Source organism: Adiantum capillus-veneris, chromosome 23 (assembly GCF_014529385.1).
Source record: "Adiantum capillus-veneris isolate H3 chromosome 23, ASM1452938v2, whole genome shotgun sequence".
NCBI lineage: Eukaryota > Viridiplantae > Streptophyta > Polypodiopsida > Polypodiales > Pteridaceae > Adiantum > Adiantum capillus-veneris.
Genome location: NC_140953.1, coordinates 107,892,613 through 107,964,701, shown reverse-complemented (window position 1 = coordinate 107,964,701; position 72,089 = coordinate 107,892,613). Strand labels below are relative to the sequence as shown.

General features: G+C 41.7%; 3 protein-coding genes across 4 annotated transcripts in view; 1 reads left to right on the top strand and 2 right to left on the bottom strand.

Moving 5' to 3' along the window:
* Positions 1-1,804, top strand: part of LOC147428332 (phosphoribosylformylglycinamidine cyclo-ligase, chloroplastic/mitochondrial-like) — a 7,062-nt gene extending 5,258 nt beyond the window's left edge. The window contains exons 6-8 of one of the 2 annotated variants that reach the window (XM_086497153.1): positions 665-773; positions 854-1,012; positions 1,213-1,804. In XM_086497153.1, coding sequence (XP_086353279.1) covers positions 665-773; positions 854-1,012; positions 1,213-1,380 — 436 coding nt within the window. In that variant the 3' untranslated portion in view covers positions 1,381-1,804. Of the gene's footprint in view, positions 1-664; positions 774-853; positions 1,013-1,196 lie in introns of both variants that reach the window. The other variant, XM_086497154.1, reaches the window with a different exon arrangement.
* A 46,568-nt stretch (positions 1,805-48,372) lies between these two features.
* LOC147428331 (short integuments 2, mitochondrial-like) lies at positions 48,373-49,727 on the bottom strand. The gene is made up of 4 exons (XM_086496437.1): positions 49,674-49,727; positions 49,497-49,593; positions 49,165-49,421; positions 48,373-48,869 (listed from the first exon to the last, which is right to left on the bottom strand). Exons 2-4 carry the CDS (start codon positions 49,519-49,521, stop codon positions 48,600-48,602), a joined length of 552 nt encoding a protein of 183 aa, XP_086352563.1. The 5' UTR covers positions 49,522-49,593; positions 49,674-49,727; the 3' UTR covers positions 48,373-48,599.
* A 9,044-nt stretch (positions 49,728-58,771) lies between these two features.
* Positions 58,772-60,488, bottom strand: LOC147428330 (short integuments 2, mitochondrial-like). Its single transcript, XM_086496436.1, has 5 exons — positions 60,232-60,488; positions 59,848-59,952; positions 59,655-59,732; positions 59,417-59,546; positions 58,772-58,902 (listed from the first exon to the last, which is right to left on the bottom strand). The coding sequence occupies exons 1-5, from the start codon at positions 60,385-60,387 to the stop codon at positions 58,802-58,804; spliced, it is 570 nt and encodes a 189-aa protein (XP_086352562.1). The 5' UTR covers positions 60,388-60,488; the 3' UTR covers positions 58,772-58,801.
* Positions 60,489-72,089: the final 11,601 nt, after the last annotated feature.

Below are 72,089 nucleotides of genomic sequence, written 5' to 3'. Positions count from 1 at the left end.
GGAGCCGTTGTTTGTCTTGTCTTGTGGACGACTACGAGTTTGCAACTTGCAATCCCTTAAATGGTGAATTTGGTGTTTTCCCTGAGTTTGTACTATATTAGCAGACCTGGAAGTTCCACCTTGTGAAAATGAGCTGCCGTTGGGTAATGTTGTATTGCGTTTTTTTTCCTTGGTGTGCTTTATAGCCTATTGACCACCTTTGATCGAATCTTCCTATCTAATGCTTTTGTTGCCCTTCATCGCAGCTGAGTTTGCCCTAGTTTTCCAGATGCATAACAGAAACTCAGTACTTAAAACTCCGCGGTGTATGATAATGTGTGAGGTTGGGGGAGTGGTGTGTTTGGGGGCTTATACTGATACCTAGGTCTCTACATCGTAGCATCCATCCAATACTATCCTTGCTAGAGCTGACGGTGGTATTGTCTTGTGGAGGACTACCATGGTTTGATAACTTGCACACACACACACACACACATATATATATGTGTGTGTGTGTGTGTGTGTGTGTGTGTACATGTATACATACATACATACATGCATATATCGAGATGAATTTAAATCAGATGAAGATTCAAATGGCCTATTTGGATTCTGGATTCGCCATTCACCGTATGTGAAAGGCTTCCAGATTGTTCTGATTTTGTTTTCTGCTTGCATTAATCAGGGTTCTGAGTGACAGTGGGGTTTCTTTGAGTAGTTTGCTTCCTGATTCTGATAGTACTATTTCCATCGGTGAGGCCTTGATGGCACCAACAGTGATCTACGTAAAACAGGTTTGGTTACTTGTCTAAAACAGTCACGACTCAGGCTTGCAATTGAGATTGAACAAGGATGTTTTTCTTTCTGCTTTCAGGTTCTACAACTTGTGGATGCAGGCAAAGTGAAAGGTCTTGCTCATATCACAGGGGGTGGGTTCACAGACAATATACCCAGGATTTTTCCGAAAGGGCTTGGTGCTTCAGTGAATGTTGGTTCATGGGAAGTACCTGCTATATTCAGATGGTTGAAGGAGGTAAGTGCTAAGCCCAGGGGTGTGTGGGTATGTATCTGTTTTTGTGTGTGTGTGTCTCTCTCTCTCTGAGAGAGAGAGAGAGAGAGAGAGAGAGAGAGAGAGAGAGAGAGAGAGAGAGATTGATATATATCCATGTGTGGGAACTTTGGAGCTGCTTAATCGCTTCACTAATTGACCGGTACAGCCATTTTGTGTTGCAGATGGGCGTGGTCAATGATGCGGAGATGAGGAGGACCTTCAATATGGGCATTGGAATGGTGATTGTGGCTAGCCCTGAAGCAGCAGAGGACATACTGGCAAATAAGGGAGACAAAACAATATACAAAATAGGCCGAGTAGTGAAAGGGGATGGGGTTGCATATTGCTAATGCACACTAGACCTTACAATACGGCATTTGTAGCTACTCAATGTGATTGCCTTTCTCAACATCATATGGTAGATATTGGGATGTGAAGATGTCCCATCCTGCATAGCCATTACAATGATGAGATGGCAAGAGAGAAACATAGGTGAAGCTATCTCGCTTAGTGACACTCTGGTGTAGCGCCCTGATATATACCAACAGATCCAATCATCTGCATGAACTTCTGATTGCAGCCCATCAGGAGGAGGTTGGCTTTCGGGGAAGATAAATTTGAGGCATGCATCTGGAGGAGACTGGCTACCGAAGCACCATTTTTGTTTGTTTTGTTTACAGTGAAATGGCTCACAGATATGAAATATTTGAAGAAGCTATGCTTCCATTTTGTATGAATTTATCTAGTAAAGCTCTCAGTTTTATCCCTGGGTGATACTCACGTGGGCTTTGTGTCATATTTACCAATTTTCATTGTGTTGAATAGTTATTTAACATCATAGAGGGAATGACTAAAGCAGTTGTCACACTCGAGTGCTTGGTTGTTTGTGCGAATGAGTCGGCAGAAGATTATCTTTCGGCTCAGATGTCTGCTCGTAAATACTTTTCGAAATCCTAGGAAAGTACGCATTCATTGCACTTCTGCCTGTTGGTTCGGTACTTAGTGGAGCTTCTCCATGATTCTTCCTTTGCTCATCATGGCTGCTGCTACTCAATACCTCTTTTCAGAGGAAGAGAGGGGGGGCCTTTGCTCTGATACCACTCTCACAAAATGGATGTGTTTCATAATTTCAATACTCAATAGATGTAAACATTATTCAGAAGCCACACAAAAAATCTGTACTTATTGATCGTACCTTGCTCAATTCGAAGAAGATAAACACTTGAGTAACTTCACAGACCTAAAATAAAGTAAAGACACAATGAACCGGAATGGCATGCCTCTTCCTCAAAGCTTCACTTTAACATGCATTGGGAGGAGCATTGCACGTAAAATCAGGGGGCCTCCGGAAATTCTTGCCAGCTTGCCCCTCTCAAGACTTGCTGGCACATAAGAAATGGGCAATGTACAGACCTCAGAGATGGGATTTGAGCATGGACCCCCTCCTATATACTCCAGTACATTGTTTCCAGGTGCCTTAACTCATGTTGGTTGTAACCTCTTCTTCAAAAGCACTACTTCATTGAAGGGTCATGTGTGACACTAGACTCTCGAGCAGGTCTCTTTATGGCTTCTAAGGGGACTGTGAGTGACATTGGGCTAAGCTTCTAGAAGTTCTGCTAAATCAATAGAACATAAAATGGGCCTGAGCACTCAGATGTAAGACCTACCTTTCTAAAGATGTCAAGAAAACTACTCACAAAGGTCATTCTGTCAAGCATTGGATACCCAACAAGAAGACCATCACATGCTTGTGAACATTGAAGGGGGGTCTATATAGTATAACACTAGATAGGATAAGAGTGGCGATTTTATCCCCAAGGATTGGATTAATGAGTCTAAAGCTCCATTGATCTACAAGGATAGAATTATAAGGATAGTGGAAATCTTCCATCAAGTTGGTAATGTCAAAAGCAAAGAATCACTATATCTTTTATTTTTTGGTAGGAGATACTGAGAATGGGGATCATAATTGAATTGTCCAAGTTGACTGCAGTGATGTATAGATCTCCCTGGAATGAGCTAGACACTTCTAGTCAGCTATTCCAGGTTGGTAGTTGGAGTTAGTTTAGACTAGGCAGTAGACTTCATACCATATCAGACATAATTGTGAAAGACAAAACTGGAAACTGGAAATGAAGACTTAACTGAAGAATTGGAACTGGAATTGTGTATTATGAACAATAGACAAGTACAATTATGATAACTCAATGAGAGTCAAATTACAAGAGTACGTTCCAAGTTACAAGGGTTTGGGCTCAAGAATAATACAATGTAGTTGATATAGGATTTGACAGAGCTTCAAAATGAAGTAACGGCCCCTATTTATAGACCTCTCGTTGGACTCTGACTGACTATGCATAGTTACAATTACTATGGTAACTACCCGTTGTCACTGCCTTTGGAATCTTCCAGCCGAGTCATCCGCCATCCACCTTCTAAGGGTTGTTCCCACCATCCACATTCCTCCTCCCCTTTTTTGAATTTTGATATGTATCAAAATTTCCAATGGTCTTCAACATTTATCCAGTGTCAATTCATTGGACTCGCTTTATGTTTGATGCCTTCTTCTTGGGAGGGTTGCGTGAGGCTGGGCAATGGGACCAGCATTGTCCTTTTAAATAAGTCGGTAAAGTGCTTCTTGCTCCAACTAGGCTTTCTTGGGCGTCTTCATCTAACCTTCATAAGGTGTCCGTGAATTCTAAGTTTTAGTGTAGAGGTCATATAATGTGCAAATACTTTTGGTAAGTCGACTCTAGCTAGCTTATGACAGCACGATGTTCTGTGCATCCACCCCTTAGGCAGTGGATAATTGCACTTAATTCGTGCCTCAAACAAAGTTTCAGCCATCTCTTCGAACTGAGGTGTCATAAAATCTAATATCTAACCAACCCAAATGGTTTTCTCATATTAAATTGATAATTTAATGTGGGATAATAAACGGGAACAAGGGTTAGAATATAAACATGTGCTTCTAAACCTATCTCAACACTGGACCAAAAGGAGAGATAGTTGCATCTCAATAGGCGATGGTCTATCAAAGAGTAATGTAAAATAAGTGCTTCTTACCTCAGCAGGGGACCAAGAGGAGAGATGATTACATCTCTATAGGGGTCCAAAAAGAGGTAGTCTATCAAAGAGCAACGTGCATCTAATGGAGCTTAAAAGATCTTAGGGTTAGCTTCATAAAAGACCTCCAATGGTTAGTGTTAAAAGTCCTTTGACCTTATGCAAGCTAGGGTTGAGCTTGAGGTGGAAACCTGACCTAAGCTTGAGGTGCTTGTCGTGCTTGATGACTAAGGTGCTTGAGGTGCTTGTCATGCTTGATGACTAAGGTACTTGAGGTGCTTGTCATACTTAATGAGAAGGTGATTGAGAAGCTTCCCATGCATGGGGGTTAAGGTGATTGAGTCAAAAGAGACCCTAAAAACTTAATGAGGAAGGTGCTTGAGAAGCTTCCCATGCATGGGGGGGTAAGGTGCTTGAGTAAAAAAGAGACCCTACAAAGGAGGGGGAAAGTCCCAAAGTTAGGGGAATCTTTGACTTAACCTTCCACTCACCCAAAGGGCACCCCTTTTCTCAAGGGACACATGGGACACATGTCAGACTCTCCCTATGCTTAGCCACATGGTGTGCTTGAATGCTATTGGTTGGGCTAAAGAGGGGTCCAATGAGCTTCTAGTTCCATCCAACAAACATCTAGATATTTTCAATCTCTCTCTATCTAAGGGATATTTTCAATCTCTCTCTATCTAAGGGGTAAGAAGGACACTTGTCCAAAAACTACCCAAGTACTTGAATGCGTGCTGCATGTGATTGGCTAGGGGGAGAGGGGTCCAATGAGCTTGAAGCACATGAAAAGGCTAGAACTCGCCCCAAGCAAGCAAGGGGGGTGCTGGGGGGGGTACACACACACACACACACACACACACACACACACACTCATTTGTGGATTCATTCTCACTTGGTGAAAGTAGAGGAACTCCACCTCCTTCTCCAAGCTTGTGAGAAGTGAGATCCTACACCAACACTCTTGGCTATGGAATGCAAATCCACCCAAAAGCAGTGCTTCAATGCTTAAAATTTCCATCTTCTCCATCTTCATTACTATGCTATTATGTATGCTAGCAAGAAGAGGGATGATAAATGAGGAACTATTTCTTTCTTCTATGGAATGTTTCTTCTTCCTCTTCCCTACCCTCATTCCCCGCTAGCTCTCTCCACTTTTGAAGGTGTTTGAGGCCTTGGGACTAAGGCTTGGGATAGTTAATGCTTTCTAAAAAGTTTATATTATGCTTGTGATGCATGAAGCTTTCCATCTTCATTGCATCACCTAGGTCACAAAGAACACAAAGATTGTATTGTAGCAAGTCTCTCTTGATGGGAGAAACTATAATACAAATGCCTATTGGAGGGGGGACCGACTCCGTATGAATCCTATCCTCAACTGTTGTCATGTTCTAAACTCTCTCTTGTAAAAGTATTGTTCATGCCAAGTTAACTAAGTACCATGTTTATGTTTCTACCATCAATTAAGTTCACTTGCTATGCTCACAAAGTAATCTCACAAAAGTGCTTCATCTAATTTCCTAATTCTGCTTTTCTCAAAGTTCATAGGCGATTTTCATTACATTGGTACTAGAGCATTTGGTTTCTCTTTTCTTGCTTAAGAAGAGAGGTCCTTAAGTAGCCTATTAATGGTTGATTTTGTTAATTATATTAGGGTAAGTGGGACTGGGATCTATTATCGGTTTTGTTGAGCCCACTATGTTAGATATGGTGAACACCTCGGGAGCTTTGGTCTTAATAATGGAGTCTTTTTAGACTTGCCTATGGCTTTACCATTATTGAGCCATAAGAAGTCTGAAAGGAGCTATCCCTCGACAACTCTACAATATTAGACCCACTCCACTATTCTCTATAATTAAGCAATTCAAGCCGTGGGTGTAGATACTTAAGTGCTAATTTTTAAAGGTTAAGAGGAGTAGCAACTAAGGTTTTGAATTGCCAAAGCATATACTATGTAAACACATAGGTTTAATTAACATGGCTGACAATAACCAAGAGAGTAGAATGAACATTGATAACTTTGATTTTGCACATGAAGGTGCTAATGATGATGCCCCCATGTTTGTTAACTATCTTGTCACTAGGTTGCAACAAGATATGGGCAACCCCGCTTTGCAAGCCGAAGTTACTCAACAACTTCGTGCTTATGGGATTTCCTTTCCTCTCCAAGAGGAGAGAGATCTTAGGAGGTCTCTTTATGAGACTCCCAAAAGAAGACTCTCTCCCATAAGAGAGGACGAATCCAAAGAATGAGAAAGTAATGAATCCCTAGGTTGCTCCGAAGATGTGGCTCCACAAAGACGAGGGACTAAACGATCGTCAAATCCTCCCAAGAGGAAACGGTCAACCCATAGTCCTTCTCCTCGTCACTCCAAAAGGGAAGAGAGGAAACAAAGGAAGAAAAGGACAACAAAGAGGTCACCCTCTTCTCCTTCTTCTTCACCTTCCTCCTCTTTCGACGAAAGCAATAGTTATTCTCCTAGAGAATACAAGAGGGAAGGACATCACAAATTTTACCTTGCATGGCGAAGGTCCCAAAAGCTCAAGAAGTTCAAAGAGGGAGGAAAGGGTATCTCTTTTCTTACCTATGATGGCACCTTTGGTGCTACCAACAAAGTATTGGCCTTCATCCAACAATTTGATGTGGCCTTTGGAGACGAGGGCTTCACGAAGTCCTCCAAGCTACGACATGTAGCTATGCACTTCCAAAAATTGGCTCGTTAATGGTGGTCTAGCCTTCGTGGCAATGGTGAAGCCCCAAAGACATGGAAAACTCTACGAGTTTCCATCATGAAACAATTCATTGCAAGTGATGCAAAGGACAAAGTGCTCATCCAATGGCGGAGTTTGAAGCTTCTCTCCCATGAGTCTATCCACAAATACGTGGACAAGTTTTGGGATTTATATCTCAAGGCTATTTTCTTTCAAAAGATAGATTTTTCTGAGCAAAAGCAACAATTCTGTGCGGGATTACCCAAATAGATGGCCGAGTAGGTCAACTCTCAACGGCCTGGTTCTATCGCCGAAGTAATCCACCACACCATGGTTGCTTCGTGCATCAATGTCCAACAAGGGGCTAGACGGAATGTCAAGCCCATTGAAAATAAAGACAAACTTGATGCCAAGAGGAAAACCAATGCCCAAAATTCTTTCCAAGGCTATTCCAACAACAACAACAATCGGTCCAAGGAGAAGGGCGTTTACAAAGGTAAATATAAACTCTCTCCTAAGTAGCTAGAAGATTTTGGTAAGGACCACAAATGCTTTAAGTGTGGGGAGCAAGGCCATGGTTATCGTCCTTGCCCCAAGAGAATTGCCCGCCATGAGACTCCTAGAGCCTCTATGTTTGAAGCTCCAAAAGAGGATGCTCATTGCCAAGGATTTCTCCTTTCCTATGTTTGGGGAAAGATGGAAGAGCATGATGCCTTTATTTTGTTTGACCCTGGTTCAACTCAGAACTTCATATCCACGGAGTTGACCACTAAGCTAGGCATACAAGCCCACAAGATGGGAGATGCGTTGAAAGCCAATGGAGCTATCAAGGGACAAGACGTCTCAGTTACTTCCCTAGTGGAAAATTAAGGCTTCATGTCCAAAGCTATGTGGACAAAAAGGATTTCTTCATCTCCCCTCTCAAAGATGAGAATGTTATCGTTGGGGCACCATGGTTTAACTGCATGGCTTCCAACATGAAGTTCTCTGAAAGGAGAATCTACTTCATCTACAGGGAAGAGAGCATGTACATAGATGCTAATGCGTCGGGGAATACCATATCCTTGCAATAAAGGGAATCAAGAGGAAATAGAGTTGTCTAATTTCCTAAATGGATCCCAAGATGTTTTCATTGATGACATCCCTAGTGAGCTACCTCTAAAATGAGGGATGATGACCATGAAATTGAGCTCCTACCAGGAAGCTCATTGCCTAGCAAGCCTCCTTATCGAGTTTCACAAGCTCAACAAGAGCGGATCATGAGGCAAGTGCATGAATTGGTGGAAAAAGGGATGGTGAGGTCTATCTCCTCTCCGTTTTGTTCACCATTGCTTTTAGTGAAAAAGAAAAACGACACATATTGACTATAGAACACTAAATAAGATTACTATCAAAAATAGATTTTCCGTGCCATGGGTAGAATATCTATTTGATAATTTACAAGTTTTGGCTGACAAAAGCTCCAGATGCATTCAAACTGATGATGGACAAAAATCTTCAGGCCATTCAAATTCTCTTGAGGAGTACAAGCAACACCTCGAGGTAATCTTTCAAGTTGTGAGAGAGAATAAGCTTTTCATTAATCAAAAGAAACGTGAATTTTTCCTACAAGAGATTCAATAGTTCTCTTTTTATTGTGCACAAATTTAAATAGTATGCATGCTTAGAATCATGTTTGTGGTGACGACGTCTCCCAAACCTCATAGTTGAGGACGACTATGATTTCAAGAGAGAGGTAATGACATAAAATCTAATATCTAACCAATCCAAATGATTTTCTCATATTAAACGGATCATTTAATGTGGGATAATCAATGGGAACAAGGGTTAGAATATAGACATGTGATTCTAGACCTATCTCAACACGGGACCAAAAGGAGAGATGGTTTCATCTCAATGGGGGTCCAAAAGGAGATGGTCTATCAAATAGCAATGTGAAATAAGTGCTTCTAGACTTACCTCAGCAGGGGACCAAGAGGAGAGATGGTTACATTTCAATAGGGGTCCAAAAGGAGGCAGTCTATCAAAGAGCGACGTGCATCTAATGGAGCTTAAAAGACCTTAGGGTTAGCTTCGTTAAAGACCTCCAATGGTTAGTCCTTTGATCTTAGGCAAGCTAGGGTTGAGCTTGAGGTGGGAACCCGACCTAAGCTTGAGGTGCTTGTCGTGCTTGATGACTAAGGTGCTTGAGGTGCTTGTCGTGCTTGATGACTAAGGTGCTTGAGGTGTTTGTCATGCTTGATGACTAAGGTACTTGAGGTGCTTGTCATACTTAATGAGGAAGGTGCTTGAGAAGCTTCCCATGCATGGGGGGTAAGGTGATCAAGTCAAAAAGAGACCCTACAAACTTAATGAGGAAGGTGCTCGAGAAGATTACCATGCATGGGGGGGTAAGGTGCTTGAGTACAAAAGAGACTCTACAAAGGAGGGGGAAAGTCCCAAAGTTAGGGGAATCTTTGACTTAACCTCCCACTCACCCAAAGGGCACCCCTTTTCTCAAGGGACACATGGGACACATGGCAGAGTCTCCCTATGCTTAGCCACATGGTGTGCTTGAATGCTATTGGTTGGGCTAGAGAGGGGTTCAATGAGCTTCTAGTTCCATCCAACAGATATCTAGATATTTTCAAGCTCTCTCTGTCTAAGGAGTAAGGAGGACACTTGTCCAAAGACTACCCATGTACTTGAATGCATGCTGCATGTGATTGGCTAGGGGGAGAGGGGTCCAATGAGCTTGAAGCATGTGAAAAGGTTAGAACTCGCCCCAAGAAAGCAAGGGGGGTGATGGGGGGGTACACAGGGGGGGTACACACACACACACACACACACACACACACACACACACACACACACACACACACACACACACACACACACACACATTTTGTGGATTCATTCTCACTCGGTGAAAGTAGAGAAACTCCACTTCCTTCTCCGAGCTTGTGAGAAGTGAGATCCTACACCAACACTCTTGGCTATGGAATGAAAATCCAACCAAGAGCCGTGCTTCAATGCTTAAGATTTCCATCTTCTCCATCTTCATTACTATGCTATTATGTATGCTAGCAAGAAGAGTGATGATAAGTGAGGAACTATTTCTTTCTTCTATGGAATGTTTCTTCTTCCTCTTCCCTACCTCATTCCCCGCTAGCTCTCTCCACCTTCGAAGGTATTTGAGGCCTTGGGACTGAGGCTTGGGTAGTTAATGCTTTCTACAAATTTTATGTTATGCTTGTGATGCATGAAGCTTTCCATCTTTATTGCATCATCTAGGTCACAAGGAACACAAAGAATGTATTATAGCAAGTCTCTCTTGATGGGAGAAACTATAATACAAATGCCTATTGGAGGGGGGACCGGCTCAATATGAATCTGGTCCTCAATTGTTGTCATGTTCTCTAAACTTTCTCTCTTGCAAAAGTATTGTTCATGCCAAGTTAACTAAGTACCATGTTTATGTTGCTACCATCAATTAAGTTCACTTGCTATGCTCACAAAGTAATCGCACAAAAGTGCTTCATCTAATTTCCTAATTCTGCTACTCTCAAAGTTCATAGGCCATTTCCATTACATGAGATTTAGAGAATGCTTTACTGGCATGTTCCTTCTCACAAATTTTTGAAGCTTCAATTGTGAGTTGGTGTAGTTGATTTATGATTTTGATCGGCTTTCGTAACTACACCTTCCACTAGTTTATCCTTAATTGGAAATTATGCAGATCATTGTTAATTCATTTACCTAGTTTTTCTTCATAGCTTTTTGCAGCACCTGATTCTAGGCCTGCCATTTAGTGGTTATCTTCGTACCAACCCTTGAGCCCATCCACTATCTTGATGTATCGTTGTTGGTTTGCTGGCTTAGGGTGTGTGGGATAGAGAGCTGGAAAGAATCAAGGAAGCTCTACTTTGTTAGCTGGAATGACATAGAGCAGCACTAGAGAATCTAGGATAAACTCTAAAAACTCATCACCATTTGATTTTCTTGCTGGATCATGTTCTTTGTGATGCGAAGTAGATGGAATAAGCCTTTCAAGTTCTGCTCTTGCTCTCTGAGTGTCATGCCCGTTTTTGGTCCCCTGCTACTTGTAGCATTGTTTTCCAACAAGTCCTTGACTTGTTGGTCCAACACTCCTCGGGCTATCTGTATTTGAATCAACATCACTTTGATTTGGATTCTGAGACAATGTTTATGCTCTTGGCATATGATGTTTTAACCTATTATAATGATGAAGTATCTAATAGATATTTGAATACTTTTATACATTTTTGAACCTAATAATTTTGTTATGTTTAAAGCTTGCATTATGGGGCAAATGAGTAATTGTGCAAGTGTTACCTAGGGATGTTTTGACTTATGATTTGAAGTGATCCATAACTTTAAATAAATGCAATTGTTGATTAGAGTTTGCGGAAAAATTGCAGCTCTTCTTGAGGAAATCTTCATATTCATGTTGGAGATTTTGTCTGTATCTACACTTGCTATACTTGGTCTTGCCGTCAAATTTGTGGATGACAGATGTACAATACATGATCTCAGTTTTGGTGATGAAATTGTTGCATCTAGCATTTTATGTCGTGGGTTGTATAAGATCATTTTGTATGACAAGTGTGAGTAAAATTATGAAAATGCATTTGTGAATTCTAAGGCTATTTTAGATACAAAACTTTGGCATGCACATTTTGGACATCTGAATTTTTCCAGTTTGCTACGTTTGCAAAAATATTATATGGTTGGCAACTAGGAACTCATCAAGCTATGGCACTTAGAGGTCGTGGAGGAGGCAACTAGACTTCCATTTGATGCAGATATTACTCAGCAAGTACTGAAAACATTTCAGGCAGACAAGGGTATGACAATGGTCAATGGGATTCCATTGGAGTTGACAATTGGGGAATTAACTCACATTTTCAAAACCTGCTCGTGCTCTTGAAAAATGTATGTTCCAATCTTGCTATGGACCAGAGTACCGATGGCTTCTGCCTACTGAGGCCATGAATGACACATTTTGCGCAGACATCGCATCCATCATATCCTTCATTTTCTCTAACATCGTCTTCCTATCCATGCTTGATGCAGGTACTATGTAGAGGTAGTATACTCACTTGTAGTGATTGATCCAAATAGAGAATACCGAGGCGTCTCAGATAGCTATACAACAATTGTTGAAGGAGCAGGTGTTGATGGCAATGAATCTTTTTATTGTGGACATGTTGAAGACGATGAGAGCTTTCCAGGCTGCACGAGTGGCACAGGAGGGTGTGAATAAAGTGAAGATGGGTGCACCCTTTGCATAGTTATAGGTACACGTGCCACGAATGCTCCACTCCTTTCCTATCTCAGGATTGTGTGCACCGTTTGCAACGTGTCAAACATGCATTGGCCTACCTTCATCGTTATTATTGACAAGATTCTCTTTATGATTGTGGCATGTAATTTCCTTTGATAACCGTTATAGGGTATTGGTGCCACTCCCACTAAATCCGGGCTGGTCTGACTGGTTTGTGGCATGTCTGAATCTGGAGTGAGTGTTGCATGTGAGTGTTGAATGAATGAGACAATACTAGCTTGGTCAATTGTTGAGTAGGAACCGAAGTTGTCAAATAGTTAACTGGCCGTGGCTCTATTGGTCTGATGTGATATAGGTCCAAAAGTTCATCTTTTGAGTGTGGCTGCATGTTTGGTATTGGGTACACTATATATTTTTTTAATGGCATAATATAACTTGATCTTAGCCCCGTTGTAAACCTATGGAAATAGGAATCACGACAAGTCTCTGAGTCTCACTCTGCCATTGGAGAATACCCAATCCACCTCATAAGGTCGAAACCAAGCTATCATCAGGTTTGATTTGTTTGGTAACTCCCAGACCTTGATCTTGCTATCATGCTAGTGTTTTCTCCTGTATTGAACAACTTCCTGTTCCAACATTGCCCTCTGTCTGATCTCATTCAGCTTCAATAACTCATCTAACCTGCTCTTCAGATTCTGGTTAAAGTCCATGCCATGTTCTACTGCCAGTATGAGGCTGGGAATGGCAAACTCCATTGGTACTACTGTCTTTGTTCCATGGTTCCTTTTGAACTATCTTTGTAAGAATGTTCCTTATAGTTTTATTAGCGATTTCAACTTGGGCATTGCACCTGGGATAATAAGGCGTAGATTTTTTATGTTTGCCGAGAAAATCTCAGCAGTATCTGAATGATTTCATTGATAAAGTGAGTTCCATAATCTGAGACAATCTCGATTGGACTTCCATATCTGCACATAATATTTTCATACAAAAATGTGGCTTTAGATTTGGCAGTGTTGTCTGATAAAGCCTTGGCTTCCACCCACTTGCTGACATAACATCTGGCCATAACAATATACATGTTCTTTTTGGGAGTGACTTTCTTGAATGGCCCCATGAAATCTAAACCCCATTTCATAAATATTTCCAGTGGATGTACTGAGTTAATGGTGTCATACCAGCTGATGCTATTGGCCTTCCCATCCTCTTGCAAATATCACAAGTCTAAAGCTCTGACATCGGCCATGATCTTCTTGTATGTAATGTCAGTTGAGAAGTGTCCTCCTGCATCTCCATCATGAGCTTCAGGGATTACCTGCATTCTTCCTTTCATTGGCACACATCTATGAAGTACACAATCTATTCCTAATCTATAAAGTGCTCTAGAAATGATGGTAAACTTTAAACTTCTTATGATCAGTGCCTTCTTCTTATTCTAAGACGACTAGTATTTTGGAAAACTTCCCAGCTAGAGGAAGTCATAGACATCTTGCTGCTCTGGATTTGGTTCCTCTTCAGTTGTATTCTGAAATAACTGAGCATCTACTGGCTCATCTCTTAACAAACCCTTTGTGCTTCTGGAAAGAAATTCTGCTCCACATTGTGTTTTCCTTGGCTTATGGAAAATCTTAAATTCAAACTCCATTAAGAATATTATCTATCTGATTAAACTTCCTTGTAAAACAACCTTATTAATGAGAAACAACAAAGCTTGTTGATCTACATAAAATTTGGTAGTGTCGATAGCGTTGATGAATACTATCCCCAATACTTCTCTATTAGAAGTAGAGCATCCATGTTCAGCTGAACTGAATCTACAACTGTCAAAGTAGACTAGGTAGTCCATCTTCCCATCAGACTGGGCCAGTATGGCTCTCATTGCCATTCCAGAAGCGTCTACATGTACATGAAAAATCACATCCCAGTTCAGCCAGCAAAGCACTAGCTTCTTGCCGATCGCATCTTTTAAGCACTGGAAACTCTGCTCACATTCTTTAGTTTAAATAAACTTGTTTCCTTTCTTAGTTACTTCATATAGACAAAGTGCCTTGGTTGCAAACATGTGCAAAAAACCTCCTGTAAAAGTTGATATATCCTAGAAAGGAACTCAAATTTGATACTTTTATGGGTGCTTTGGCCTGCTAAACAGACTTAATTTTATCATTAGCCATTTCAATCCCATTTTTGGAAACTATGTATCCCAGAAGCTGTCCCTTCCATACCATAAATATTGATTTCAAGTGGTTCAATCAGATTCTCTTTTCTCTGCACCTCTCAAAAACCATCTCCAATAATAAAGACATTTCTTCAGAGGAGAATATGGTAAAATCATCAACGAAGATGGCCAAGAACTTATGCAAAAACTCACTAAAATTTTTCATCATGCATCACTAAAAAGTTACTAGAGCATTGCACAATCCAAATAGCATTACTAGATACATAAAGGCTCCCCATTCAATGATGAATGTAGTATTGGCCCTATCTTCAGGTGCAATTTTGAGTTGATTGTAGCCACTACATCCATTCATGAAACTATACATTTTGTGACTTGAAATCTCATCTAATATCATATCTATAAAGGGCAGTGAAAAAGGATCCTTGATTGTCTGTGCAGTTAGTTTCCTATAGTCCACACATACCCTTAGTTTTCCATTCTTTTTTGGGATACATTTTGTGACCTGCAATCTCATCTAATATCATATCTATAAAGGGCAGTGGAAAAGGATCCTTGATTATCTGTGCAGTTAGTTTCTGTAGCGTGGATAATGTGTTGTGCTCTCTACAATGGGTACTCCTCAGTGCAATGTGCATGACATCTCACTCAAACAGAATGAAAACAAAGGAAACAATGGATAACAACTGATAAACACAAAGACAAAGACAAAGACAAAGACAAAGACAAAGCAGCAGATCCAAACATATGGACTCAACTATCTCAAAGAACAGACACAGACTCTGGAGTGGCAGTACACTTAGCTCCAGCCCAGAACTCCAGAATACAATGGGGGTGTTGAGGCTCAGCTGTGCAGGGATGGTGCATACGTGCTGTGTATATCAACTCCCTACTCTAGTCGACGATGTGAAGAAGATAAAAAATCATGACCCAATCGCTACTACTCATATATACAACCATAAAGAGCCACCAACGGCTCATAAATGTCAGCATCTAAGTCTATCTCCACTGAGTGGCGGTGGTGATCTGGCCACAATGTCCACTAGACCACCGTATCCTTGCCACGTGTCACTGCCCAGCGAGTCCGTCCAGTGTGAACCAAACCAGACCAAGATCAACTGTAAAGTCCAAACTGTACTAACTGTCCTGTGATAGTGACACTGTAGCTTGCTATAGGTTGCCTGCACAAGACCACTCCCCGTCCCGGAGAGTGAAAAACTGAAAAACTGAAAGATCTGCAAATAGGTCTACTATTGGTGAAAACTCCAAAAGGTGATATCTACTGGTGGTCCATCAAAAAGGTGATATCTACTGGTAAGCGGATGATGGAGGGGGAGGGGGAGGCCGATAGAAAGGTGGTTAAGGAGATGGAGGCCAGGTGTATGGTGGAGGGTAGTGGCCATGACGAGGGTACATTGGATATGGAGTAGCAACTCCATGAGCAACAAACTGAGTAGGGTGAGAAGGTGGAACAGGTGGAAACCCAGGAAAAGACTGAGTAGGGTGAGAAGGTGGGACAATTAGTGGAAATCTAGGGAAGCTATAGTAGAATGGAGGAGGGAAAGAGGTGGACTGGGAGGGGGAGGCCATGGAGGGTCCCTGAAAGTGTGAGGAAGCCGATCCTGCTTGCTTAGACTCCATAGTAGGTTGTGTTTTCTCAGCTACTTGAGAATCCCCTAAATGGGCTTTGGAAACGTCTGTTTGTAGCGCCATAGAAGGAACTTGCGTAGAACTTGGAGCTGTAGCTGTAGCTGTTTGTGAAATGGCTAAAGACTAATGGTTGGCACATGAGGGACACGTTGAATTTATCACACGAGTGCAGCCATATCATTTGCCTCTTTTAATTGCATTGCCCCAAACTACAAATCTCTCTTCTTCTCCGAGCGTGGTAACCGAACCCATCCCTACATCCTTGAGCCCATCCCATTGAGTGCGATCCGCACCATTGCCTCCATTTGTCTTAGCTCCCATTCTCTACGTTGCGAGACAAGACATTGGGGCACTGGCGAAGAGTCCCATCGACTTTGCACCTTATGCCCTCGTCAAGTGCGAGAGAGTGAGTACCACACACTACTTGAGTGCTCAGCTTTTGAGCAAATTAGGTCCTCTTTTCTCCATATATTCAGCCATGGGCTCTCCCTACATACCTTCCTCTCCCAACCACGATGTGGACTCTCTATTGCGATGCTCATTTCAGCCATTTTTGAGCATCGAGAGTCACTTATGACCACCACTCACACCATGTGACATGTTCATTTGGTCCCATAGGTCATATTTGACCTGCAAGGATGATAATAGAACTCTCTCTCTCTCTCTCTCTCTCTCTCTCTCTCTCTCTCTCTCTCTCTCTCTCTCTCTCACACACACACACACACACACACACACACACACACACACACACACACACACACACACACACACACACACACACACACACACACACACACACACACACACACACACACGTGCTTGTTTTCCTTGCCATGTCAATAAGAGAAGCAATTTGCTTTAACTTCATGCTCTACAAGTGGTATTAGAGCTATATGGTAGCATTTTTTTGGAGCAACGAATAGCCACGTTCATTGCTCACAAAGCTTGGAAATAAAGAGCAAGTAGGATGGACGTCAAAGAAAAATCAACCACAGTAAAGAGAAATTGGAAGCTTGAAAGAGAAAAATCTCAAGGCTTCAGGTTGTAAAGGAGTGTACTCAGCAACTTGAGAAAAGCTAGCATCCGCTAGTGCAAAAGGCCACATTCAGGGAGACCAACACTCGTTGCTTCAATCATTAGCTTGCTTTGATGAAGCTGCAATACACATATATACCCTCTCGGTTTTTACCAAAGCCTTCTCAAGTAGTCCAATGGGATATATACATCTAGCTTTTGTGATAAATTATGGACTTTATAGAACCGTTTGTCTTCTACCATTAAGCCTATCTTGAATTTATACGATATACCTAAAAAATTGACATACTTTAGCATTAAATTTGGCTAGAAGTACATGAACATTCTTAATAGCATCCTATATAAACCATTCAATATGTTTTCAATCCCATTTGATTTGCTAGATTTTGTAAAAATGTGGAACCTTTTGGTATACATGTTCTTACCATAGACATCACCATTGGCACGCATGTCACGCTAAAGGGTTTCTTTTTGTAAAGGACATAACCATATTCCTATGGTCCCTTTAGACCCTATAAATTTACTAAGGAAAGGATTTTTGTATGATCTAGAATATGTAATATTCTTGGTATAGATGATTGTGGTATGCACCACAATCATATATCTCAAAAAATAAATGAAGCCTTTAAAGTAAAATTCCCATAACATGGGGTAAATCAGTTACCTTGGTTTCTAGACCCTGATCTGATGAATGAAATTGACTCTCTTCTAGCGTACTTGTTTATTTGTGGTTTGGATAAGTCTTCTCAAACCCCTGTATTTATTTGTAAAAAAATTGATGGTCTAGCATCCTATAAAAGGCTACCATCTGATGAGTTTCAAATTTCTTCCCCATCCGAGGATAAAATAATTATAGATGTCATAAAATTATCCTCAGAGAACGATATATTACTTACCTCTAAAAATACTTTACCATATCTCATGGGCAATTACAAAATTTACAAGGGGGAATTTAGATGGATAACCAATGCACACGATTGTATTTTTTCACCTTAAATTTTCCTCTTAGCATCTATTCTGAAGGCATTAAACAGTGGCCTTGTTGAATACACAAAAAGTTTTCATAAGAAACTAAAGACCTTCTCAAAGTTTACTATCAGTAGCTACTGGATTATTAATAATCAATATGATTTGTTGATAAACCTACCAAATAGAATCTTCTTAGCATATAATTTGGATATAAAAGCCTACTATGAAGCTATATCACATTATGGGGATAAGGGTTTGATCAACACAATCAAACATATAATAAAATTAATGATCAGTGCGAAGTACTAAGGTTTTAAAAAGTCTCAAAAAAAGGTTATCCTCATTAAAAAACATAAAGAAATCACATAGTCATTTGAGTTTTTTATCACTTCAAACCATTTTCTCCTAGATAATTGTGTATCCATGCTCCAGACTTGCATCTTTTATCAGAAACAACTAATACAAATGGGATATGCATGCTCCCCATTGTGGTGTGATCTATATTTAGCATGGTTGGAGCTAGACTATATCCAAAAATTGTCAAGAGTACAGAAAACTAACATGTTATAGGCATTTTTATACTCATGGAGATACATGGATGATCTCCTCCTCCTCAACAATCGGTATGTATTAGGATACCTTAACCACAATAGAACTCTCTCAGTAGATCAAGATCCCTTTTCTATTTACCCACTTGATATGATCAATATCAAGCCCACTTATGATACACATATTGATCACTTCTTATTTGAGCATTGCAACCAAGATCCTCCGACCCTTCATTGGAGAATTTGATACTTATACTTGCTGGAAAAAAGACAGCTTGTCATGCAACTATGTGAATTTCATTCATGCTGACAACAACTGGCCCAAACGAATGACAAAAAAGGTATGTATATCTCAAGTTCTACCTATCATTTACAATGCATCAAGACCTCATTTGCATTTACTGATTTTTCTCGACTTATTGAACTCTTTGAAAAGAACTACTTCTGCCCAAAAAGGATCACTAGACATATCACACGTTTTCTTAAGAATAATCATTTCCCTAACATTCAATTTGATGTCTCACTACTTATAGAGCTTTTGGTGGTGGATGGGTCCACTTGGTGGCCTACTATCCCCCAACAAGTGGACCTTTCCTCTCAGGGATGGGGGAGGGTCTCTCTCTCTCTCTCTCTCTCTCTCTCTCTCTCTCTCTCTCTCTCTCTCTCTCTCTCTCTCTCTCTCTCTCTCTCTCATGACATTTTGGATCGAGCTTTCTCATAGGAATAACAACCACCTATTTTACTGAGACACGTGAATGAAATATTGATTGTAATGTGCTTACTAAAAATCTCTACATCCTTGGCTACCAACACAACCAACAATATCACTTCTATGGGGAGTATGGAGTAGTTATGAAACCAGGAGAAACATTGGGCGGTCATCTTAACCTCTTCTAAATAAGATAACCACCCTTGAAGATCAGTTCATCCATCATATAATAAAAGATGTAACCCTATGTAGCTTCCGTACACCAAGCTTTAAATATTCAATAGTAATGTGAACCTCCTTTTGATAATAGTGATCGTATCCTGTGATCTTGGAATTTTTTTATTTACACACATTTTCCTAGTATTCCTGATATGGGCATCCAACACACTAGATCTAGGTTAATAAGTTTGCAATATTGGGTATATTCCGTCATTTTATAAATCATGATGGGAATAGTTTTGCAAGAATGTGTAATAGATGACCAGCTAAAATGTTTTTAACATGGACATTCGGTTATATATAAAAAGGTTACTTTAATTTTTTCCATGGATAAGCCTACCAAGAACTAGGTAGTCAATATGCATACTAAGTGATATGTGGCCACTTGTGCTCAAGAGTACTGGGATTTTATGATAACCATAGCACCTAGATGGATGAATCTAGATTGTACACTTTATGCCCTTTCTAAATTATGTGGGAAACTTAAGAGAGTTCTTGCCATAAGAAGATGATCAATCATTATATCCCATGGAATGGGGCATAAATCTCATCAATAGCTTGTTGTTGTAGGAGAAAACACTGACCATGGAGACCAACTTCAATTATGTAGCTAAATGTATGTCTTTCCATGACCCAGAAACAATAAAAGAAATCAATGACAAGCTAGTAGTAGAATGTGCTAAATGTATTCATGATCATTCCCTGGGTATATCTAGTACAACCATAACCCATAGGACTAGACACTACTTAGAGAGAAAGGCCAAGAGAGATGTACAATATCTTAAATAAGAAGTGAAAATTGTTATCACTTGAGTGTGCGAGGTTTTTTCTTGGGATGGACGACGATCACTGAAGGAGTACGAGTGGAAGTGCGACGCGAGAGAGAGAGAGTGAGAAGAAGAGCACGACGATATGGTGAACTCGCTCTACTGTAATGTGTAGAGCATAGTGAGTTCTTATTAGGTTTTTACAAAAGAATATGTGTACATACCTGGCGGCCCGCCCACTTACCTGGGCGACCACATTGGGCTTTATACCCCAACAACCTCCCACTTAAAGTCCAATGTGGTACTTTAAGTGTGAGAGAAGCTACTATACAAGCTAATAGACAAGAGATGTAGAGAAGTGATGTACTACCCTACACCTAACTGCTTGCAAAAATGCGCAAAGCTCTCTGAGGGAAGTCCTTTTGTAAGTAGATCAGCAGGATTTTCTGTGGTGTGAACTTTGACAAGCTGAAGTTGCTTATCCTCGAGCATTTCCCTGATGAAATGATACTTCACATCCACATGCTTTGTCTTTGAGTGATAAACTGGATTGCGAGCCAATTGTATAGCACTTTGACTATCACAATATAACACAGGCATCTCTTCTTTGATTCCCAAATTTGTTACTAGTCGATTAAGCCAAATTGATTCTTTGCATGCCTCTGATGATGCAACATATTCAGCCTCTGTAGTAGACTGAGTAACACAATCTTGTAATCTAGAACGCCGTTATACTGCTCCACCAGCCAATGTAAAGACATACCCTGACGTAGACCTTCGGTTGTCTAAGTCACCTGCATAATCTGAGTCTGTAAAACCCTTTACACTTAGCTCCTGACTCCCATAGCATATACGCATACTCTTTGTAGCTTTCAGGTATCTCAATATTCCTTTCACTGCCTCCCAATGTTTCTTGCCTGGGTTTGACATGTATCGACTTACTACTCCCACTGCAAATGCAATGTCTGGGCGAGTAGCAATCATTGCATACATCAAACTACCCACTGCAGACGCATATGGAATCTTATCCATTTCAGCCTGTTCTTCCTCAGACACAGGACAATCTTGTTTGCTAAGTTTCACATATGGTGGCAATGGAACACTCAGTGCCTTTCCCTTCTCCATATTGAAACGTTGCAAAACCTTGTCAATATACTCTGTTTGAGATAACCAAATCAACTTCTTTGATCTGTCTCTCTCAATGCACATACCAAGTATATGACTTTCCTAACCCATGTCTTTCATGTCAAACGATTTTGCCATCTTTGACTTCAAAGCTGAAATTTCTTCCAAGTGCTTGCCAACAATCAACATGTCATCCACATACAAAATAAGGATCAGCCAACTACCATCCTTAGCCTTCTTTGTATATAGACAGTGATCGAACTCACTACGTTTGTAGCCTTGAGAAAGCATAAACTTGTGGAATTTATGGTACCATGCCCTCGGTGATTGTTTTAAGCCATAAAGACTCTTTAACAACTGGCATACCCAATCTTCCTTGCCTTTCTCAACAAACCCTTCTGGCTGCTGCATGTAAATTTCCACATCTAAATCACCATGCAAGAACGTTGTCTTGACATCCATTTGGTGCAACACCAAATCTAATATGGCAACCAATGCAAGAAAGCATCTCAATGTAGTCATCTTGACCACCGGAGACAAGACTTCATCAAAGTCAATGCCTTGTTCTTGCTTAAAGCCCTTGGCAACAAGCCTTGCTTTGTACTTTGGCTGACTATCATGAGCGGTGATCTTATACCTGTAAACCCATTTACAAGGTAGAGCCTTTTTGCCCTGTGGTAATTTAACTAGCTTCCATGTCTTGTTTTTATGCAGAGCTGTCATCTCTGACTGCATGGCCAATTGCCAATTCCTGGAGTCCTTCATTTGCACTGCTTCCTTGTAACATGAAGGCTCATTGCAATCAGTCAACATGACATAGTTCATAGATGGAACAAACCTATCAGGAGGTCGCGTGAAACGTCCAGATCTACGCACAATAGGTGGCTCAGGCTCAGCCACAACCTGTGGTTCCACTCTATCCTGTCCTTGCTCCTCTTGAGCCCTGACATTTTGTCTTGCACGTGCAGGTCCATCTTCTTGGAAGACAACTCTTCTAATCTCCTCAACCCTCTCTGGTTTAGAATGATATTTGGATTCATTAAAGTGAACATCATTGCTGCGGACAACCTTTCTGGATTCGGGATCCCAAAGTCTGTACCCCATCTCACCAGAATTACCATAGCCTAGAAAGATGCACTTTCTACTCTTTGGCTCAAGTTTGTTCCTAAATTCCTTTGGAACATGAGTATATGCCTCACAGCCAAAGACTCTGAGATGCTTGTATGAGGGCATTTTGCCTGACCATACCATCTCTGGCACTGAATCCTTCTGCAAAACCTTGCTAGGAGATCTATTTACAAGATGAACAGCTGTTGATACAGCTTCAGCCCAAAACCCATTTGGCAGCTGTGCATGACAACATACTTCTGACCTTCTCTTGTATGGTCCTATTCATCCTCTCAGCAACACCATTTTGAGGAGGATTGTAAGGAGCAGTAAGTTCACGTTTTATACCTTTTGACTCACAAAAGTCCTGAAAGGCCTTTGAAACATACTCTCCACCATTGTCAGTGCGTAAGCATTTATGTTTCTTGCCACTCTGATTCTCCACAAGTGTCACAAACTTTTTGAAAACACTAAACGCTTCATCCTTGTGCTTGAGAAAGTAAACCCATACTTTCCTCGAGTAATCATCTATAAATGTCATAAAGTAAGAAGCTCCCCCTAGAGATAGGTTAGGCATAGGTCCACACAAATCACTATGAACAAGTGCCAACTGTGTATCTCTTCTACTGCTTCTATGCTTATGTGGCTGCTGTGTTTGCTTACCATACAGACAATGTTCACAGAATTCAAAATCATTAAATGAAAAGCCAGGAAAATAACCAGAACGAGACAAGATTTCCATTCCCTTCTTGGACATATGTCCTAACCGGCTATGCCACAAAGAAACGTTCGGCTGCTCGGTTACATTGATTACATTTTTAGAGACATTTGATACGTAAATCATGTAAAGTCCTCCCGCCCACTTACCTGGGCGACCACATTGGGCTTTATACCCCAACAATCACAAGCAGCTAAGGTGGTTCTGAACCTCTATTCTCACAATGCCAGACTGTATTTTAATGCCTCTATATTTTTGGATGGTGGCAGGTACAAACTTTATCCTTGTGCGGTATATGATTCGTTGCCACAACCTTTGTATCAATCTGTTGTAATTTTTGAGAATATAACAAATCAGATTGTTATGGCATATATCATATCTTATCAAATTGTTATGGCATATGTCATATTTGTTTCTAATGGTGTTTAGTATAATTTAATTGTATAGTTTGTATATCAAAGGGGATTTCCATAATAAGCACACATACAAACCCTTTCATTTGTGACCAAAGCCTTCGTAAGTAATCTAGCGGGATGCTCTTTGCTCAATCAAGAAGTCCTACATGTGCCACACTTTCTCCTAAGCTTACGATCCTATGCACTATGTTGAGGTCCATCTTAGCAACACTCCTCGCATCCATTGTACATTACCTTTGCAAGCCACTATGGAGGTCATAATATTTGCCCATGGTGTCAACTCCTCTTGACGGTCCTTGCCATATATATGACACCATAAACAATGATGGCATCTATGAGCCAATGGGATGCATGTCGTCTTGGGTGATCTTGCCGAAGGAAGCCATATTGATAATTGGAGTGGCAACAACCATAGCTTTGTCAATGCTGGTGTAGTACAATTGTTACTAGTGAGATCCGCCAATCCATATTGTTTTTTCAAAGTTTCATTCAAAACATTAAATAAGCCATTTATCTTTAAGAGGCTATTCACAAGAATTTTGCTCGACAAGGATTATATGAATGACGAATGGTCTTTTTTTTTACAAAGCCCCACAATTATCTACTCTGATAAGGTCTTTGTAACAAGATTAGACACTACCTTTCCATGAGAATGAGTTGCGGTAAGACCTTCTTAATGATTATCATATGATACCTGAGTTTGCTAAATGTATCCAATTGAACCGAGGCGATGAATCCAGTAGAGAGCCTCTTTAATGTATCAAGTGAACCTAAAGAGTAGTGCTAGTTGTATCCAATTGAACCAAGTGATGAACCCAATGGGAACCACCTAATGAATCAATTGATCCTAGCCTAGGCATATGACATGACTTTTAGGGGGTGAAAAAAACCTCATTGTAATGTACGCGAAATTTGGCTAAACGGGGTGATTGTTAGGGTCATCCTAACTTGGGCGGTCAAGATCAAGGTGTGAAGTTTGTAAATGCCTATAAAGGCCTCAAAAACTAAAAATGAAATTTCTCTTTCTTTTTCACAACAGTCGTGCCTTATTTACTCTCTCTCTCTCTCTCTCTCTCTCTCTCTCTCTCTCTCTCTCTCTCTCTCTCTCTCTCTCTCTCTCTCTCTCTCTCTCTCTCTCTCTCTCTCTCTCTCTCTCATTCATCTACTCAATTTCCTTGCCATGTCTGTGAGAGAAGTAATTTTCTTTTGCTTCTACATTTCCTACATACAAAAATTTTCCAAATCTCACATTAACACTATCATAAGTGGCTCCCAAAGTGCGCCCTATATCAAAATTTCAAAGTGAAGGAAAACAATCAAAATGAATTCCTAGATTATGGACAAACTCTCAAACAACCAAAACTCTCTTCAGGCAAAATTTATTGCCAATAATTTGTCTAATCTCATCTAGCTTCAAAAGTGAATCCAATCTCTTTTTCATATTTGAGTTGTAGTCCATGCCATGCTGAGGTACTAGTATGAGATTGAAAATAACAAACTCTAGTGGTACGACAGCCTCTGATACATAAACCATTTTAAAAAGAACATACCAGTGGTAACCTTATATGCTATTTGATACGACCACAAAGTTTTTCGGAGCTTCTCATCCGAGTTATGGGGTTCCTTCTAAAAAATATTTGTGAGAATTGTCTTGATGGTCTTATTACTACTTTTCACCTATACATTGCATCTATGATAATACGGTGTTGATTTTGGATGCTTGATAGAAAAAGTTTCATTTAGTATCTAGACGGTATCATTTATGAAATGAGTCCCTTGATCTAAAACTATCTACAATGGATGGCCATACCTACTATTAGGGCAAGGGCTAGAGGCAAGGTGCTAGTTTGAATTGAGCTCGAGGGTGCCTATATAAAGGGTAGAGGCTGGGTGGAGAGACAAGTTCTAGACTCCCTCTAGCCTCACAACCATACCAGAGATAATTTGTGGAAAGGAAAACCATGGAGCTTTTTTGAGGAAGGGGCGTGCATGAACCTTCTCCATCTCTAGCTCACGATAAAGAAGCTTTGGCGGGCATGGCCACTTAGAGGAGGAGGGAATATTGGAGCAACGTGCAATGAAACACTGGTTGTTAGGCTTCTTGGAGTGCGCAGGGAAGTGGACAAAAGCTTGTTTATTCATCTCAGGCGCATAAGATCACTATAAGGAACCATGAGCAACCTTCTCTCTCCAACGTTGCCCACCATCACTTTGCTTCAAAAGTCTTTGTGTTTTTCCCACTTGAACAACCAAGGCAAGCCCATATTGGTTGATTTTCAAAAAGGTCCCCTAAGAGAGGGTGCCTACGACACACCCCCCCCCCCCCCCCTCACCTTCTCTCTTCTAACAAGAGCTCGTAGCAAGGCCAACAAGGTTGAAAGGAAAGTAGGAAGTGGAGACAAAGAAAAACCATGTCGCAGTACCTCTTAAATTGTAGAAACTTTTATATAATTTAGAAGATTACAAAAGTAAGCATCTTCTTCTTATTGAAAATTTTTTGAATATCTAAGTGGTATCAACAAGGTGTTCTTCCACACAAAGAGGGAACAATATAGACAGATCTTTTTGCTACTTATAGATTGATGGTCTATCTTCATCGAATGAGATACGGTCTTTTTTGAATGTCTTTCAATCGATAAAATTTGCAATTGGATAGTGCTTTATGATGTTTGTGATTGACATCAACAATTGATTATGATTTGACAATATCGATTTAGCAAGGCTAATTAAATTTTTTTGTAGTTGTTTGTAGCTACTTCTAGAAAATATTGACAATGATTTTTCTCTAAGGTACATCTTTTATCTAGCTAGCACAACATGTTGCGATATGGATTCATATATTGCTACACAATGTACGTTTGATTTTGAAAATCCACCGACACCAGCTTTGTCTGCTGCTACTCCGCGGTCGGTTCCTCTCAGGAATGTTGCCCATCCGAGAAATAGTTTCGATGATAGCATGATGCATCGAAGTGCTTGATATCCAAGAGTTTAGAAAAATGCAAACAAACATGATTCTTTTAGAGTATAATTTTACATAGTTGAATGCGGATTTCACTAAGATGTCTGATATGCTTATGCAATTCATGCAATAGGACCATCCAAGGGACAAGTTAGTGAGCATACTAGGGTTTTTGTAGCATTTGTGTCTAGCAAGAGCCCCCTTGGTTTGCAAAGCAATCCTCCAATCTGGAGGGGTTGCACCTTCTCTCTCAAGAAGAGGTGGATGGCTTATTTAAGGATACCAAGCCACCAAGTTTTAGAGGGGTGGAAAGGGAGCACAAAAAATATATTGTGAATATGTTCAGGAGAAAATGGGATGGGATTCATGATCTTCAACACACTTGAGATGCAATCAAGGCACTACAAAGAAGACTAACACTAGAGGGTAAGGCCTACAAATGGTGGATCTCGTTCAAGGAGAAGGGTATCATATTACATACTTGCAAAGGCTTCAAGAATGTGTTTAAAAGGAATTTTTGCACACAAGTGAAGGGGGTAAAAATTGGCCAGCATGGGACAAGTGTTCTATATATGCACCAAGATACGACACTATTGGAGTATATCTTGCACTATCATGATGTGATTCTCAAGCTAGAGAGTCTTCATACCTTTCATCAAGTACGTGGGTTCATTCATGGATTGACATCAGCACTTCAAAAGCGTGTTAAAACCTAGTACCCAAAGATGCTTGACGATCCGCTAAAAAAGCATTACATAACACTCACATTTTTGGCACCCCTTATATAAATGCATGAACACAACATGGACATAAGAAGAGAAGATTTATAGTAGCTACATCTTATGTATCCGAGAAGCCCAAGGGGCCTAGGGGACATTTGTCTTCATTTTTTATCAAATGTTGATAATGTTTTAAATCACAATTCCTCAGCACAGCATGATTCTCCCTCTCCTCTTCCAACAATGGCTACTTCTCTCCCACCAAAATAAGTAAATGTTGCTAATAAGTTAAAAGATTTATTAATGGAATACAAAGATGTATTCTCAAATGATTTTTCACCAAGGTTACCATTGACATGTGTTGTGCAACATGGCATAGACATGGTTGCAGGTAGTAAGCTCATAAGTAAACCACCTATAGAGCGAGTCATTTTGAGGCTACTAAGGTGGAACTTCAGTTTTTAAATACCTTAGTAGAGCATTTATGCAACCCAGCATTCACCTTATGACTCTTCCATCTTTTTAATGAAGAAAAAGGACTGCAATATGTGCATGTGTGTATATTCCTAAGGACTCAACATTGTTACTGTTAAGAAAATAATTATGTTGTCAAGAGTGGATGAGTTATTTAATAAGCTCACCCATGCTCATATCTTTACAAAGATAGAGTTGTGGTCAAGGTATTATCAAGTACGTATTAGACTTGCTAATATACCCAAAACTGCTTTCCAAACAAGGTTTGGACACTATGAGTTTTCGATATGCTCTTTGGATTGCACCAACAACTTTCATGACACTTATGGACAGTGTCTTGAAACCATATATAGGCAAGTTTATTATCATTTTCCTCAATGAAATTCTAATGTATAGTGTCTCTGAAGAGGAGCATTTACATCATCTAAATCATGTGTTTGAACTGTTATGGAAAAATAAGTTATATACCAAAGGATCCAAGTGTGATTTTCTCAAGAAAATTCACTATTCTAGGCGTGTGATTTCAGTTGCTAGTCTACATAGGGATAAATCCAAGGTTGATGCCATTAAGAGATGGCCTTCTCTTAGAAATCTAAAAGAGATAGAAATTTTATTGGGATTTGCATGTTTTTATTAATAAAAAACTATGCTCATATCTCAATTTTGATGACGGACCAGATGAAAGCCAAGGCGAGAACCTTTTAGTGGGGAGAAGCTCAACATAAAATTTCTGATGCTCTCAAGGACACATTAGTTGCAGCTCCTATAGCTTTTGGGTATCCTTTGAAACCATTCGTGCTAGAAATGGTCCATGTTATTGGAGCATTCCTTCTACATGAGGAAAGGCCAATTGCATTTGAAAGTAGGAAGCTTGATTTTTTAGAGTAGAATTCTTTTGCTTACAAAAGAGAACTGTATGCAATAGTGTCTGCTTTGAAAACGTGGTAACATTATTTGTATGGAGCTCAGTTTGAGATTGTGTTTGACCATGAAAGTGTAAAATAATTTTTACACAACAAATAGATTTGAAGCGTTGAAACGCCAGGTGAACTGAGATTTTTTATGCAAAGCTCCAATATATTAAAGGATGATACAATGTGGTAGTTGATGCTCTTAGTTGTATGCCTAAGATTAACTCTATTGATTTCACTGAGCTTCAAAGTGACTTTTTGGAATCTCTCAAGGGAAAATATGAGCATACTTAAATGTGTGGAGCCAAGTGAAAATAAGGACTCCTTTTTAATCCAACATTGGTAGTGTGTCTTTAACCTCCATACACAGTCCTCGTATTTTGAGTGATGAGCTAGAGAGATGGAAGAATTTTTCCATAGATGATGGGTACCAACTCCACAAGGGGAGAGTTTGTGTACCAATAGGCTCAAACATTCATTGAAAGTTCTTTAAGAATGTCATGACAGTCCTAGTGTAGGTCACCTAGGCATAAAGAGAACTTATGCACTCATACAATAACATTTTTAAGGGCGAAGTTTACATTGGTATGTTCAAGACCATATCTTGTATTGCCAGAAATGTCAAATGAAAAATCGATATTGGGGGTGTCTCCCTTTAGAGTTAGGGTGGAGAGACAGGTTCTAGACTCCCTCTGGTCTCACATCGACAATTGATATCCTCATAGATGAACCAAGATTATGACTTGGCTATATTATTTGACAATGCATTGGATTCCACCCACCCACTTGTTGACATAGCATGTCTCCATGATTATATATGTACTCTCTCTTGATGTGAAAGTATTAAAAGCTCCCATAGTATCAAGAGCCCAATTCAAAAATATTTCCTTGTGTTGAATAGTGATCACAGATGTCATGCCCACTACTATTAGCCTACACATTCTCTCACAAATGTCACATGTCTTGCAAAAAAATCTATCATATGATATCATACTCTGCCACCATAAATGATCTTGAAGAATATTCTTCTACAAGATGTGAGAAGAGAAGTATCCACATAAATTTTTCATGTGTCATTCCATTAGGTAAAATTTGGACTCTCAAAGAAGCTCTATAAGGAGGTTTAACTTTGCCTCTCTTAGTCCAAAGTGGGAAACCCAATGAAATACATATACGCTTTGTCAAAACCCTATCAACCAATATATCATTGAAAAGATCTTAAAAAGTAGGTTCTAAATCCCCAAACTTTGACAAATTATATGGTATTCCACCATATTGCAAAAGTCATACACACCTTGCCACTCTGGATCTTGCTCATGCATAGTCATTGTCTGAAACAATTCAACATCTAGTGATTCCTCTATTTAGGGATATCAATGATATAACTTTTGTTCTTCTAAATAGGAAGTCTAAACCACAGTGTCTTACTAGGATCATGAAAGTTTTTGAAATCAAATTCTAGTAGGAACATCATCCATCTGATTAACCTTCCTTGAATGAAAAACTTACTAGTGGACTTGGGGGTACACTTTTTAAAAAAATTATTATATGGGTCCAACATTAGGGGTTATTGTATTCTATATTTTCATAAACAAAAGAGAGATGAAAAATGATTTTGAATTTTTTTTCATAGTTTGAATAGGATAAGGGTTCCTTTTATTGTGAAAAAATCAAAGATAAGGGGCTTTATAAATAGTCTGTAAACACACATGATATATAGGTTTTACATATAGTGAACACCTCCCACCGAATTAATCAAATAAAGTAGAGCCTGATGAACAACATAAATATGAAAGAGATTTTCAAAAAAGTATTGTTTATGCTTTGTGACATTAAACACCATTCCTAGTTCCTCTCTTTCCATGGTTGAACACCCTTGTTTTGCCTTACTAAATCTTTGATTGGAAAAGTACATAGGGTAATTAGTTTGCCCATAGGGTTGAACCAAAATAGTCCACATCGCCATACAATAAGAATTAGCATGAACATGGAAAATAGAATCCCAATCCATTTGGAAAAAAATTACCTTTGTGCCGATGGGAACTTTTAAGAGATTAGAAAGCGGCTTCACATTTAGGTGACCAAGTAAACTTACATTTTTTTTGGATTAGGTCATATAGGAGAGGTGCCTTAGCTACAAACACATGAATGAAATCAGATAATAGTTAATGTATGCTAGAAATGAACTAAGCTCAAACATAGTTGTTGGTGCTCTAGCCTTCTTGATATGTTTTGTCTTATGTTTAGCCATTTCAATTACAATTTTGATACCACATGACCACATGGCTATCCCTTCTAGACCATGAATAGTTATTTGAAAGGATTCAGACAGGTCCTCTTTCCCCTAAATCTTTGAAACATCATCTCCATGAATAGTAGATGCATCTATATAGATGAAAAGAAGGTTAAATCATCCACAAAGATGTCTAAAAATTTGCACAAGAACTCACTGACTGTTTCCATCATGCATCTTTAGAATGCTGCCAGAGCATTATATAACCCAAATGGCATAGCCACATACATAATGCTCTCCATTCAGCTATGAAAGTCATTTTGCCTCTATCTTTTGGTGCAATCTTCAACTAATTATATACACTATAACCATCTAGAAATTTATACATCTCATGTCCAACTATCTCATCAAGCATCATATATATGAATTGTAGAGGCAATGGTCTTTGATAGTATGAGCTTTCATATTTCTCTAATCCACACATACCGTGAGTTTCCCTTTTTTTTTTTGGGACCACCACTATGGGAAATAACCAATTGTTGAACTGAGAGTCTAGATCTACTCAACGGGAAATTGGTACAACTAAATTTGGTCAATGTTATGAATAGTGAAAGGCAAAGCTATGTGTTCCTACAAGTACGTGCTAAAGTGGCAAGGCAGATATGAAGGCAAAGGGTAGGAAAAGAGTAGCAGGTGTGTATGCTTTATGTGGTTATTGAGTCGAAGGCGCTCTGCTAGGATTCCTATCAAAGGTGGTTAGTCTAAGAGTTCAAGTTAGAAATGGAAGTACCAGAGATGGGCCTCAAAGTGTAATCTAGCTGTTCTAGATGGCTCCTTAATCAGAGCTATGGAGTGCAAGATATGGCAGTTTAAGGGTAAAAGTGGTTTGTAGATCTCTACCGGATTGGACAGTTGGAAAAAGTTGGTTAGAGGGGATGTGAGTGCATGATATGTGCTCGTTTGGTTGCTTCAGTAAGTGTGCCATCAAGGGTTTTCTTTGGTTATATCATTTAACGAGCAAGTAATGGGCTAAAAGCACCTTCGATGGTACAAAAAGGATTGTCCTTGACAGCACCTTTGACAAATTTTTAAGCTACAATCTCTACATGTCACATGAAAAACTACCTATTATACTATATAACAGTGGATAGATCTTCAAAAGGAGAATCTAAAAACACAAGGTCCTAAAAGTTGACCTAAATTACAAAAATTTTACAAGTCCCCACCTTTTCATTGGTAGAAGTAAAATAGGTCCTTTTTTTGTACCACCAAACCACGCTTTCACCCAATGAGTGGCAAAAACTGAACAAGGAAAAACTTTCAAGTATAGCCCAAGATTTTCCCTCAATAGTGGTAAGGCTTAAGACTAAGGTTGGATCAGTCCTTCCTTCTTTAGTAAGTTGACTATAGTCTTTGTTTACTAAGCTTGGCTAGACCACATGTCCAAAGTAGCATACACTTGCCTTGTGTGAGCTTAACAAGTTTTTGTGAATGTGTATTGTGCCTCCACTTTCCAAGAATATTCCCAAGAAGGGAGGGGGGGGGGGGGGGGGGGGGGGGGGGGGGGATTTTTTTTTTGCATAGCAAGCTAGGAAAACTGTTAGAACATGCTTCCCTTGTATTATGAGGTGTTTCGACCTCATTGGTCGTGTGAAGCATTCTAATCCAAGACTAGTTGCACACTAGCATAAACATAAAAGGGGGGACTCAATGGATTTTTGGCTCTCTTGCTCCTCTAACAAACTTTCTCAAGTGCAAAGAAATCTCTCTCTCCCTCTCTCTCTCTCTCTCTCTCTCTCTCTCTCTCTCTCTCTCTCTCTCATGGGATCTCTAGAGATGCACTATATGCTCAATCTCTTAGCTATGGATGCAAATCCAAGCCAATGAAAGTTTCTTCTTCTCCATCCTTTGAATTATATGCATGATTGTAGTGATTTTAATTTGTATTTGTGCAAAGAAATCATCATGTACAACCTATATTCTCCTTGCTATCTTTCTCTTAAGGCAAGCAAACTATCTCCTTTCATAATTAAATTAAGTAAGTAATTGATTCTCTAACAAGTTTAGAGTGATCAATTTACTTATGGTTAAAGGTTGTTAGGATTACATTGATGGAGATCATGAGGTGTTACCAGAGGAAGGTTCAATTGCTATTGGAGATAAAGGTGTTTAAAGATTGGAACCAAGGAGCTTGAAAGATCAATTATTGTCTTTTTGTGTGTGTGCAAGACACTATGATTGGGCACATACAATATTTCACACACCCCTAAGGATGTTTGGAACACTTTATTGTTGTTGGATGTGACGAGCACAAAGGCAAGGAAGTTGTAGTTGAAGAATAAGTTGAATACAATGTAGAAGGCAAACATGTCTATCAATGACTATTCATTGAAGATAGAAAACATATGTGACTCCCTTGAATCATATGGTGTTACAGTTGATGATGATGGAAAGGTGGAAGTATGTATGCAAGGTTTGGTCCAAAATACAAATAGTTTATGACTAGTATCCATCTTCGTGAGAACATTTCCACGTTTACAAATTTGGTCTTCTTACTAATTATGAAAGTGAAGAAACCTGAGGAAGACTGCTCTATATAAGAGGGTAGAATATTCTTAGTTTTCACAAGACAAGGGAAGAGGAAGAGGATACAGTTTAGGTCATGGAGTTGGTCGAGGAAGAGGATCCTACCAAACACATCACTACAATAATGACCATAGATAGAACACAGGTGATCAAGGAAATTTTTGAGGTAGGGGGAGTCCAAGAAGTCATGGTAATGCGCATCGTAGCAATACAAATTTATATGGAAATGTTGTATGTTGGGGTTGTAGGAGACATGGTCATTTTGAACGGCTGTCCATGCAAAAACAGGAGGTAGAAAAATAGTTATGCAACTACTAGTGGGAATGTAAATGAGCTTGAGAGGCTATTTGAGGCACAATGCATGTTAAATACTATGTCTACAAATGTGGCAAAATCAAGTGATAATGTCTGGTATGTGGATTCGGGTGCATCAAATCACATGACTAGTAACGGTGAGTGGTTCAAAGAAATGCAAAGTTTTCAAAGTTGTGGCTATGTAGAGACTAAATGATACTACACATCCCATTATGAATACAAAAAATATACCATTGTCTATGACAGATGGTAAAGTAAAGTACCTTCTTGATGTACTATATGTACCTAATATCATAAAGAATTTGGTTCTGTTGGTTAGATGGTTAAACAGGGTTTGGAGGTCACGTTTAACTCCGATGGTCTCTTTGCGTTGGAGGCTGTTCAAGAAGCTGTAGAGGCTCACATCATTTCAGATGACTTTGCAATGACAAAATGATTAAGAGTTGTGTCTACTATCTCCATAGTCATTTGGCTTTCGGATTATTCATGTGTTTTAAGTTAAGTGCTTCTGGCCATGAAGAGTTAAATTTAAATCAAATATTAAAATTTTTGCTATCCTAAGGGGCAAACAAAGCTAGAAAATGAAAAAAAAAAGGGTGGTCACAAGGGTGCGCAGATGGTCCATCCAACAATTTTGGATGGCTCACCTGCATGCCCTTGTGGCCACCCTTTTTTTTACATTTTCTAGTTTTGTTTACCCCTTAGGTTACCAAAAATATTAACATATAGTGAAACCATATGTTTATGCATCATGAGACTAGATTTTTATATTGTCCAATGTGATTTGGCGTTTTGGTACAGGAAACTAGTAAGTTGAGTTGAAGGAAGACATAATGTGCTTGAAAAATTAAATTTTAGGTTCATCTTACCTTTTCCAGGGTCCTTTAAACAAGGAGCCCATTTTTACTTCCTTGTGTCCACCTTGTGTTCTTGGGAATGTTTTGGTTAAGCCATTTCTTTGGTATTTGAAACCACATGTGACCCCTATTGTTACAGTATCCAACCAAAGGAGTTTCTTGATTAGCAGTTTACATAGGCTTGAGTGGTACATATCTTCTATGTTAACAATGCATGTATCTATAATTTATGTTTACACTTTCTCTATCCAAATGAGCTACATAGTACAAATTAAATCCGCAATTTAACAGCTAAGTTCACAAGGTGATAGCTATTGGTATCATCTTTAGCACTACCAAAGAAATAGCTACCAATAGATAATGAATAGGTATATTTAAGAACATTTAATACCAAAAACTTGTCAACACTACTCAAAAAGGTGGAAACTCAAAGGCTTTACAATATATGTATGATGAAACACGAATCAATAATATGTCACCTCTATACATTGACACCTCCATCTCAAGTTGTCATTTCTCTAAGTCAAGCTTGGCATAGGCATAGTATGGAAGCAATAACATGTTGGAAAGCAAGAATTAGCTTTCTCAACTTGTGAAACGTTGCCAATGATATATATTCAACATCCCCAAATGAGGAAATCTTTACATTGACACCTCCATCTCAAGTTGTCATTTCTCTAAGTCAAGCTTGGCATAGGCATAGTATGGAAGCAATAACATGTTGGAAAGCAAGAATTAGCTTTCTCAACTTGTGAAACGTTGCCAATGATATATATTCAACATCCCCAAATGAGGAAATCTTTACAAAGGTGATGATCCACTTTAATGAGGATAACCATTAATGATTAAACTGAAAGCAAAATATTGCTTGAATTTTTTCATGGTGGAGTGATTAGGACTTGAGACTTGAAAACATCTTACAAGAAAATCAAAATATCCATAAAGGTCAATAATATTTCTCAAATCTGCATGGAACTCCAGTAATCTAAATTAAATACTCTCACTCAATGCGACACCATTTAACAAAAAACATATTTATATTGCATTTATAGAGGAACCCAACCTCATAAAAAATAATTACAAATGGGAACAATGTTGTTGATGTTAGGCTTCTCTTACAAGTATTTGTCTTCCTCATCTAATATTCATATACACTTGAGTATTTGTGTGTCTATGACACTAGGGAAGATAGTAGTACTATATGGATGGCTTCTCTAAGAGCTCCTAGAGAGTACCTATTGGTTCAAGATTCTACAAAAATCCTTCTATTCTTATCAAAATCTTTTAACATGGTAGTGAAAGGTTCCTCATGGAACAAAAATAGAGTGATTTTCATCTCTGCACATGGTTGCTTGCTCATGTCCTCTCAAAACAAGTTGACTATGTAAGTCAATAACATATTATGTAAGCACAAAGTTATAAAGTACGAAAAAATACCATTCTAATAATCTAATGACAACTATACAAAGAAAAAATTATAAGAAAAATCTTTGATGACTCAACTTACTTGCATTGTGAGACTCAATCACATGCTACACAACTATAGATAGGGCACCAAAGCCATCAACAAAATAGCACCACTCAGTGTTATGAGGAGTGAATCCTAAACATTGAAATCCATAAAGAGGTTAATTCTCTACAGCATAATAAACTTAAAGATGGAGATGAAGTTAAGCTCTGAATGTAAGCTACAAGGGTAGTTTTCTTACCATTCTATCTTTATGTTGGAGATGAACCCTTGCAATGTTCACTCAATATTCATACCTCCTATTGTTCTGGTATGCAATTCATGTGAGCTCATACTTTTGCCACCTTAAGAAGTAGAGGTTTCCATGTAGTGTGAGTGAATGAAAGTAGAATGAGTAGGGTCTTGTTTCATGCTTTAATGGAGGTGAGAGAAGGGAGAGGAGCTAGCTTGGTGTGGAACCATGTGGTGGGCAAGGGGAAGAGAGATGGGGGAGAAGCTTGCTTGGTGCTACAATGGAGGTGGGAGAAAGCTAGCAAAGAGATAATGCTAGACTATAGGGGGTGCATGTGGTTGTTGCAACAATGGAGAGCTTGGAAAAGGGTTTGTAGAAAGAGAAAATCACTTTTTAGCTATAGAATAGGTTTGAAAAGAGTTTGGAGGGTGAAAATGATATTTTGATTATTATTATTTTAATACATTTTTTTGGTTTTTTAGTGCATTTTTTTTCCTTTTGGAGGTAAAAAATTACTTCTTTGACCATGAAATAGGTTTGGGGACCTTTTAAGGGGGGAAAAATTGAGATTTGAAATTTTTTGAAAATTTAAAATTTTTAGTGTATTGTTAAATCCGAGCCAAAAAGTGGGGGAAAAGAGGTCAAAGTGGTCCCCCCCCCCCCCCCGCTTTCCCCTAGCCACCTGCCTTACCTTCTCACTAGGTAAGAGGCCATTAAGAGGTGTAAAGCTACCTTGTCCCCCTACTTTTTTAAGGTTATAGAGTGTGTCCACCACCCTCTTCCTATTGGCTAGTCTGTAATTAACCTTAATCCACAAGGGCCCCTCGAGCGTTCATATCTTTCCTAATGATGGACACGACCAAAATGCAATGTAGAGCTTACCTTTCTGAACAGATTTTTCAGTCAACAGCATGCATTTGAAGGGGGGAGTCTCAACGATCATGTTTGTTGCTAGGTCTGCAATGTCATGTTGGTTGCAGGGGGCTGCTATGTCATGATTGTTGAAGGCGTCTGTTGTGTCGCATGTGTTGCAGGGGTCTACTATGTGGTGGTTGTTGTGGGGGCCTATTGTGCTGTGGTGTTTGTTGTAGGGCCGCCTACTGTGTCATCTCCGTGCTCTGAGTCTGGTTTTTGCGCTTCCTGGAGGGAGTGTTCTTCGTGGGAGTCATCTTTGTAGAGCATGTTGCTCCAACCTTTATGCTTTTGTGTCGAGGGCAATGGGTGCAGAGCTCCATGAGGACTATAGCAGAGCGGGACGGGTGCAATGGGGAGGTAGAGCGTGATGACTACAACATGCAATGGGGGAAGCATGAGCTATGGGAGCAGAGTAGGCACACAAGTCCAGGCGGGCGTCCGAGTGACAAGCTAGTTGCATGAGAGGAAAGGAGAAAGAGGACAAGGAGTGTTTAAGCCATGATGACTATAAGTTCAAAAAAAGAGGACCCACTCCACCTCATAATGGCTCGCACGCATCTAGATTATAGGTACATAAATTATATTGCATGCAAATTTTGAATTTCCCTCTCCCTCTTTTTCCAAATTTGAAAAACATTGAATTCTCCTCCACCTAGGTGCTATTGATGGTACCACCAGAAGGTGCAAAAAGTGGTACCAACTAAACATGCTTTCACCCCTAGCTATTCTAGGAGACAACCTCAATTATTAGAGGAAGCTGCATGATTGTGATTTAATGATTTAGTATGCGATCGTAATTGGGATCGGGAGTGAGAGTGAGATAGCTCGTGGGTGGTCAAGAGGTTATGATATGGGCTAAGTGTTGAGAGAGAGCGAGAGAGAGATCAGATAAATAGAACCCCAAAGTGTGTAGAATACACACATGAGGTGATGTATATATAGAGGGGGCATGGGTGATATATAAAGAGAAGCCATATATTGCTTCACATATAATCTCAACACCCCCGCTCAAATAAGGGTCCCTAACTGTGGGGTGGATGAAAAAACTCTTGGGGGATCAAGGGAAAAACCCACAGCTCTATATACACCCATCTTTGTATTATAAAAATCATTGAATGTACAAATGTTCATGAGGAGCTACATCACTCCTTTTACAATGAATATTTTATGAGGAGCTACATCACTCCTTTTACAATGAATGTTTTATGAGGAGTTACATTACTCCTATCCTATCAAATACAATAATGAATGTAAAGGTTCAATAAAGAGGTGTAGAGACTATTGATTAGATCGTAATCAGAAGTGTCTCCGTGAATCTGCTATGTAGCTTGTCATCAATATGGCATCACCAAACAAGTCTTCACGTTGTCATCAGTATGGAATCACCAAACATGTTTTCATAAATCTTTTATTGTCACCAAGATTGTCTTCATGAAATCAATTCTTTGATCAATCCTACATAGATCATAGACTCAAAAAACATAGTCATGAATTTTTTTTAGCATTGTTAGTGAAATAATCACGTTTACAATGCCATAAGAGGGGGTTCGCGATGCCACTCTTTTGACAACATATATACGCACGACAACATATGTGTACATAAAGTATGAATGTAAAAGTACAAGATGCGTGATTACGTGATGCAAATGATATGTGTATATACTACATAAAATGACATTTATCAACGTAGTGATATCAATTAATAACATCAAAGTATTAACAAAACATCATCATTGTATCAATAAAAATGAATAAATCATCATGGTATCAACGAAAAGCAGCATGGTATCACCGTGAATAATCATTGTATCAACAAAACAACATCATGGTATCACCGAGAAGAATAACCATGGTATCAACGAAACAACATCATGGTATCACCGAGAATAATCATTGTATTAATGAAACAACATCATGGTATCACCGAGAATAACCATGGTATCAACGAAACAACATCATGGTATCACCAAGAATAACCATGGTATCAACGAAACAACATCATAATATCACCGAGAATAATCATGGTATGAATGAAATATCATCATGGTATCAACGAAAATGACCATGACCAAAGTACTACCAAAACATCATCATGGTATCAACGAGAGATTATCAATAAAACGACATAAACTATATCTCTAGAAGAATAATTATACCAAAATCAATGAACGAATATATCATATAACAAAAGATCATGTACCATCAGTAGCTCGACGCAATTTGGACGATCATCAACGGCTCGACTGAATCGGAATGATATTCATAACAGATATCCATGAACAGATCTATAGACATTTGATATCTGGAAATATAGGTATCCAAGAATAAATCATCAGTAAATGTCTCAGAACGTATTAGAGAGCTTGAAATAGTATAGAATTTTGAGAAGTTATATCTATAACACTGATTCAATTTGTAACTGTCTTCTACAGGAAAGTTACGTCGGTAACAAATATATGATTGATGAAGAGAAAAATATAAATTGATCGTGCAGAGTTTACAGAAAGTTTCTTCTGCAAAGCTGTAGACCACATCGATTCCAGTGGCTCTCATGGGCCGTTTCTATAAAATCGTTTTCAATTAGGAGAAAAATCAAAAGAAAAAAGTGAAACTTGCTTTTCAGACATGTATGCAGTCTGAGAAGGATAATCGAAAATCGCTTCAGAGTTTAGAGAAAATTTCTTTTATAATGTTGTAGACCACATTGATTCCAGTGGCTCAAACGAACCATTTTTGCAAAATCGTTTTCAATTAGGAGAAAAATCAAAAGCAAAAAGATAAAGTTGCTTTTCAGACATGTACGCCGTTTGAGAACGATAACTCAACATCTGTGCAGAATTTGAAAAAAAATTCTACTGCAAATTTGTAGACCACATCGATTTCGGTGGCTCTCGCCGTCCGATTCTGCAAAATTCTTTTCATCATCAATATCATCGAGATTTGCATTTTCGATCCCTCGTTTCTCTGACATTGGGAGTGCACATCAGCCCGAGATCCACCCCATAAGTCCGAAAGAATTTGAAGATGCATCAAAACAGCCCCAAACCTGGCTTGTCTTCAGAAGTCATTGTGGCGACATTCATCGTTTGAATCTACTTGAGGTATTATGTGTATGTACATTCCATTTACACAATGCAAAGCACAACGAATTCGCAATTGCTGGTGAGTCTCACAGCGTGAGAAATACGCCAGCCATGTGGTGGGTGACTCGGAGACCTTGTGGTTATACGAGACGTGCAAATCTGGAGTTCGTGAAACGGCATTTAGTTGCTTCAGCAGATACGAAAAGTTGGGAGGAAGCAAGTTTCGAAGCATGTTTGTTTGCGCTACTTAGAGAAAGGCAATGTGTCAGGGCTGCAACAAGACGAGACGTTGCAATGGCAAAAAAACAGTGAGATTTTGTGCCTTGAAACTTGAACACGGCTAAAATAGCGAGTTCATAGCATGCCTCGAAAGGCCAAGTTTAGGATTTAGGGTTTAGGGATTAGGGTTTAGAATAGAGCTCTACTTTTTTCTCGTCTAATGTATCTGCGTTTTCCAGTGATCTAGAGACTGAGATTTGTTGTTTATTTTCAACAAGGAAACGAATGAAGTCTTGGCTGCATTTTTGTAAGCTAAAGGCATCTTGAGTGTAACAGCTCATACTAAGTGTCTTCATAGATTTTTAGCCGGCCTCTCAAAGTATTTTCTTTGGCACAAAAGATCGATACTAAAGCAGTCTTAACAAATTTCAGTGCTTTCCATAATCAAAAACCAGCTTAGATCTTCTTTCACAATCTCATCTTTGTAGCCTGGTAATTTGGCAGCCCATCGAGCCTCTCTCAGCAACTCCCTCACTGGCATCAAGTGCTTTTGTTAATGTCCACCATCGATATTGGCAAGAGATGCGTTTTCAACCCTTCATTTCTCTGGCATTGGGAGTATTGATCAGCCCTAGATCTACCTCTTAGTGTCTAAAAGAATCTTAACATGCATCAAAACAGCCCCCAACTTGTCTTGTCTTCAGAAGTCGTGGTGGCAACATTCACTATTTGAGTCTACTTGAGGTGTTGTATGTATGTACATTTCATTTACACAACGTAAAGCACACTCATACAAACAACAATACAGCTTTAAGAGAGGCCTTTTTTGAAGGCATTACTGTACATTGGGGTTAGATATATATTATATAGCTATGGAAGCAACATAATGTAATGGTACTCTTTTACATGCCATGCCTGAAGACATCTAACTATTGGGCCTTTCCTTTCAATCTGCACCTTTTTTTTACGTCCCTCAAGCATGAGCACTAATAACATCAAGCTCATATTCACCTTGGCACAATCAGGAAGAAAAGTAGCATTGTAAAGGTCATCTTCTCACTCTTGTTGTGAGATGACGACAAACAAAACTTGCTATTTACCATCCGTGAAAGAACAAGCATGCAGCTTGCGAGGGACTTATTTGTCTCATTATAGGGGTGCCAACTTGTTAGGAGGACTGCTTACGATGTGTTAGTAAGCTGTTGTCTTTTAGACCATATCTAGTTATATGGTGTCTTTGAAACGTTTTCGGTTGCATCTATTCATCTAGGGTCAACCTTTGTGCTAGTGGAAAGCTAGATTTCTGGAGTTGCACCTAAGCGTAGGCTGATTACATTGGGTCCTACAAAAATTGCATAATCTAGCTGTCAATTGGACATGTGCGCACGTCTTGTGACAGACATCTTAATAGCGGTTACTTTCTTGATCAGGTACGAAAAGTTGGGAGGAAGCATGTTTGCTTGCACTGCTTAGAGAAAGGCAGTGTCTCAGGGCTGTAACAAGACGAGACATTGCAATGGCCAAAAAAGAGTGAGATTTTGCCTTGAAACCCGAACATGGCTGAAATAGAGAATTTATAGCACGCCTCGAAAGGCCAAGTTGAGAAGCTAGCATTTCCATGCAGATGATTTGGGAGCACCGGCATCAAATCTTTTGCATCATTTTTGCAGAACTTGCAGTCTACCAACATTTTTTGCATCCAAATCAATCCTAGAATTTGTAGGCCAGATTAACCCTAGTTTTTCTGTTCCACGCCAACAAGTTAGCCCTAATGCTAGTCTATACATGGGGTCAACCTCACAATTTTCAAGTTTCAACCCTTTCGATCACTCAAGACTGGCTTAGATCTCCCTTTATTTTCTCTTTTTTGTAGTCTGGTACTTCAGCAGCCCACTAAGCCTCTGTTTGACCATTCCCTCGCTCCTGCTCTCATCACTATCCATCGTCGACATTGTCAAGATTTCCAATTCAGTCCTTCATTTCTCTAACATGGGGAGTGCAGATAAGCCCTAGATCTACCTCCTGGTGTCCAAAAGAATCCAAAGGTACATAGGAGTCAGTAGAGTCTCAACTCAAGGTATTGCATGTAATTACATTCCATTCACACTGTCTGAAACAAATACTATGTTGGCAATGGTGCGAGAGGCCCTTGAGAGGGTTGGTTCAGACCTCTCTCTCTCTCTCTCTCTCTCTCTCTCTCTCTCTCTCTCTCTCTCTCTCTCTCTCTCTCTCTCTCTCTCTCTCGTTCCTCATCTCCAAGGAAAGCAAGAGGAACCACCGTTCATGTTAAAAGCAATCATTAATGCAAGAAATGAAGCATACATCTGTGGAAGTGTGAAATCTAGATCTTCATTATTTCAATTCTATTGCAGTTGACACCAATGCTTGATATATCTTAAATCCACTTGAAGAGATCCACAACAGGAAAACGCCCATAGAGAGAATTTGCTTACATTTCCAATTGCATAACATAGATCCATCACAATGAGCATCCATACAAAACCACATTGAGAAGACGAAAGAACGGTTCTTCAAGCAAAAAAGTTGATCTCTTTCAAGGCTATGACTATCATATTCATGAGGCACTTGACTCCAGTGTACATTGTTTTATGTTATGTCTTGGTGACTTCAAAGGAAATCATTGATTTGGTCTGGAAGAAGCTTGTCACATCTAAAGGACCGACTATGGAGTCAGATCCAAAAGACACTCAGAGCCCCTTACTGAAAAGCTATCCACAGAAGAAAGACAAAAGCAGGAGAGGAACACTTTGCCGATGTATTTTAACATGGTATCTCAATGTACGCTTGTCAACGCCTAGTGGATCTAGAAGACGACATGAAATTGTTGATAGATCTCTGCTATTTTTTTTGTCTGTCGTATCTGTGTTTTTCCAGTGATCTAGAGACCGAGGTTTGTTGTTGATTTACAGCGAGGAAGCGAATGAAGGCTTGGCTGCGTTTTTGTAAGATGAAGGCATCTCGAATGTAACAACGCATACTGAGTGCCTTCATAGATTTTTAACTAGCATGGCAAAGACTTTTATGTGGCACAGAAGACCAATTCTACAGTAGCCTTAACAAATTTCAGTCTTTCCAAAATTGAAAACCGGCTTAGATCTACTTTGACGATCTCTTCTTTGTGGCCTCGTAATTTGGCAATCCACCAAGCCTCTCTTCGACCACTCCCTCGCTAGCATCAAGTGCTTTTGTTACCACCCACCGTCGATATCGTTAAGATTTGTGTTTTCAACCCTTCATTTCTCTGACATCGGGAGTACATATCAGCCCCAGATCTACCCCTTAGCGTCCAAAAGAATCTAAGCATGCATCAAAACAACTTCGAAATTGTCTTGTCTTCAAAAGTCACCATGGTGACATTCACTATTTGAGTCTGCTTGAGGTATTGCATGTATGTACATTCAATTCACACAGTGTAAAGCACACTCATATAACAACATTACAACTTTAAGGGAGGCCTTTTTTCAAGGCATTACTGTAACATTGTGGTCAGGTATATTTCACATAGCTATGGAGGCAACAGGACATAATGGTACTCTTTTCCTTACCGACATGCAAGGTGCCTGAAGACATCTAATTGTGGGCCTTTCCTTTCAATCTACACCTCTCTTTATGCCCCTCTAGCCTGAGCGCGAATAACATCAAGCTCATATTCACCTTAGCACAATCAAGAGGAAAGTATCGTTGTTAAGATCTTGTTGTGAGATGACGAGATCAAAACTTGCTATTTGCCCTCCTTAAAAGCACAAGCGTGCGGCTTGCAAGGGACTTCTTTGTCTCAATATAGAGGCTCTAGCGTTAGGAGGATTGCTTACAATGTGGTAGTAAGTTGCTTTCTTTCAGATCATTTCTAGTTAAATGGTGTTTTTACAACGTTTTCGGTTGCACCTATTCATTTAGGCTCAGCCTTTGTGATGGGTCAAAAGCTAGATTTCTAGAGCTGCACCCAAGTCTGGGCTGATTACGCTAGATCTGATGAGTACTGCAGCTCTTTCATGTCTAGCTCTCAATTGGACACGTGCGCATGCTTTGTGACAAGAATTTTAAAACAAACCAAAATAATCATGGAGAAGTTGCTGCCAATGATCAAGGGAGTGAGAGTTCCCTACAAAGTTATAGATCATTTGGTTTTTTTTTACAAAGATCCTGCTTGCAATTGCCGAAGCTCTCCATATACTTATTGAAGATGAAAACCGAGACAATTTTACTCATTCTTTCTCGAGCATTTACATCGTCTTCTTCTGTTAGTTTCGCATTTAGCTAGAGTCTGGTAAAACTGTTGTACGAGTCACTTCTCGACAGTTTCTCACACGCACAAAACCTTCTACAGGTAGAAATAGCTACAGATGGGCAAGAAAGAGTCTACCTACCTCACAGCGGCCTAAGAAATAGAACCCTATCATTATTCCTATGACGACAAACTTGGTCGATTCAACGACCATTTGTCAAAGGAAACAATAGTTGATACATCTTCACATAGTCTAACCAACAACAGTAGAATTTCCCACCAAGCCAAGCCAACAAACAAACGAACAAACAGCAATTACAGAGACAAAGCAAGGCGTCAACAATGCATTGATGGCTTCACTTTCCTCTCTTTTACTTGCACAGTGCACAGTGCACACAGCCCCACCCCTAATTCTGACCAAAAAATCTTGCTTTTCATATCTCTATACACAAAGCCAGAGCGAGTAACCCAAAAAGATCTCAACAAGTTGCATCATAAAATCTAAAGCTTAACCCACCAACAGAGGTCCACCCACACACCGAGACAACAAGCAGGTGGATGACCAGATTCAAGAAAAGAAACAGATTCGCCCATGAAAGACTCAAGGCACACGAGCTTCACCAAAATAGTCTACAAGATAAATGCGCATCCCTCCCGCTCCATCTATACTCATAAAATGCATATGGGCTTCTCCCAAGAAAAAGGAAGCACAATCCCTGAGAGCTCGCGTCTCACGCAATGAGCACATGAAATGAATCCGAACAGCGAGCCAGATTTGTGCAGGAGCATGGAGTGGCGCATTGTGCACCTTCTAAGGCCGCAGGCTTGCTGTCCCCAGCAATTGGAATCCAGCTCCTGCAATCACCGGGAGCCATTGAATCCCTCCCGTCGTGCTCATACTAGCAGAAAAATCAAAACACGAAAGCTTCCATATAAAACTCTACATAGAACCACTTAGGACTTCCATGAAAAGAAACCACAAGCAAAACTCTGCATGGAAACACTACTAACCACCAGCAGAAAGAAACTCGAGACATGAAAACATGACACATATAAGAAAGAAGTTGACGACGAGCCTGTTGGTAGCCACAGTGTCAATTTCCTACCATGAACAAGAACATTCATATACAAATTGAACCAAAGAGTAAAGACAAACTTTACACAAAGAAATAACATTCCAAAATCTGTTAATTTGCTTGCAGATGGCATCGACCTCTCCAGGCTGCTCTCTGTCCTTTGTTCTCGTCTGTCCACCCTTGCCAATGCTATTCGCCTACAAACTCCAGGTAACTACTTGTCGATTTTGCTCATCACATCTTGCTTTATCTGTTGAGGCCGCCTCCACTTGCTCTGACAACCGACTCCTCTATCTCATCCTCAGCGTGCTGCTCGCTGACCTTATTCTCCTCCTGGTCATCGGCACCCCCCCTTGTATGCAGCACGTCCCTTTACTTTTAATAACGTAGCTCACCTAAGGTGGTGGCTCATTGTATGGGCCTCGTTTGGGAAAAACTCCTTAGGCTTACCAAGTAACAAGGATTGATACAACCAAGAGAACGACCAGACTGAGCCGCTTTTGCAAAAAAAATTCCATAATTCGTGCGAACAATTCCCCCACAATTCCAAAAAAACCTCCTTTTAGAACCAACTCCAATTATGTTACCGAGAAACAATCCTCGTATTTAGAGCCAAGTCCCCCTACCCACTAAAGTATTAAGAGAAATTAGTCTTAACTTTGGAATTAGTTGGTCACACTAAGTATGTCCCTACGATTCTTGAAAATACTTGGGAAGGCGAGAATCTGGGTAGATGTCGGGGACGAAGTTCAAGAAAATAAAGTTGGCTGCATGGGAGCTGAATTTGTGAAAAAGAAGATCTTGTAGCTAAAAGGTAGGAAAATATTTTAACTAAATTGAAGGGAAGAAGGAACCTCGAGCTACAAAGAAGGAAAAGTATCTTTCATTTTGAATTCTCATTCCTTAGTATCAAAGGGAAGCTCATAATACAAAGAAAAAAGAGAGTATTATGGATATTACGAGTTTTAAGGAGTTTGTCCTTTTGATACCCTTAAAATCAAATTCACTTTGTGTGACCACAACTTTACAAATTTTAGAAAATACCACTAATCCCACTAAGGCATGGCGGGACTCGGCTCTTAGTAGCATTTTATTTATAAAATTCCTCTAATGAAATAAGTGTTAGAAGGGTCCCATCATCCTTTGGACAAGGTATCTGAATAGTGACTATCCTTCTAGCCAGCCTGTAATGCATCTAAATTAGCCATCGAGGGTACTATTTTCTAACTATTTGTATGAAGTATACCCTTGTTAGAGCATTAAAAAGTCCCTTCACAATAGGGAAATTGTATGTGCTTATAAGGCATCAAGGCAGATGCCAAAAGCAAGTAACAGGAAAGTCTCCATACCTCCGGTCCATATAAAGCTTGTAGTTTCCAACCATTAAAAAACACAAATTGAAAGCTTTCAACATCAGGTTGATAAGAATCAGATAAGAGTGTCAGTACATTATTTAACTGATCTGATTTGAAGGAACTCCATTCGAATCCCAAGCTATCATTTGACAGCAATTCCACAACATATCAAGCTTTATGGTGACAAAATCAGTAAATCTCAGAAGCACATTTTTTCTCAGTATGTTCCCTCAAACCACATAATAGCTTAGGTATTTTTATGAAAATAAGTAAGTTGTGGTCAAGCAACAAATATTCAGATGAAAAAATTACTCAGACCCACAAGTGAACTTGTTTGCATTTGATTTGTCTTTCATAATAAAGTAGATATTCAGATTTGAGATGTGGACCGGTCATATCTATCTTCAGGGGTTGATAACAAGAGTTTTGCGCTATCTTCAGTGGTTGATAACAAGAGTTTTGTGCCAAAAGATAATCACATGATACTAGCATCAATGATATCTGGCAGCCCTGAGTGTAGGTCCAGCACGCCAGCCTTACTTTAATGAGCTTATAGAAACTACCTTCCCTAAAATCAACAAATGGTGCGATTTATCTTCATGAAATGCTGTTAGTCAGAATCCCACGGCGCAAAGCCCAGCATTCATCATCAAAATATACTATAGAAACATGAAGCCATTCAGTGCACACCACTGAGCAATGAGTTGCTCACCTTAAATCGTAGGAGAGGGATTGATCCTTCTCAGTGAGTGGACCGTCTTTGGGCAGAATGGTAGAGAAATTTGGGGGGTTGAGCACCTTCGCCATCATGATTTGCACACGCCATTCATCGGCAGGTTTGCAAAACGGCATCACAACTTCTAGACTAGATGTACGTGAAATCTTACCAAAGTGAGGTTCACACCCTAGGGTTACATTGTTCATACAAGCGTGTAGTACTTATTTATTAACAGAGATAAATTTCTGTATGACTGCAAGGAGTGACCTCAGGAGAAGCATATTGTCTGTTCGTGTTTGTATCTGGCCTATCAGACAAAACCATTGAATAAAAAGATCAATGTCTTTTTGCAGTGGATGTGAGAGAGAGAGAGAGAGAGAGAGAGAGAGAGAGAGAGAGAGAGAGAGAGTTTGCGCCATTGGTCACTCGAATCATAGGCATGCATCCAAAAATGGCATACCCTTCAAAAACTAACTTTGGCTCTGGCGCATACTGATTATATTTACAAAGTCCTCATACATTCCAAACCTGTAAAAAAGACCATCACACATCCAAAACTTCTTTGTCCGAAGCATCCATGTGAGCCGCTCAAAGCTGACAAACACTCTGGTGTTCGAGCTATTCCCAAATGGGAAGCATGATATACTTGATGACCCAATTAAGCAATCTGCAGCTTCCAAGCTTTTATAACTTTTAAGCGCATTGAATTTGATTCTGAGCATCCTCAGGAAGTACATCCAGAGCAAAGTTGCCCAATCGCCCTACTCTAAATAGATTAAGGAGTTTTTTGCCAACAAACTCCCAGCCTTTATCACCTAGCTCTATGGAAATCTTCAGAGCTCTCCGCAACTCATGCATTTGTATATCTACAAGAGCCTCCATATCCTTCTCGCCTTCAAGATCGCCATCAAAATTTGACAATGTGTTTAAGAGAGCTTCACGTACCAGTAGCACAACGTGATCCTGAAGGTTTAGACAAGTTAAAAAATAACCTTTCTATAATCTGGAACACGTGAGAGAGGCTTTGTTTTTTGTTTTTTTTTTTTTTGGGGGGGGGGGGGGGGGGGGGGGGGGGGGGAGGGAGAGTGAGGAAGAAGAAGAGAAGATTTAAAAATCCCAAGAGATTTCAAAGGTCTATCCGACGAGTCTAGAACTCAAGCCTGATACTCAAGAGGGAACACGCACGCACGACACACACACACACACAAACAGGTGTAAGAGCTGTATTCCTCTGCAACGTATAAATAAAGAACTGCACCTTATTGTGATCAGACACTCTCTCTGGCTTTGGGTTATTTGCCCTTTTCTCTGCAAGGTATGCTTGCTTTTTAAGCTCCAACAGTGTTTTGGGTTTCGCTTTCTCCACCTGCTCTTTCTTCTCTTTCTCTTCTCTTTCTCTGGCCCGTGCTGCTTCTATGCTTTTCTGCCACTTGAAAGGTGCTTTGCGGCTGTTTAAAAATGCCAGCAGATAACGGCCAAGTCTCTCTTCCCCGACCACTGAATCCTTAATCGCCCCTAAAATGACAAAAAAGTCAACACCTTTGCTCTCCATTACTATTAGAACACTCACATAGGCCATGCAAAGAGTACCTGTTAAAGCCAGTTTTAGGCCCATATCCAGGTCACGTATATTAGGAACCAATACCCCCGGTGTATCAAGCACAAAAATGCTAGGTTTGCTGTGAATCTACCAAACAAATCTTCGATAAGCATCTCAACTGCTTCAAAGAAGTGGCAATAAATACAAATTAGGAATTTTCAGCATACCTTAAATCCTTGCAAGTTTAACGTGACACCAGGTAACGATCCTACAGCTGCCAGTATCAAAGTTCCCCCCCCCCCCCCCCCCCCCCCCCCCCCCCCCCCCCCCCCCCCCCCCCCCCCCCCCCCCCCCCCCCCCCCCCCCCCCCCCCCCCCCCCCCCCAACCCAGCGCTGCCCGCTGCCCCCCCCCCCCCCCCCCCCCCCCCCCCCCCCCCCCCCCCCCCCCCCCCCCCCCCCCCCCCCCCCCCCCCCCCCCCCCCCCCCCCCCCCCCCCCCCCCAACCAGCGTGCCCGCTGCCCCCCACCCCCCACCCCCCCTCAGCGTGCCCGTCGCTGCTGGCCTCCAGCTGGCTGCTCCGCCTGCCCTCAACCCGCTGCCCCCCCTCGCGCTGCCTTGTCCGCCGCCTTCAGCCCCTGCTGCTGCCCCACCCCTCAGCCAGTTGCCGCCGCCCGCTCACCCCACCTTTTGTGCACTACATACCCGCTTGCAACAGCCCGCCATAAAAAAGAAAAGAAAAATCCCCCCCCGCCTCAGCCTGTTCGTCCGCCTGCTGGGGTCCTTCCCTCGGTTACTCCTTGCAGTTCGGCACTTTCGGCAGTGCTTCAATTCCTTGGAGCAGTGTTGACACGCCCAATTGCAGCGCCATCCGTCGTCCCTTTCTTACGCCACAGCAGTAGACACAGATGGAGGCTGCTTCGCCACAGAGGGACTCGCCAGAAGCCCCCTCGCCCGACCCCGCTGAGCCCACCATTCGACTTGCTCTCTCGCCTACAGAGCAAGCGAGCCTTGCCGCAGAGGTAGAGCGATTGCAAGCGACCTCGGTCATCTGCAAGATTCTCGGCACCCGACCTAGCAGAGGAGAGCTGCGAGACCTTCTCCAAGCCTGCCTTCTCGCAGAGGTGGGCAAGATCTTGGATGTCCACATTCTCGGACGGGGGTACTATCAGATCGAGTTCAAGACCTCCGAGATGGCTTCCAAGGTCATAGCTATGAGTCCACTGGCCATCCGAGCATCACGCGCCCACTTTCGACAGTGGCGACATGGTTTTGACCCGACTTCGGATGTTCTAGTAGAGGAGGTAGACATCCCCATCTCAGTCTGCTTTCCAGGTTTACGGAGGGAGTACCTACCACTTCTTTCCAAGATTGGCTCCGCCGTCGGGACTGTCCTGGAGACACCTCGTACGGCAGCATCAGTAGCTGCCAAGGCGGCTGGCATCCCCTCAGTTCAAGTTTTGGTCAGAGATACCCACACGCTCCCGAAGGTCATCCTTCTGCCTCGGGTGAGTGGGGGTTGGTTTAGACAGGTGTGAAGTACTCGGGCCTCCCGAACCAGTGCTTCATTTGCCGACAGATGGGTCACCTTGCGAAGGCCTATCCACGGAGGAGGCCACGACTTGCACCTCAACCTCAGCCCCAGCCTGCCAAGGCTGGGCCGTAGCCTCAATCAACGGCACAGCGCACAGATTCAGAGCCACCCCCCGAGCCTGGGGCTCCAACGGAGGAGGGGTGGCAGCACGCTCGTGGCCGTCGACGCCAGGAGCCACAGCGACAGCCTGGTACTCCGAGTGGCCCTCAGGTGCCTACTCAATAGCAGTGGGTTCCCACGGGGAACGCTTTGGTCCTCCTGGCAGGAGGAGTCCCTACGCCAACCTCCACTCCGCTTTCACTCGAAACCACTCCCCCTTCAGAGTTCCCCTCCTCCTCCTCATCCTCCCCCCGTCCTCTGCTCCCGTCGCCTCTCCACCTCGCCCTCTACCTCTATCGCCCCACCCCGTCCTCTTCTCCCCCGCTCCCAGCTCCTTCTCCCCCCCCTCCTGCTCCAGTTCCACAGTCGACTCAGGAGACTGGTCCCTCGCCGGCGGCTAGGAGATCTCTGGGCAACGCCTTTGCCACGAGTCGCCTAGCGAGAGAGGGTCAACCCTTCTTGCGGCCCCCTCTGCAGATTCAGACATCTTCCCTTGCAGCTATCCCTCGTGGTCTAACGAGCATTGATCTCCGACGCCGCTGGGACTTCTTCGACTACGGGTTCACTCGCTTTCTCGGCGATTCCGCACCAGACCACGAGGCAGCCTGCTTCAGGGTCCATGCTTTGTTCCTCGTCGCTAGGGGGACAGAGGCCTTGGACTCAGCAATTGGTTTCTCCTTCCCCCTCTGTGGTAGGGCCGAGACAGAGTGGTCCCTCGACTCAGTTGTGGGATGGTTACATACACAGGTTCTCGAGTTCTCTCATCACATGGGAGAACTTGGAGTTACAGATTTGCTACAGACTTTGTGGCCACTGGCCAAGTTTGCGGTGACACCTCCAGACTCAACAGGATGTAGGCACATTGTGGTGTACTTCTTTGCTGATACGCAGTGTTTGCCTTGCTATGTATACATTCATGAGGACTCCTGGACAGAGGAGGTTGCTTTACGCACGGCTCGCTCAGCTTGGGCTTGGGCTAGGCACTCACTGCAGCTGGCCTATCTAGAGGACGCTCGGATGCGGATTACTCCCCATCCAAGCCAGCCTCAAAGATAGCCCGTCTTGCTGCTACGGCAGCATCTGTTCTCTCTCGCTCCCCATGAGGATCGTCTCGTGGAACGTGCAAGGACTAGGTGGGCCCCAGTTTCAACGACAGCGGGGCCGATTGCGTCAAGAGATTCAACGTTGCCTTGTGGGAGGAGAGATTGATCTCCTTATGCTTCAGGAGCACCATCTGTGTGAGAGCGCATTCGGCGATGTGGTCAGATTTTGCGTGGACGATATGATACCTTTTGGTCAGCTGCTTTTGGACCTAGAGGCATCCAGGGTGGGGTATGTATGACTTTTGCGGATTCATTGCAACAGGCCATTGTGGGCAGAGGGATTATTGTGCCAGGCAGGGCTCAGTGGATTACTATGCAGGTTCGGGGTGGCATTGTGGGCTTCTTGAACATCTATGCGCCCAATGTGGCGAGTGCTCGTGCAAAGTTTTGGTCACAGATTGTTGAGTCTTTGCCGCAGGCTGACCATTGGTGTATAGGAGGGGACTTCAACATGTTGGAGGACCCTTCTGACAGGATAGGAGGCAGCCATGCTACTGTGCATGGAGTCGAGTTAGCAGCTTGGGAGAGGTTGTGTATGACTTTGAGGGTCTCGGATACATGGTAGCACTCTGGCTTTGTGAGGCCTCCAGCTAGTCTTGCCTTCTCTAGATCGGACCGCAGAGTGGGAAGAGTGAATCTATCGAGGATAGATCGCTTCTACACTAGTGACCACTTCAGTGACTTGGGAGGATCAGTGGGCATCCTCGCAGGGACATCCTTCTCGGACCATGCACCAGTGATCCTCACAGTGGCAGACAGGCAGAGGAGTGGGAGCACGATGCTTCGCATCCCAGAGCGGGTCTTGTTGGACTCAGCACTCAGAGAGAGGGTAGAGGTTCTCTGGACAGAGGGCATGGACAGCCAGGTTCTACCTGCAGACAGAGTGGCCTTAGACCTAGCTCAGCTTAGCCACTTTTTTCTCCAGGAGTCTCTGGCTTGCCGGGCTGCAGCGAGAGAGGAGGAGCAGCGTCTCAGACGAGGCATTGCTTCATTACAGAGGATGCATTGCTTCATTACAAAGGATGCAGGAGCAGCATCCAGACAGTCCATGGTTGGAGGAGCAGTTACAGCAAGCTTGACAGGAGCTTGCTAGCACAGAGGAGAGGCGTCATGAGTTTGCCTTTCACGGACAGGCATCTCAGTGGACAAGCTACTTCGTGTCTAGGGTTCAGGTCAGCTTAGGAAGTGTTCTGGCACCTTTGTGAGCTTGTTCGCAAGCTGTGCATGTCCAGGCACTTAGAGTAGTTGCATAACCTCTAGTTGCACACAGCATGATCATCAGATTACAGTCAGTAGCCATCATGAGCATTTTACAGTGCACATACCCATTTTTCCTATTTTTTCCATTTTTCACTTCTCATTAATAAGTGACTTTGTTGGGAAACTGGGTAGGGCAAAGTTGGGAAGTTAATATATAAGGAAACTAGCGCAAGCACTTTCTGGCAAAAGAGGCAGTAGATACACAACATCTGGCATTGCACCTTCTCAGCAAGACCGACAGGAACTCCTAGCGTTTTCCAGCCATCAAGACCTCTAGCCGCTAGCGTTTTTGCAGCAAATACCACATCAGCCCTAACGTTTTTGGAGCAGCAGATTGCTCATGGCGTTTGCAGTTTCTTGGTGACAGAACCATCTTTTGCATCAGCGTTTTCAGTTTTCAGCAGTCAGACTCCGCACCGCAGCCCTCAAACCTTACAGATCTCACCCTCCCACAGCAGACCCTCGCCGCACGGTCAGATCAGCTAGCGTTTCCAGATTCAGCCCGCTATTCGCAGATTTCAGCATCTACGTTTTCAACGCACTGTCGTCACGTCGCCGTCATCACCGTCGTCACCAACATAGAGTCAGAATCAATAGATAGAAGATTTGCAGATTTCAGCCCCTAGCATTTTCACGTCTCGTCGTCGTCGACATCGTCGACGAGTCCATTGCATCTAGACCATTATACCAGATTTGAGCAATCAATAGCATAAACCTCTCGCCATAGAGAGTGGGGCCCTTGGAGGAGGGTTTGACAACATTCTAGTGTCGTACTTTCTTCTTTCTCTCTCAGTCTCAACACCTTCATTCACCGTGTCATTCACTTGTTTGTGATCATTTGCACTCTCTCACTAAAGGAACGAAAGGCTCTCCCTTCCGTAAGTAAAAGGAACCCTTGAGCACAGTTCGGAGCACTCATCTTGAGCAAAGTTCAACATTCACTTCCACTGCACCTTACAAAACCCTAGCAAAAGCACTACAAGAACAAGAAGCATTTACCAACTTACGAACTCTTGCCGAGTCACCCAAACTTAAAGATGGGTTAGGATTAATAATCCTGAACCCCGGAAGGGCTGTTGATGTGGCATGCTATACGAAATCCCGTGTTTTGCGTCAGTTGCTGCTGACGTGGCAACGTTGTACGAATAGCCGTCTGGGCGATGGCTTTTGAACCAGATGCTTTGAAAAACTACTACTTTTCATGTAACTAGTTGCTGCTGACGTGGCAGCGCTGTACGAATAGCCCTCTAGGCGATGGCTTTTGGACCAGTTGCTTTTAGAAACTACTGCTTTTCATGTAACTGCTTTTGGATAGATAGCCAAGGGCCTTTGAATATGTACTAAGGGGTCATTCTTTCACATTCTACCCGTGGGAGATGCAGAGGAGAGCCACAAATGTTGTACCTTGTTGAAGCAATATAAAGAAATATCAAAAGAGGCGCCACAACTTGGGGCCAATGCACTCTAAGGGTGGAATTACGCCACTCCATGTCTCGTATCAAGTCTCTCTCTTTCAATTCAAGTGTTTTGAAATGCTTAAAGTCTATTCAGACTGTTCTTTTCCATTGGCACATGGACATGTCCCGTTACACCTTACCACCTTGTTCTGCAGTATTCTGCATCGCAAATTACGTGTCACAAACAGGAGCGTTTAACAGTATGAAATATAATGGGATAAGTAGAATTTTAGCAATTAATACTAAAGCCATAGAATATAGAGAAAAATAGAGAGAGAGAGAGAGAGAGAGAGAGAGAGATGAATGAGAGAGGGAGTGAGAAGATCGACAGAGTACAGAGGACCAGAAGATGGGCTGATCCCCCTCCCCCCCTGATAGTGTCGTTATTATTGAGAAGTCTATACAAGCACTTGAACCGAACGTATTACCACGTTTGTTCTAGAAAAAGACTTGATGGATCCTGGAAGCCTCAGCTTCCTATTCCTAGGGTAAAACCCTATTCCAAGGAACTTCCATTCCTTATTCCGAATCCTCGAGAACCAAGGTTCTATCCTCTGGGTCTCACCTTCCAAACTCAGGGCATGGCATCCTTGCAATTGTTTCCGGACTCGGTTTCCAGAGTCCTCTTCTTGCAGAATAACTCTGCTTTCCTGGACGCGAAGTCCTTGGGAATCTCAACTTCCAGATCACAACTCGAGAGACTACCTCTCTCCGATCCGTGGGTCTACTCCCAAGCTCAAGGTGCAAAACCCTTGGGCTGATCTCGCTCTAGTTCCTCAAAGCGCTTCTCTCCTGCAGAGGCTTATGCCTTCCTCTGCTCCTACTCCCTCGCGAAGAGGAAGTACACCTGCAAACAAATGCTTAGAGATCATAACATGAAAAATGTTACCTTCAAGGTCTCGACGCTCGTACGCGACTCGGTTCTCGAAAAACAACTTCCCCAGAAGAGATCAAGAGATCTCTACACAGAGAATCCTCTCTTCCCATCCTACACACAGAAGATGGGTGTTCTCGGGTTCCTTCTCGTAAATCAGCCCCGTCTACGACATTTATGGGCTGAAAATAGAGAAAAACAGCAGCATGTCGCAATGAGAACTCTTTTTATAGGCACTTCTTTGCGTTGGAACTCGCCTACCGGGTCTTGGCGACATCCGGTACGGTCGGGGCAGCCAAGGCCATCACCGGCAGAGCCATCTTCATGGCTGGAATTTGCAGCAGCATGTCCTTGCTAAGTGGCTTTTTCTGTCCCCATAAATGAGAGAGAGAGAGAGAGAGAGAGAGAGAGAGAGAGAGAGAGAGAGAGAGAGAGAGAGCTTTTATTATTCCTAGCAGCCGGCGAGAATAGGGAGGGTCTTGATGGTAAGGATAGGGAAGGGGAAGGGGCGCCAAAGAAAGGGAGAGGGAGATCGCTGAAGAGAGAGAGAGAGAGAGACCATGCGCAGAAAAACAAAAGAAGGGCGCTGATTTTGTTCTATGTTTTTTTCAAGGGTGGCTGCCCACTTATTAAGTGGGCGGCCTGCCTATTTAAAAATGGTCTGAACTTGTTCAAAAACTCAATAAACTATAAGCTGAAAACAATGCTTGCACAGCGCTTTCCAAGCGTCCCTGAATGCAATCACATACACAAATGCAATGCAAACATAGACTTCCTCACGGGAAAGCAACTCGCTTTCCCGGAAAGCATTTGTTTTTCCTCAGAGTTTCCTCTGAACCCATCTTCATTCAAGTGCTTGCTCATCCTTGTGCACAAATCTAACACAGTTCGGAATTTCTTCCTAACTATGAATATTCCCTTTCCAATGCCCCTCTCACCCAGCATGTGATGCATTAGGAATACCCATCACCTAGTCCTTTCCTACCGAACTTACAATACAATCTCCTTCGTGATGCTCTATGTCACCCATCCTATGACACATAAGATATGTCCATTCCCGGATGGTCGAATACTTCTTTCCGATGCTCCCTGTCACCCATCCGATGTGACGCAACCAGACGTACCCATTCTTGGTGGCCTTACAAATATTCCCATTCACAATGCTCCCAGCATTACTCTGAATGACGCACTAGAAACATCTGTACTTGGATGTCTCCAGTGAGAAAAACCCTCTTACTTAAAATTCCAATAATTCATTTAGATTTTTTTTTCCCTGGTGTCCCAGGCGAGAAAACAATAATTCATTTATTTTTCTGTTAGATAAAGCCAATTTAGCAACGTTACGAACCACGTCATCCGTTCGGATTTTTCGTACGATCAACCACATCGCCACTCAACAATCTCAATCTCTGGCAATTGTGCCACAACCATAGCGGAAACACCCTCCCCTGCAAGTGTCTTGGGCTGAGCTTTCTCTCGCTCAACCTCCTAGTGTTGCACTTGTTCCTCATCTTCTCTCTCGAATTCCTCTATTGCTTTACCCTCAGATTCTCTTTCTTTGTATTCGTGCTCCCTCTCCCCCTCGGATTCTCTATTAGAATCCATAGCATGTGCTACAAAGAGTCAGATCAGATCCTCGGTAGAAAAGAATCGATTGCAAGCTCAAATACCATTGTAACTGGTAAGCCATTGCTGAGGGGATGAATCAGCAAACGCATGACTGAACTGAAAACTAAACTAAAAAGAGCACTAGAGCCGAGACACAAAGTTTGATTTCCACTCCCAGATTCACTAGCCTCTAAGTTAGATGCCCCACGAGGTAGTTTTTCTATTGATAAGCCACAAAGTACAAAGTTAGATGCCCCACGGGATAGTTTTTTTATTGGTAAGCCACAAAGTACAACTACCATGGAGTCACTCTATATTGTGTAACCATACACTAATCTGCAGAATGATCCCAAAGGCCACTTATTTAAAGGCACACAGGACCAAAAATAATTGGCACTAAAAGCTGGCGCCCGAAAGCTCTCCACTCGAAAACTAGAACTCCAAAAGTCGATTGCTTTCATAACTATTGAAACACGCAAAGTTTCCGACAAAAATCTGGGTTGTACAATCGGTTCTTCTCTCTCTCCTCTGTCTGGATGGGTCTCGGGTCATGCTACATCATCATTTTGTGACACTGCGTTAAATAGAACGAAGCCAAGAGATCTATTAAAAAAACGCTAACATGAATAGCAAAAATCGTTGACAAGCAAAGAGTGCAACTAATAACAAGTGCAAGTAAAGAACTGGGGCTAAGCATGGAGATGAGGGAAATGGCAGAACATAGAGACATCTAGCGCTCTAATACCATGCCAAAGAGTGCAGTTGCCAACGGAGGAGAATAGAAAAGTGCATGAACACACGAGAGAGGTGAAGCCGGTAACTCAAAAACTCCAGAGGCAAAATGATACAAGATATGGACAAAATGCTTGATGCAAACTCCCTAAATATCTAGAATCCCTAGCAGGAGAGTGAAAGGGTGGCCAAACCACAACCAAAGGCTTGAGTGTAATTGAAAGAACCCATAAGCAAGAGCAAAAGCATCTAGAGGGTGAGCATAAAGCTCTGACACGCCACACATCTTAGGAGAGCATGAGTACACAAGTTGCTTGTGAGCATACAATATACATGTCTTGATGTGTATGTCATTTACTATGCTTTAATATTCTATTTCCTCTTGTCTTATAGCAAGAATGATTAATTTGATTTTAGCAAGCAGAACATGACAGGTATTAGGGTTATAATTTATTTTCATTTGTGACCAGTCACAGAAACTCTCTCAAAAAAAGTTGTACCTGACAAACTTCAAGTCTGACCAGAAATCCTCCTGGTCTGCACACCAATGTTCTCTCTATATTCTCTCTTTAGAGAATGCTGATTTTCTCTCCCTATCCCTGGCACATTTTCTCTCTATAACTCTCTCTGCTTATCGAAAATGTTTTTGTCCTCTCTTGCTTGCTTCCTTAATGCAGGATGAATTAACCCTGGACCAATGAGCATAATGGCACAGCATCCATTCCTCGCACACTAAAATAGCACCAAAGGCAGGACATTGACTTTAAGAATGAAAGCATGTATCTATGCCAAAATTTTGCATTACAAGTAAAGTAAACTTGGAGTTGTCATGTATCTCACTACACAGGGAAGTTACACTATCTATGCTTACACATCCTCTTTGGTGATTGGCTTATTTGCAAACTACTAGAGAGGTAAGATTACATGCCACCTAGGTAATGGAGTACACCACACCAATTTGCCAAACCTTGCAATACTTCGAAATAACCTTTGTGACAAGAGGATGGCATCTCGATTCTCACCCTATCTAAACATGTCAATGAGGTTTTCTACCAACAATATGCCAGTTTCGCCTATCGCCATAGCTCCCACATCGAGACTTGGCTTGAGAAACCGCATGGTTGCGAAGAGTTTGGTTTTCTTGCTTTGGCCACCCTTTTGAAAATATAGCAATGTGCAAACAAAATACAAAATATCTTTGTTCAGAGAATTATGAACTTCTTTTCCGTGTTTAACATATACCAACCTGTGTGACTTAAAGCATGTAGGCCATTGATAATTGCCGATTTTCCAACATTTGGAATACCCACCACCATGATCAACAATGTTGGTCTATCCATGATGTTCTGGAGACCCTTCCGTATTTCTTTAAACAACTAATGAAGCAGAAACAGGTAGTTAAAAGCCACTGCCAGTGGAAATAAATAATTCTTTTTTGTTGTGTTCCTGCTAATTTCAACAATAATGTAGGCAGCTAACCTCACCAACTTTATTGATTCTTTACAATGGGCATTGACAAACACAATGGGCTCTCCCTTTGCCTCGAAATGATCCTTCCATTTCTGCAGCATGAGAATGTCAGGAAATACTATCAGCAGTTTGCGCCACATCAACCAGTTGCCACCTTTAAATGTTATAGCACTTCAGTACAAATGCAACACCTTCAACTCTACTTACAGGAACCAAGTTGGGGTTAGTTAGGTCTGCTTTGTTGAAAACAATGAGACGCCTCTTCCGTGACAAGAAATCCTGAAAATCTTCATTTGCTGATGTGTATGGAATCTGCAAAAGTATATGGTAAGGTCATGCCCAAGGTGGAAAAAAAAAGTACGGGCAACTGGAACATAGCTTTGTTTTTTAGTGTTACGCATGACAATACTGAATAAAACAAGTACTGAAAGACATTGTGTCTGCTTATAAAAGTAGAATCTTGGCGCTCTCTCTCTCTCTCTCTCTCTCTCTCTCTCTCTCTCTCTCTCTCTCTCTCTCTCTCTCTCTCTCTCTCTCTCTCTCTCTCTCTCTCTCTCTGTGTGTGTGTTTTGAGAAGGGGAAAGACAGTACCCGGGAGTCTCTAACTTCGACAACTAAGTCGATGAGGCGAAGGCGTTCCCGAATGGCCCGCGTGGCGGTGGCCATGTGGCCAGGAAACCAGTTGATGGGCGCCGTCCCTGTTTTGAACGCCATCTTCATCAGCACTTTCGGCACGCCGGATGCCATAGTCGCTCGTTAACTTGAGCTGCGTGAGCTGGGCTCTAAGTGGGGCTTTTGGTAGTAGGTCCATGAGTACAACAAAGGTTTTTAAGGGTGAGATTAGACAGGCAGAAGAGAAGAATGGTGTGTTTATCCGTGTGGAAGCTTTACACTCGAGAAGGGGGAAAAGGGTCGAGGCTTTCTCACATTATCAACCCCTCCCCCTTGCGCCATTCATTGACTAGAAACCCTTTTACCAGAAACTTGGCTTTTGGTAGAAGTCCATAAGTACAACAAAAGTTTCTAAGGGTAAGGGTGAGATTAGACAGGTAGAAGCGAAGAATGGTGTGTTTATCCGTGTGGAAGCTTTACACTGGAGAAGGGGGAAAAGGGTTGAGGCTTTCTCACATTATCAACCCCTCCCCCTTGTCAGATGACGAGATCAAAACTTGCTATTTGCCCTCCTTAAAAGCACAAGCGTGCGGCTTGCAAGGGACTTATTTGTCTCAATATAGAGGCTCTAGCGTTAGGAGGATTGCTTACAATGTGTTAGTAGTAAGTTGTTTTCTTTCAGACCATTTCTAGTTAAATGGTGTTTTTACAACGTTTTCAGCTGCACCTATTCATTTAGGCTCAGCCTTTGTGATGGGTCAAAAGCTAGATTTCTAGAGCTGCACCTAAGTCTGGGATGATTACAATGGATCTGATGAGTACTGCAGCTCCTTCATGTCTAGCTCTCAATTGGACACGTGCGCATGCTTTGTGACAAAAATTTTAAAACAAACCAAAATAATCATGGAGAAGTTGCTGCCAATGATCAAGAGAGTGAGAGTTCCCTACAAAGTTATAGTAGATCATTTGGTTTTTTTTTACAAAGATCATGCTTGCAATTGCCGAAGCTCTCCATATACTTATTGAAGATGAAAACCGAGACAATTTTACTCATTCTTTCTCGAGCATTTACATCGTCTTCTTCTGTTAGTTTTGCATTTAGCTAGAGTCTGGTAAAACTGTTGTACGAGTCACTTCTCGACAGTTTTTCACACGCACAAAACCTTCTACAGGTAGAAATAGCTACAGATGGGCAAGAAAGAGTCTACCTACCTCACAGCGGCCTAAGAAATAGAACCCTATCATTATTCCTATGACGACAAACTTGGTCGATTCAACGACCATTTGTCGAAAGGAAACAATAGTTGATACATCTTCACATAGTCTAACCAACAACAGTAGAATTTCCCACCAAGCCAAGCCAACAAACAAACGAACAAACAACAATTACAGAGACAAAGCAAGGCGTCAACAATGCATTGATGGCTTCACTTCCCTCTCTTTTACTTGCACAGTGCACAGTGCACACAACTCCACCCCTAATTCTGACCAAAAAATCCTGCTTTCCATATCTCTATACACAAAGCCAGAGCGAGTAACCCAAAAAGATCTCAACAAGTTGCATCATAAAATCTAAAGCTTAACCCACCAACAGAGGTCCACCCACACACCGAGACAACAAGCAGGTGGATGACCAGATTCAAGAAAAGAAACAGATTCGTCCATGAAAGACTCAAGGCACACGAGCTTCACCAAAATAGTCTACAAGATAAATGCGCATCCCTCCTGCTCCATCTATACTCATAAAATGCATATGGGCTTCTCCCAAGAAAAAGGAAGCACAATCCCTGAGACTTGCGTCTCATGCAATGAGCACATGAAATGGATCCGAACAGCCAGCCAGATTTGTGCAGGAGCATGGAGTGGCGCATTGTGCACCTTCTAAGGCCGCAGGCTTGCTGTCCCCAGCAGTTGGAATCCAGCTCCTGCAATCGCCGGGAGCCATTGAATCCCTCCCGTCGTGCTCATACTAGCAGAAAAATCAAAACACGAAAGCTTCCATATAAAACTCTACATAGAACCACTCAGGACTTGCATGAAAAGAAACCCCAAGCAAAACTCTGCATGGAAACACTACTGACCACCAGTAGAAAGAAACTCAAGACATGAACACATGACACATATAAGAAAGAAGTTGACGACGAGCCTGTTGGTAGCCACAGTGTCAATTTCCTACCATGAACAAGAACATTCATATACAAATGGAACCAAAGAGTAAAGACAAACTTTACACAAAGAAATAACATTCCAAAATCTGTTGATTTGCTTGCAGATGGCTTTGACCTCTCCATGCTGCTCTCTGTCCGTTGTTCTCGTCTGTCCGCCCTTGCCAACGCTCTTCTCCTACAAACTCCAGCTAACTGCTTGTCGATTTTGCTCATCACATCGCATTATCTGTTGAGGCCACCTCCACTTGCTCTGACAACCAACTCCTCTATCTCATCCTCAGCGTGCTGCTCGCTTGCCTTATTCTCCTCGTGGTCATCGGCGCCCCCCCCCTTGTATGCAACACGTTCCTTTACTTTTAATAACGTAGCTCACCTAAGGTGGTGGCTCATTGTATGGGCCTCATTTGAAAAAACCTCCTTAGGCTTCTCAAGTAACAAGGAACAATAGAACCAAGAGAACGACCATACTAAGCCGCTTTTGCAAAAAAAAATCCATATCATGCAAACAATACCCCCACAATATTAAAATATCCTCCTTTAGAATCAACTCCAATTATGTTGCCAAAAAACAATCCTCGTATTTAGAGCCGAGTCCCTATACCCACTAAAGTAATAAGAGAATTTAGTTGAGAGAGAGTTTGCACCATTGGTCACTCGAATCATAGGCATGCATCCAAAAATGGCATACCCTTCAAAAACTAACTTTGGCTCTGGCGCATACTGATTATATTTACAAAGTCCTCATACATTCCAAACCTGTAAAAAAGACCATCACACATCCAAAACTTCTTTGTCCGAAGCATCCATGTGAGTCGCCCAAGCTCACAAACACTCTGGTGTTCAAGCTATTGCCAAATGGGAAGCATGATATACTTGATGACCCAATTAAGCAATTTGCAGCTTCCAAGATTTTATAACTTTTAAGTGCATTGAATTTGATTTTGAGCATCCTCAGGAAGTACATCCAGAGCAAAGTTGCCCAATCGCCCTACTCTAAATAGATTAAGGAGTTTTTTGCCAACAAACTCCCAGCCTTTATCACCTAGCTCTATGGAAATCTTCAGAGCTCTCCGCAACTCATGCATTTGTATATCTACAAGAGCCTCCATATCCTTCTCGTCTTCAAGATTGCCATCAAAATTTGACAATGTGTTTAAGAGAGCTTCACGTAGCAGTAGCACAACGTGATCCTGAAGGTTTAGACACAAGTTTAAAAATAACCTTTCTATATTCTGGAACAAGTGAGAGAGGCTTTTTTTTGGGGGGGGGGGGGGGGGGGGGGGGGGGAGGAGAGAGTGAGGAAGAAGAAGAGAAGATTTAAAAATCCCAAGAGATTTAAAAGGTCTATCCGACGAGTCTAGAACTCAAGACCTGATACTCAAGATGGAACACGCACACACACACACACACACACACACACACACACACACACACACAAACAGGTGTAAGATCTATATTCCTCTGCAACGTATAAATAAAGAACTGGACCTTATTGTGATCAGAGACTCTCTCTGGCTTTGGATTATTTGCCCTTTTCTCTGCAAGGTATGCTTGCCTTTTAAGCTCCAATAGTGTTTTGGGTTTCGCTTTCTTCACCTGCTCTTTCTTCTCTTTCTCTAGCTCGTGCTGCTTCTATGCTTTTCTACCACTTGAAAGGTGCTTTGCGGCTGTTTAAAAATGCCAGCAGATAATGGCCAAGTCTCTCTTCCCCGACCACTGAATCCTTAATCGCCCCTAAAATGACAAAAAAGTCAACACCTTTGCTCTCCATTACTATTAGAACACTCACATAGGCCATGCAACGAGTACCTGTTAAAGCCAGTTTTAGGCCCATATCTAGGTCACGTATATTAGGAACCAACACCCCCGGTGTATCAAGCACAAAAATGCTAGGTTTGCTGTGAATCTACCAAACAAATCTTCGATAAGCATGTCGACTGCTTCAAAGAAGTGGCAATAAATACAAATCAGGAATTTTCAACATACCTTAAATCCTTGCAAGTTTAATGTGACACCGGGTAACGATCCTACAGCCGCCTTCTTCAATTTTTTATATTCTGAATCAAAAAGAACACATCATATCTGGCTCAAATAAAACATCGTGCTTCGTTTATCGGACTAGCAAAAAACCGGCAAAGTGGAAAGCTACTCCTCACAGAGAGGTATGATACAGAACAACACAGGATCAAAGTTGACAAAAACAAGTAGTGAAACATCAACTCCTTCCACCAAGTAAGGTGATCGTTATAGTCAGATGAAACTAAAAATTTCAGTTAAGAGAAAAGATGGTGTGCTGACGGAAAGTGACAATTGGCACCCTCCCCCAAGAATCTTAAAACCTTTACGCACTCCAACGTGCACCTACTATATTGAAAGATCGCGCCTATCAAACAGCAGCACGTAAGCTATGGGCGTCATCTCACGTACACATTGCCATTCTGTGCAGACTGCCAATTCCATGTTGAATGCCAGGTAAGCACCAAACGCTTAACGATTTTGGATGGGGCATCGGGGTCACCCAAATATGGCGCTGCCTGCCATGTCTCTGAGAACCGATCATTGTGTAAAGCCCAAAATTTTGTCCTAAGTGGTGTGTAACCCATGGTGGGTGAAGCCCGCCCGCGATTTCAAGAAGGGCTGCCATTTGTTGGACAGGCGTCCAAAATGATATGGCAGTGTGTAAAGGCCCTAAGCATAAGTCACAAAAGTCGGCACAGAATTGTCGGAGGGTTTGTTAATGGCATATATGATGAAATGTTTCTTTTCAGCTACCAAGTGGATCACATGGGCACTAAAAGGAAGGTAAAATAGTAAAAAATACTCTTGCAAGTTAGTACAATGCATATGTTTCTTGATACAAAGACAATCTGGACCAATGCACACCTCCCACCTGTGTCTCCCTTTGCGTTGTTATGTGTTGCACGGTGCACACCCTTGTAAGGCTCCCATATGAGGATTAGCGATTTGTGCTTGTAATTTTAGTGGGAGCCCCAACTTAGCTTAGTAGAGGTCCACTTCAGAACCATTGTTGTATTCGCATGTGCCCAGCAAAGGAGGAATATGTCACTCTGCCAACACCTTTTGCCTCAAACCCCATGTAACTCAAAATGATTTTCTACAACAAATAGCATTCTTTGATAGAAGATCCTGAACCTGCCTCCCCACTCAATACCCAATTGAATATCTCACCAAAATCCACATCCGTAGCATACTTCTCTCATATCTCATTGAAGTCTTGATGACGCACTGATGTAATCACTGAATATTTATGCATTGCAAGGCAAAGCATCTGCAACCCCATTCTTCTTCCCCTTCCAAGTACACTATCTAAAAATGAAGTTCATACAAGATGTTGGTCCATTTCATACTTTGTCTTAGACAACCTCTAGTTGTTTAATATCCACTTCTTTCACAGACTATACAATAGGTACAGGTAACATCAGGTCGATTTTGTTGGGAAGCGAGACTACTATGGTGCTTTGAAGGAGAAGTTCTCGCTAACGGCAAGTGTTTCTGGAGAGGCTTTTTCTTCAAGATTTCTGGGTTTATCTTCAGAGGGATCAGTATCATACAGGAAATTCAATGAATTATGCAAATGGGAGAAGCAACATGTTTGCAATGCCCAAGCTATGTTTCAGGAATGTGAGTTATTGGATCCAAATGAAGCAATTTCACGAATTTTTGAAGAATATGCATTTGTGGACACAATGGGAGAATTGGATGCAGCCATGCAATCCCATGATCAAGCTAAGATTGAGATTGTCAAGGTAAACTCTCTGGATATGTATGACATCCTTTTTCAATTCAAAGCAGAGTTGGATGCGGAGGAAATACAGGCGAATACAAAATACAAAATAGTGGCAAAGAAGGTCAAGCCCGTGGCTACTCCATTGCCAAAAGAGAGTGACACCGTTATGGAGAAAGCATCTTGACAGCCTATTCTCCGAGATCCAGGTAAAATTGGGCACTCATTTTCTGAAGAAACTTTACAAGAATTACAAATCGTTGATGCAGATTTTTAAAATCAAGAAGAAATAGCATGTTTTCAAGAAATGTTAAAGAAGCATGGGAAGGCTTTTGCTTTCCAACAAGGAGAGATTGGATGTGTGGATCCTATTGTTGTGGCTCCCATGGTGATCTTCACTCTGCCACACCTCCCTTGGAATCTATGACCTATACCTGTTTCGAAAGCTCATCTTCCTAAGTTGGTCGAGAAGATAAAGATGGGCATTTTGGAGCCCTCTTGTGCTCCTTACTCTAACAGGTGGTTTATGGTTCCCAAGAAGAATGGTGCATTGAGGTTTACACAGGATCTGCAGCCAGTAAACAAGGTAACTATCAGAAATGTAGGTACACGTCCAATGGTTGATGAATTTGCTGAGGCTTTTGCAAGAAGAGCCATTTATTCTATGGGAGACTTGTATTCAGGTTATGATCAATTTCAACTAGCTAGACAAAGCAGGGATCTGAGAACCAGGCATACTCCTTTGGGATTAGTAAGAATGTGTACATTGCCACAGGGTGCAACAGACTCAGTTGCACACATGATGAACGAAATGAATAAATGCTTCGGGATTTCATTCCCCAGATCACCATGCCATTTATTGACGACGTGTCGATAAAAGGGTGTGACGAGGGTGAAAAAGATGAAGCCAAAGATTAGAGCGGGTGCAAACATTTTGTGACTAACCATATTGTTAATTGTGACAGGATATTATCTAGGCTCGAAGAGGTCAACCTTACACTCTCATGCCAAAAATCTATGTTTGGGGTCAAGGAAGTTTTGATTGTGGGACACTTATGTGGACCATCTGGTAGAAGACCGAGCCCTGTCAAAGTGGAGGCTATACAAAGGATGAAGGAGACATGCAGTTCAATTACAGAAGTGCGAAGATTTTCAGGTGCATGTGTTTTCTACTTGATATGGTTACCCCATTTTTCACATGTTGCAGAGGTTTTATACCAATTACTCAAGAAAGGACATAAATTTGTTTGGAAAGAAGAACACTCGAGAGCTGTGCGGAAACTGAAGAAGATGTTACAAGAGGCTCCTACATTAAGGAAGGCAGAATATAAAAGTGGAAAGCCAATTATTGTGACGGTTGACACGAGTCCTACAAGTATTGGGTGGGCTATTGGACAGGATGATGAGCAAGGACAAAGGTATGCTATCAGATTTGGTGCCAAAGTGTTACGTGCTCGACAGAGAGCATATTTGCAGGTTAAAAGGGAACTTTTGGGGCATAGCAACTACCCTAAGGTGTGACAAAGAGTACTTTATCGGTGCTTCTATAATAGTAGAGACAGATTGCTTACCATTGCTTGGAATGTTCACAAGTTGTTCTACACCAGATATAGCCATGCTACATTGGATAGCATATATTAAGTCATTAAATCCCGAGTTTCAACATATTGTAGGAAAAGATAATCTGGTGGCTGATATGCTATCCAGGGCGAGGTTTGAAGATGAAGAGACTATGATTTCTGAAGCTGAAGATGTGGGATTGGGGTTCTTTACCTCTTCGAAACTGCATGTAGAATGTAAAAACACGGTTTTTGCATTACAGTCTTTTGCCGTGGACAAGTACAAAGATGAATGGTTGTTGATTGGGAGATATTTGAGTACACTAAATAAGCAGGAGGACTAGACCGAACAAGAGTTTAAACGTATTCAAAAGAAAGCTTATGGGTATTTCTTGCAGGATGGGTTTCTACGGCGGCATCCAAAGAAGCGTAGAGGAACCCCTCAGTGAGTTGTTTGTGCTAAGGTAACACAACTTCAAGTACTTAAAGAATTCCATGAGTCGCTATGGGCAGGACACAGGGGAGTTTGGGCCACTTTTGCTAAAATCAAAGAACAATTTTGGTGGAAGGGTATGTCTAAAGATGTGGAGCACTTTGTTGAAACTTGTTATGTATGTCAAATGTACTCAAATGTAAAGCATCGAGATGGATTACATCCAACATATCCATTGTGCATGCATTTCAAATGGGTAGTCGACTTGATTACAATGCCCACAAGATTATGGCAAATGAGATACATCGTACTTTCTAGGTAAGATTTGACGAACACAGGTTGAAGGGAGGGCTTTGTCAACCAAAGCTACAAGTATGGTATGCAAATTTTTGCTAGAAGATGTGATATGTAGATATGATTGTGTTGGAAGCATTACTGCAGATAGAGGAGAGCTGGATGCTGACGAAGCCAAAGATTTTTTTGCTCGTATGGGTGTAAAATTAACACTCACTACTGCATACAATCCAGAAAGGAATGGTAAAAGTGAGAGAGGGCATCCACCCATTGTCAAGGCATTGGCTAAGGCATGTAAAGACCGTATTGGTGAGTGGCCTCGACTACTTCCTAAATGCTTTATGGGCGGACCGCACTAAAGGGGATCGGGGAGCACCATAGACGGAGAGTGAGAGAGAGAGAAGGAGACACACACACGATGTGGGTGGGGAGACTCCAAGAGTGAGCAGCCCCCTATACACTTATGCTATGTATAAGGTATACAAGTCAGTGGGCGCCCAGACTCTGGGCGGCCGGGCAAGGCACAGCGCCTATACCCCAACAACCTCCCACTTAAAGGCGACTGTGCCTTTAAGCAAGGGAACCTAGTCTAAAGACTACAAAAGGTGAGAGAAAACCGCTCTAAACTGATGCCCACTGGCTGGCTGTGATCATGTGCATCCGGCTGTCCTGCTCCCGTGTAAGTCCATACACCACCAGACGTACCGCACACGTACTGCAAGTATGTACGCAATACTTGCATATCTCCCTCGTGCACTATGCCATCATCAGTCAACAAACGACTGACAACCCCAATTGCAAATGCTCCCACTACAGCTGCGATATCCGGTCTCAAGATCAACATCTCATACATGAGACCACCGAATGCCGATGAAATGCTAGCGGGCCCTGCTAGCTCTACGGAGCATGCATCAACATATATATCCCTGGCAATAGGCATCTTTGACTGACAAGGCGTGTCAGCCAAATGCATCTCCTGACTGTCCGCAAAAGACGCATCAACCTGTTGTGCAACCTCAGAGCAAACCAACTGCTCTAGGTGTCTGCTGGAAGACATATCCTGCACAACTATATCCCCGTGCTCACTGTCAAGCATAGAAAGGAATGATTGCATAATCGCTGACATCTCAGTCTCCTCTGCAATCATCCACTGCAAACATGACCACTCAATCTGTTGTGACTCACTAGAGCTCTCATGCCTCAACTCCGTATGCATAGACTCTTGCACAACGTCCTCCTGTCGTGACTCACTAGAGCAAGACCGCTCTACCTGTCTATCCTGCATAGAAGTATCTCGCACAACTAACTCTCTGCTTTGATCAGTCACTAGCAAAGCATGCACATCTGACTCTGTCACCTCTCTGTGTGACTGCTCAAGTCGTGCCCCAACTATGTGCACAACGAGCTCACTACTCTGCACTCCATGCAAAGTACCCTGCAACCCATGAGCAAAAGAGACTCGCCTGCTCTCTCGCTCTCTACCTGGCTGCGTGATCACAGAGACAACACTGTCTCTCCCGTGATCCACATGCAATGGGTAACCTGTACCACTCCTGGCACCTCTCGCAATCACTAGCGAACCCAAATGCAATGCAAAAGAACGCTCAAGCAACGATACCCGACATCCACTATCCCGTAACTGTCTGACTGAGATCAAATCCCGTCTCAGATCTGGCACAAAACGCACATGACGCAGGGTAAATCTCATACCACTGGGCAAGGACAAACATACGTCTCCTGTACCCTCAATGTCATACACAGCACCATCAACCATGTGCACACAACCAAGTCTCCCACTAGAAAACATGCTAAACCACTCACGATGCGACGTGACATGGAAAGTAGCATCTAAATCTAGTAACCAATGTGAAGACAATGTGCAATCCGATATGCAATCCGTAGACATAAGATCGTCTGAAGACAAGCTAGATGTAAATGTGACATCACCGTCACAAGCATACTCAGTAACCACCGTACTGATCTCACTAGCATCTGTCATGCCCAAATCTGCATCACGCATTTGTCGCTTATGTTGTCTCAAACGCCTGAAACATCGACGCCTAATGTGCCCTCTATGTCCACAATGCCAACATGTCAAGTCTCTATGCCGTCGAGACTTGCGTGTGGGACCAATCTCTCCCATGGACATAGAAGTGGGACTAGACTCCCCTATAGACATGGATGTCACGTACATAGCATGTAAACTTTGCCATAAAGCATGAGTTGTAGTCTCCCTCGAGACCTGCCAGTAAACAGACTCAACCAGATGCAAACAAATCGTAGACATGGCTAACTCATCAAGATCCTGCCAATCATCATCACGCATAGAATTGGGCTTCGCCGATAAACCATGCAAGGGTTTATCCTGCCCCAAATCCGCCAATGCAACAAGCATATGTTCCTTCCAAGCAACAAAATCTACACCATCAAACTGTGTCAGACCATAACGCTGGAAGTCAAATGAAAAATCAGCCATAATGCTCGCAAAAGAGCAACCAACAATGAGTAGCAAATGTCAACCAAATCAGCCCTAAACTGGCTTGAATCGCATCAACAAAAGTCTGCAAATATGGCTGCAAATCAGTCCCAAAACAGCCCCAAAATTCAGCTCTTAAACAGCTGCATAAACAAGTCACAAACGTGTCCCAAATCAGCCTACAACTGAGTCATACATGGACACCTGCAAAGAGGAAACAATGGCTGAAAATTCAGCGCCCAAATAAGCCCTCAAACCTGCCTGTAAACTTGTAAACCTGTAGCTGAAACCTGCTGAAAAACCTCAAGCCATTAGTGCTCGAATCCGGCTACCTAGCTCGTAGCCACACAAGCATACATCACAATACTCACTCCTGTGAGTGTGCCAAGATAACTATATGCCTGTCAAATCCGTGAGCTAATCACCAAGCCCACAATGTGCGGTATCGATGCATACACACGCACAAATCTCCCACCTGCAGAGAACATCGCACACAAATGCTGAGTGCAACCCGCAATCTCTACCTAGATCGCAAAAATGATGCGCATAAAACTCCTGGGAAAATTTTGCCAGAGTTTCGACGCACAATGGCTATCAACACAAAATAACCATTGTCCTGCAAGCTCAATACAATGAGCAATCAATGCGCATCAAACCGCACTCCAAATGCATGCACCAATCTCCACACTTTGCATACATCATTGCAAACACCTGCAAATCTAGTACACAAATATCTGCTCTACCTGTGACTGCCAAAAAACATGCTCGAGGCATACATTGCCGAGCTCAAAATGCAATCACATCAGTCTTTCTGAGCATCAAACCACATAAGGCATACATCGTATCTTCCCACCTGTGAGAAAACTTGCAACAAATATCACTCTCACATCTGAGAGCAAACCATGTGTGGAATCCTCGACACACAATAAACAACTACTGCTGCAGAAAATTCAACGTCCAGAATTTTAAAATTCTGATATGAAGAGCGCGTCCGGAGCGTGCCAAAACCCCAAGGTAAACTCCTGGATCACATGTATCCGAGTCCGAGTATGAAAGCTATGCCAAAAAAACGTTGTTTTCAGTTCAAAAACGTAGCAAAAACTTGTTGCTGCTGTAGAAATTTCAGAGGTCAAAATCAGCTCAAATAGACATCACCATTGCG

What these genes read in the sequence shown, in the direction of transcription:
- LOC147428331 (XM_086496437.1), bottom strand. Translation starts at nt 49,521, where the DNA reads ATGGGCCTAAAACTGGCTTTAACAG. An exon ending in CCTAAAACTGGCTTTAACAG is followed by an intron (nt 49,422 to 49,496) that starts GTACTCTTTGCA and finishes TTGTCATTTTAG; the next exon opens with GGGCGATTAAGGATTCAGTG. An exon ending in GAGTGTCTGATCACAATAAG is followed by an intron (nt 48,870 to 49,164) that starts GTGCAGTTCTTT and finishes CTAAACCTTCAG; the next exon opens with GATCACGTTGTGCTACTGGT.
- LOC147428330 (XM_086496436.1), bottom strand. Translation starts at nt 60,387, where the DNA reads ATGGCATCCGGCGTGCCGAAAGTGCTGATGAAGATGGCGTTCAAAACA. An exon ending in CTAACCCCAACTTGGTTCCT is followed by an intron (nt 59,733 to 59,847) that starts GTAAGTAGAGTT and finishes CTCATGCTGCAG; the next exon opens with AAATGGAAGGATCATTTCGA. An exon ending in GTAAAGAATCAATAAAGTTG is followed by an intron (nt 59,547 to 59,654) that starts GTGAGGTTAGCT and finishes CTGCTTCATTAG; the next exon opens with TTGTTTAAAGAAATACGGAA.